We start from the raw sequence: 62,741 nt of genomic DNA, 5'->3' as shown, positions 1-62,741 counted from the left end.
TTTCATTGCATACGTATGCTGATCAATACTCAAAGGGCACACTCTAAAAATTTTCAGAGTAGTGTCTCTGTGAAGTTCTCTCCTCCCTGATACTCTGTCCTACAAATTTAAACTCTTTGGTCTTCAATGCTTTGAGCTCTATCTCCTCAGTGCAAGGAAATCACTGGCTTCTGCCTGGGCTCCTCCTCCCCCATCACAACTTTGAAGTTCTCTCTACCAAGCAAACTGAGACAAAAAATAGTTCATATACATACAAATGTATTACTAAATGTTTAAGCATGTATCAGTGGTCCAGAGGGCTGGGAGAAGGGGATTGTCAGCATGGATTGAGGCAGCTGCATGTGGCTTAGTGGACGACACCGGGCTTGAGCCAGCCTCAGGAGAGGAAAAATAGTGTATTTCAGGGCAGAGAGCAGCTTCCAAAGAGATTTTCTCCTAGTGATTGAAACCATTAGTCGACATGCCAGAGACAGGGATATAAGGTAGCTTCCTGGAGAGAGAAACAGCCACAGATTTAAGAATGGTTCTGAACTAGATGGACAGAGAACAGAGGAAAGGTGTTCCAGGGAAATGGTTTGAAGAAATTCTGAAGTGTAAGGGGAAGTAAAGGCGAATGGAAAGAGGAGGTCGGCTATGGAAGAGATCCTAGGGAAGACAGTCTGTGGAAAATGGAGATTTCATCTGGAGTGGCCTATGAAAGGGAGTGAAAAGTCAGTGCAAGTTCTTTCTTAATGGTCCAGTGGTTAAGAATCCACCTTGCAATGAATGCAGGGGACTTGGGTTCAATCCTTAGTTGGGGAACTAAGATCCCACATGCCATTGACCGACCAAGCCCGTGAGCCACAACTAGAGAGTCTGTCCTCCGAAAGAAAAGATCCCATGTGCTGCAGTAAGACCCCAAGAGCCAAATAAATAAATGAAACAGTGGTCTTAAAATTAAAAAAAGAAGAGCTAAGGCTGACTCTGACATTCATAATTTTGTTCCCTCATGGGGAAGTCGGGACAGTTCTCCATGGTTCCATAGTTCAGAACACTGCTGACCACCTGTGGCAGCTAATCAAAGAGCAGGCATAGTAGGAAGTGGACACATTCATTCATACAGGGCTGACTTGCAAACCTATACCTTAAAACAACTGTAAATACTGGTGGCTCAAGTGGTAATGAACCCACCTGCCAATGCAGGAGATGGAGGTTCGATCCCTGGGTCAGGAAGATCCCTTGGAGTAGGAAATGGCAACCCACTTCAGTATTCTTGCCTGGGAAATGCTATGGACAGAGGAGCCTGGTGGGCTACAGTCCATGGGGTTGCAAGGAATCGGATACAGCTGAGCAATTAAGTGTCGCAGGCGCACACACGCACACAAATACTAACCATATATCCCACTTGAGAATTTCCCTCCCACAGAAGACATCTCAGAGTCACACGCACATGTGACTTTAAATAAATTCTGTTGGATATTGATAATCCCCAGATTATTAACTTTTGAGGGAAAATTCCCCAACATTTTTGTCTTTGACTTCATCAGTGCCAGTTTTCTACACAGAGCACCTCTAGATCCTTCTCTCTTTTGTTTCCTTTTAGTAGACTAACATATAAGCATCTAGTTGAAAGTTTATGGAAGAAAGTAAAGACGTGATCAATTCTTCTCAAAGCTAGGGACAAGTTGGGTTCTCCTTATATACAGAGACACTCCCTTTTATTCAACAACAGTGATAGCTGGAACACAGTACACTTGTGTAAAAAGCAGTCCCTTACCTGCTTCTCATGGATTAATTTACGTTTATACAAACCTTGTGAACTTGACACAAATATTCCCTATTTGCTGGGAAACATTGAAGGGAGGAGAAGGGGGCAACAGAGAATGAGATGGTTGGATGGCATCATCGACTCAATGGACATGAGTTTGAGTAAACTCCCAGAGACAGTGAAGGACAGGGAAGCCTGGTGTGCTGTAGTCCATAGGGTTGCAAAGAGTCAGACAAGACTGATCGACTGAACAACAACAAATTACCTGTTTTACAGATGATGACCTGAGGAACAGAGAGATTAAATAATCTATGCTTTCCCTAAAGCAAAGCCTAAAACAAAAGCTTTTGGGTGAGTAGCTTAATAGAGAAAATGACCCCAGGGACAGGAATGAGGGAGGAAGGGAGTGAAAAGGGAAGGAAATGAAACCAACACAAGAATGTGTATTATGGACGAGCATAATGAAAGATTGGTTGTTAGATCCCATAGGATTGTCTGAGAATTTTCCATCTGAGAAGACAGAAGGCAAATTTGTACATTAGCCACCTCCAACCCCCATTCCACTGGTCAGTGTTTGCCCCATAGCACATGAAGTTTTGTACTTCCAAGTATAAAAGCTGAGAGCTGAGATGAGTCCTGTAGCCATACTGCAAGGCATGTCAGAAAAACCTCAGGACAGAAATCAAGAGACATATGGCTTAGATCCTATCGGGCTACACCGTATAGACTGGCATGGAACTGATCATCTCATCAATGACCAAAATAAGAGGTGAGGTTGAGAGTTTTTGAAATGCACAAGGACTCTTTTGCTCAAAGTCCCACCACTAGCGTTCGGTGGAACATGGCAGAACTGCAATATGAATGCAAAGCCCTTCTGAGCGCTCTTGCCAAGAACATGGCATCCTTGATATGTTTCACTCTTGCTGTTGCTGGGGAGACTGAGGGCAGGAGGGGGAAGGAGAGGAGGGAGGCAGTGGTGTGGCTTTGAAGTAAAGTTAAGGGAAAGTTGCTCAGTCATGTTCGACTCTTTGCAATCCCTTGGACTATACAGTCCATGGGATTCTCCAGGCCAGAATACTGGAGTGGGTAGCTGTTCCCTTCTCCAAGGGATCTTCCCAACCAATGGATCAAACCCAGGTCTCACGCATTGCAGGCAGATTCTTTACCAACTGAGCCACTAGGGAAGCCCAATGTGGCTTTAATCATCTTATAATGTACTACAACTTTTCTCCAGGGGATCTTCCTGACCCAGGGATTGAACTCAGGCTCCTGCATTGCAGGAGGATTATTTACCATCTGAGCCACCAGGGATTCTTTACGTGTTAGCCACGTACGTGCGTGCGTGCTAAGTCACTTCAGTCGTGTTCAACTCTCTGAGACCCCATGGACTATAGCCCACTAGGCTCCTCTGTCCATGGTATTCTCCAGACAAGAATACTGGAGAGGGTTACCATGCTCTCCTCCAGGGCATCTTCCTGACTCAGGGATCAAACCCAAGTCTCTTTTGTCTCGTGCACTGGCAGGCAGTTTCTTAACCACTAGCACCACCTGGGAGGCCATATATATATAGTGTACCACAACTTCTAGTCCCTGCAAGGCATCACACCTTGAGTTGTCAGAGCAGCAAAATTTGTCAGGCTCACACAAATCTCCTGCAGGACTCAAAGTCCTCTAGGAAAGGACCAGACACCCACCTGGGGTAGGAGAGTGGACAGCAAGCACTGAGGTAATCATTTTACTGTGACAAATGACTTTTCCCCGTACATTTTTCATGGTTACGCTGCTCCTCATTTTGTCCTTTTCATATTCAGCAGTTTTCTAAATAAGCCCAGGGCCCCATGTTGTCTTTCACGTCAACTCTTCCTGAACTGTCACATGTTTTCCTGTAAAATATTCTACTTGCTTCCCCTTGACTATTGCCTCTTGTCATCTATTTTATTCAGCAACTATCAGTCAGTTCAGTCACACAGTCATGTCCAACTCTTTGTGACCCCATGGACTGCAGCTTGCCAGGCCTCCCTGTAGTACCAACTCAAACTCATGTCCACTGAGTCAGTGACGCCATCCAACCATCTCATCCTCTGTCATCCCCTTCTCCTGCCTTCAGGAGAAAGGCTGATGGAGGACCCAGCATCAGGGTCTTTTCCAGTGAGTCAGTTCTTCAAATCAGGTGGCCAAAGTATTAGAGTTTCAGCTTCAGCATCAGTCCTTCCAATGAATATTCAGGACTGATTTCCTTTAGGATGGACTGGTTGGATCTCCTTGCAGTCCAAGGGACTCTCAAGAGTCTTCTCCAACACCACAGTTCAAAAGCATCAATTCTTCAGCACTCAGCTTTCTTTATAGTTCAGCTTTCATATCCATATATGACCACTGGAAAAACCACAGCTTTGACTAGATGGACCTTTGTTGGCAAAGTAATGTCTTGCTTTTTAATATGCTGTCTAGGTTGGTCATAACTTTTCTTCCAAGGAGCAAGAATCTTTTAATTTCATGGCTGCAGTCACTATCTACAGTGATTATGGAGCCCCCCTGCCCAAGAAATGTCTGTCACTCTTTCCACTGTTTCCCCGTCTATTTGCCATGAAGTGATGGGACTGGATGCCATGATCTTAGTTTTCTGAATGTTGAGTTTTAAGCCAATTTTTCACTCTCCTCTTTCACATTCATCAAGAGGTTCTTTAGGTCTTCTTCACTTTCTGCCATAACGGTCATGTCATTTGCATATCGGAGGTTATTGATGTCTCTCCCAGTGATCTTTATTCCAGCTTGTGCTTCATCCAGCCCAGCATTTTGCATGATGTACCCTACACATAAATTAAATAAACAGGGGGACAATATACAGCCTTGACGTACTCCTTTCCTGATTTGGAATCTGTCTGTTGTTCCATGTCCAGTTCTAATTGTTTCTTGACCTGCATACCTCCTAACGCCCACTTGACTTCGAATTCCAGGTTGTCTGGCTCTAGGTGAGTGATCACACCATCATGGTTATCTGGGTTATGAAGATTTTTTTGTACAGTTCTCCTGTGTATTCTTGCCGCCTCTTCTTAGTATCTACTGCTTCTGTTAGGTCCATACCATTTCTGTCCTTTATTGTACTCATCTTTGCATGAAATGTTCCCTTGGTCTCTCTAATTTTCTTGAAGTGATCTCTAGTCTTTCCCATTCTGTTGTTTTCCTCTATTTCTTTGCACTGATCACTGAGGAAGGCTTTCTTATCTCTCCTTGCTATTCTTTGGAACTCTGCATTCAGATGGGTATACCTTTCCTTTTCTCCTTTGCCTTTCGCTTCTCTTCTTTTCACAGCTATCTGTAAGGCCTCCTCAGACAATCATTTTGCCTTTTTGCATTTCTTTTTCTTGAGGATGGTCTTGATCACTGCCTCCTATACAATGTCCATAGTTCTTCAGGCACTCTGTCTATCAGATTTAATCCCTTGAAACTATTTGTCACTTCCACTGTATAGTCATAAGGGATTTGATTTAGGTCATATCTGAATGGTCTAGTGATTTTCCCTACTTTCTTCAATTTAAGTCTGAATTTGGCAATAAAGAGTTCATGACCTGAGCCACAGTCAGCTCTTGGTCTTGTTTTTGCTGACTGTACAGAGCTTCTCCATCTTTGGCTGCAAAAAATATAATGAATCTGATTTTGGTGTTGACCATCTGGTGATGTCCAGGTATAGAGCCTTCTCTTGTGTTGTTGGATGAGAGTATTTGCTATGACCAGAGTGTTCTCTTGGCAAAACTCTGTTAGCCCTTGCCTTGCTTCATTTTGTACTCCAAGGTCAATTGTGCCTGTTACTCCAGGTATTTCTTGACTTTCTACTTTTGCATTCCAGTCCCCTATAATGAAGAGGATATCTTTTTTGGGTGTTAGTTCTAGAAGGTTTTTTTGTTTGTTTGTTTTGGTTTTTTTTGTTTTATATGTGTGTTATTTTGCAATGGATCCAATGGGGTTGCATTTTATCTATAGGTATTACAGCATGCGTCTGTAAAATGAGAAATTTCAACAACTTCCATGCCACTACAATACCCCCAAATTTAATAATTCGTTAATATCAAATATATAGTATTCTCCCTTGGTTGCCGCTGCTGCTAAGTCACTTGAGTCGTGTCCGACTCTGTGCGACCCCATGGACTGCAGCCTACAAGGCTCCTCGGTCTATGGGATTTTACAGGCAAGAGTACTGGAGTGAGTTGCCATTGACTTCTCCTTCTAGAAGGTTTTGTAGGTCTTCACAGAACCATTCAATTTCAGCTTCTTCAGCATTACTGGTCAGGGCATAGACTTGGATTACTGTGATATTGAATGGTTTGCCTTGGAAACGAACAGAGATCATTCTGTCATTTTTGAGATTGCATCCACGTACTGAATTTCAGACTCTTTTGTTGACTATGATGGCTACTCCATTTCTTCTATGGGATTCTTGCCCACATTAGTAGATATAATGGTCATCTGAGTTAAATTCATCCATTTCAGTCCATTTTAGTTCACTGATTCCTAAAATGTCAGTATTCACTCTTGCCACCTCCTGTTTGACCACTTTCAATTTGCCTTGATTCATGGACCTAGCATTCCAGGTTCCTATGTGATATTGCTCTTTACAGCACTGGACTTTACTTCCATCACCAGTCACATCCACAACTGGGCATTGTTCTTGCTTTGGCTCTGTCTCTTCATTCTTTCTGGAGTTATTTCTCCACACTTCTCCAGTAGCAAATTGGGCACCTACCAATCTTTTTGCCTTTTCATACTGTTCATGAGATTCTAAAGGCTAGAATACTGAAGTGGTTTGCCATTCCCTTCTCCAGTGGACCATGTTTTGTCAGAACTCTCTGCCATGACCTGTCATCTTGGGTGGCCCTACACAGCATGGCTCATAGTTTCATTGAGCTAGACAAGGCTGTGGTTTGTTTTAAATGGTTTTAATTCTTAAATAGTTTTAATTTTTGGCAGGAGCATTGGCTTTGAACTTGGCTAGATCTTGGTTTGAATCCCAGCTCCATGGCTTATTAGTTTTGTGGCTCTGGTAAGTTATTTTTCTGATCATAAAATAAAAGCAGATCTTGTTCTAAAAACTGAAAACATCCCTGGGCTTTGTTGGCTGTCAAAATTCTTACAAATGCACAGATTATGCTTGATTATGCTTGGTTCATAGGACTTGGCTCTGCTAAACACCAGGAAGTTTCTGGAACAAATAATGCAGAATCTTTACTCTCTTACATTTGTTCAACAAGGGTCTGATCCAGGCATCATTCTAGGTGTTGGAGATGGAGCAGTGAACAAGTCAGGCAGTAGTCCTGCCCTTAAGGGGTTTGCATTCTAGCTGTGAGATGTCAGAAAACACACAAGTAAATGCATTAACTAAAGATGATGACAAGCTCTATGACTAAGATCCCTCAAGCCATGTGACACAGCCAATAATAATAATAATAAGTAAAAATTATAAATAAGCTCTATGGGAGAAAGAAAATAGGTCACTATATTAGAAAGTGACTTTGGGAAGAGAAGAGTAGGAAGAAAGTTATTTTATCCAGGCTAGTTATAAAAGGCTTCTCTGAGGAGGTGATACGTGAGCTAAGCTGTGATCAATGAGACTGAGCCAGCCATATGTATTAGTTACCTGTGGCTGCATAACAAATTACCTCAAAACTCAGCAACTTAAAATAATAAACATTTCTTACCTCATGGTTTTCTGTGGGTCAGTGATCCAGGCATGGCTTGGCTGGGTATATGACTCAGGGTCTCCCAAAGGTTAAAATCCAGGTGTTTTCTGGGTCTGCAGTCAATTCAAGGTTTACGGGGGGAGGATCAGCTTACAATGTCACCCACATGGCTGTTGGAAGATCTCTTTGCTGGCTGTTTGCCTGAGACATCAGTTCCTCACCATGAGGGTTTTCCATGGGGTTTCCTAGGTGGTGCTCGTGGTAAAGAACCTGCCTGATAATTCAGGAGACATAAAAGGTCCAGGTTCAATCCCTAGGTTGGGAAGATCCCCTGGAGGAGAGCATGGCAACCCACTCCAGTATTCTTGTCCATGGAGAATCCCATGGATGCAGGAGCCTGGTGGGCTACAGTCTATGGGGTCACAAAGAGTCAGACACAACTGAAGTGACCTGGCACTTACCACGTAGTAGGCAGCTGACTTCCTCAGAATGAGCCAGAGAACCAGAGAGACTGCACCCTACATGAGAACCTCCTCCCTTTCATAATCCATCACCTGTATTCCATTCTGCTTGCTAAAAGCAAGTCACTAAATCTGAACCATGTTCTAGGGGAGGGGATAATACAAAGTTGTGAACACCAGGAGATAGGGACAATTGGAATACCTTAGAGGCTGCCTGCTATAGCATGCAAAGATCTGGGAAAGTGTTCAGGACTGAAGAAAGAAAATACAAAAGTCCTGAGTGGGAGAAACCCTAGTTATGGTTCAAGAAGTGAGAGGAAGCTGATGGAGGTAGAATGTACTGAACAAAGTTGAAAAACGATGGTAGGAGATGAGAGAGTCCAAAGGCAGACCCTGCAAGGTCTGAAAAACTTTTATTTTTTTTTAAAATAATTTTCTTTCTTTCCTTGTTTTTGGCTGTGCTGGTTCTTTGTTGATGCAGAGGCTTCTCTCTAGTTGTGGTGAGCGGGGGCTACTCTTCATCACAGTGGGCAGGCTTCTCATTGCAGTGGCTTCTCTTGTTGCAGGGCATGGGCTCTAGGGCACACTAGCTCCAGTAGCTGTGGCACACAGGCTCAGTTGTTGTGGCTCCTGGGCTCCAGAGCACAGGCTCAATGGTTTTGGCACACAGGCTTAGTTGCTCCACGTCGTGTGGGATCTTTCCAGACCAGGGACCAAAACTGTGTCTCCTGGATTGGCAGGCAGATTCTTTACCACTGAGCCACCAGGAAAACCCAGGAAGTTTTGATTTTACTCTAAGTGCAACAGGGATTCACTGAAGGGTCAGTGATGTAATCCAACCACTTGACATTTTCCAGAGCTCTGTGGTGAATGGAGTCCCACTAAGACTTTACAGAGCAAATGTTGTGGGTGAATAAAAGTAACTTTGGGGCTCAAAAAATCTTGATGGCACCCAAATGCCTCTTCAATAAGTATAAAGACCTCAGAATCCTATAGAATGTTCCCCTTATCTCCCACCACTCCCCTAAACTTCCATCAAGGGAAAGTTTCCCAAGCATGTACTGTGTTTTCCTGTTGCTGAGCTTATCCTATTTCTTCTACCTGAAGGGCTGTCCCACCATCTCCACCTGTCAAACATGAGCACTTTTTCCAGTCTCTTCTCAAGTCCCACCTCTAATGTGAAGCTTTTCTCAATTCTTCCCTTCCTTGAACCCCTCTTGTTTCTTGTTATCCACCTTTTGATTTTACCATGTATTTCCTGGTATCAGTCATTCATATCTAGATTGCAAGTTCCTTGAGATTAGGCACTCCACTTTCCCATGGCCACTAGATATGAAGTGCTGACCCACTGGAAAAGATCCTGATGCTGGGAAATATTAAACGCAGGAGGAGAAGGGGGCGAGAGGATGAGATGGTTGGATGGCATCACCAACTCTGTGGACGTGAGTTTGAGCAAACTCTGGAAGATAGTGAAGGACAGGGAAGCCTGGCATACTGCAGTCCATGGGGTCACAGAGTCAGACATGACTGAGCAACTGAACAACAATGTCAACAATTTTGTGGATTAATCATATATAATCAGTATTCAACAAATATTTGTAAACTTGAAATAAACTGGAAACTAAATGATTAGAGCACCTTTGGTTGACTCTAAGGGTTTCCTGAGAGATAATACTTTCCCTTCAGTTGGTACTAAACTGCAGTTATCCTACCACAATTCACAGGCTATACTTAGTATGTTCTTTGACCATAATAGAATTAAATCAGATATTAATAACAGAATACTCTTTACAAAATCTCCAAATATTTGGAAACTAAAAAACACACTTCTAAAGAAGATATGAGTAAAAGAAGAAATTAAAAGGGTAGTTAAAAATTATTTTGAACTAATAAAAATAAAACAAATTAGAATTTGTAGGATACTCCCAAAGGCAGTTTTGAGGGAGAAATTTATAGAATCAGACATCTAGATTAGTATAAAAGAAAGATTTCAAATCAATAATCTTAAGTCATTAGAAAAACAAAAGCAAATTAAGCCCAGAAGAAGCAGAAGAAAATAAATAAGATCAAAGTATAAATCGATAAAATAGAAAACAGAAAAACAATAGAGAAATCAATGAAATCAAAAGCTGCCTCTTTGAGACAATTGATAAGTTGATAAAATTCTTACCAGACTTATTGGGAAAAATAGAATGCATAAATGACAAATATTAAGAATGAGAGAGGTGCTATCTCTTCAGATTCTATGCATATTAAAGGGACAGTTAGGAATTATTAAGTGACAAATTTATGCTAATAAGTATAAAAAGTAGATGAAATAGACAATTTCCTTTAAAAGCAAAAATTGCCAAAGCTCACTCAAGAAGCAATAAATAATCTTAATAGCCCTATATCTATTTAGGAAAGCAGTATAATTCAAAACTCGCCTCAAAGAAACTCTGGGCTGAGATGACTTCATGGGTGAACTCCAGCACACATTTAAAGAAGAAATATTACCAATTCTACACAAACTCTTCCAAAAATATCAAAGAAGAGAATAGCTCTCAGCTCATTCTAGGAAGCCAGGATTACCTTTTAAATGAAGCAAGACAAAAAGGCATTACAAGAAAAGAAGACTATAGGACAAAAACTCTATACAAAGTGTTAGCAAATTGAATTCAATAATGTATTAAAAGTATAAAATGTCATATGATGAAATGAAGTTTATCTTGGAACCGTGACTTAGAAGGTCTGTTTAACATTTAAAAGTCAATCAATATACCTCAACATACAAATTAAAAATAAAAATCATATGCTTATGAAGACAAAACTCAGCATCCATTTCTTTTTTTAAACTATTTCTTATTTTTATTTATTTGTCTGATTCAGGTCTTAGTCGTGGCACGTGTGATCTTTCTTTGAGGTGCACGGACTCCTAGTCGTGGCATGCAGGCTCAGTTGTTGCAGCTTGCTGGCTTATTTGCTCTGCAGCAGGTGGGATCTCAGTTCCCTGACCAGGTATTGAACCCTTCTCACTTGCATTGCAAAGTAGACTCTTAACCACTAGACCACCAGGAAAGTCCCTCAACATCTATTTCTAAGAAATACTCTTAGTAAGCTAAAATTAGAAAGGAACTTCCTCAACCTCATAAAGGTCATCTAAAGAATACTACAGCTACCATTATTCTTAATGGTGAAAACCTAAATACTTTCCTCATTAAATCAGGAAACAGGTAAGAATGTCTGCTCTTATCACTTTAATTCAAAACTTGCAGTGGTTCTAGCCAGCACATTCAGGCAAGGAAAAATAAATAAATAGGTAAAAGACATCCAGATTGAAAAGGAAAATACAAACTGTTTTTATTTGCAGATGACATAATGATCTATGAAGAAAATATGATGGAATCTTTTCTTAAAGCTATTAGAACTAATATTTGAGACCAGTAAGGTTATAGGCTACAAGATCAATGCAAAAAAATCAATTATATTTTTCTGTAGTAGCAACAAATAATTAGAAATTTGAATATAAAAATATTACCATGAACAATAACAGAAAAAATAGTGATAAACTTAACAAAAGAAGTAAAAGATGTGTACACTAAAACTGCAAAGTATTGCTGAAAGAAATTAAAGAAGACCTAATTAAATGGAAAGACAAGATGTTCATGGACTGGAAGACTCAATGTCATGGATGCCCAAGTGTCCTCAAATTAATCTATAGACTCAATGCAATTAAAATGAAACTCCCAACAAGATTTTTTGTAGAGATAGACAAGGTGATTCTAATATTTTTAAGGAAATGCAAAGAATCTAGAATAGCCCAACCATTCTGAAAAAAAGCATACAAATTTCAAGGTATAACACTGCCTGACTTCAAGGATTATTATAAAGCCACACTAATGAAGACAGTGTGGTATTAACATAAAGATAGAAAAATAAATCAGTGGAATAAAATAGGAAGTTCAGAAATAAGCTCATACATATATCTGGACAACTGGTTTTTGACAAAGGCACAACTTGGTGAAGAAAGTATAGTCTTTTTAATAAACTGTGCTGGAACAATCGTATATAGATATGAAAAGAAAGAACTTCGATTCAAAACTCAGTTTCGTTCAGTTCAGTCGCTTAGTCATGTCTGACTCTTTGTGACCTCATGAACCGCAGCACGCCAGGCTTCCCTGTCCATCACCAACTTCCGGAGTCCACCCAAATCCATGTCCATTGAGTTGGTGATGCCATCCAACCGTCTTATCCTCTGTCGTCCCCTTCTCCTCCTGCCCTCAATCTTGCCCAGCATCAGGGTCTTTTCAAATGAGTCAGTTCTTCGCATCAGGTGGCCAAAGTATTGGAGTTTCAGCTTCAACATCAGTCCTTCCAATGAACACCCAGGACTGATCTCCTTTAGGATGGACTGGATGGATCTCCTTGCAGCCCAAGGGACTCTCAAGAGTCTTCTCCAACACCACAGTTCAAAAGCATCAATCCTTTGGCAGTCAGCTTTCTTTATAGTCCAGCTCTCACATCCATACATGACTACTGGAAAAACCATAGCCTTGACTAGACGGACCTTTGTTGACAAGGTAATGTCTCTGCTTTTTAATACGCTGTCTAGGTTGGTCATAATTTTCCTTCCAAGGAGTAGGAGTCTTTTAATTTCATGGCTGTAGTCACCATCTGCAGTGATTATGGAGCCCAAAAAAATAAAGTCTGACACCATTTCCACTGTTTCCCCATCTATTTCCCATGAAGTGATGGAACTGGATGCTATAATCTTAGTTTTCTGAATGTTGAGCTTTAAGCCAACTTTTCACTCTCCACTTTCACTTTCATCAAGAGGCTCTTTAATTCTTCTTCACTTCATGCCATAAGGGTGGTGTCATCTGCATATCTGAAGTTATTGATATTTCTCCTGGCAATCTGGATTCCAGCTTATGCTTCATCCAGCTCAGCATTTCTCATGATATACTCTGCATAGAAGTTAAATAAGCAGGGTGACAATATACAGCCTTGACATACTCTTTTTCCTATTTGGAATGAGTCTGTTGTTCTCTGTGGAGAAGGAAATGGCAACCCACTCCAGTACTCTTGCCTAGAGAATTCCGTGGACAGAGGAGCCTGGTGGGCTGCTGTCTGCGGGATTGCACAGAGTCAGGCATGACTGAAGCGACTTAGTATGCACACATGCATGTTGTTCCATATCCAGTTCTAACTGTTGCTTCCTCACCTGCATACAGATTTCTCAAGAGGCAGGTCAGGTGGTCTGGTATTCCCATCTCTTTCAGAATTTTCCATAGTTTATGATGATCCACTCAGTCAAAGGCTTTGGCATAGTCAATAAAGCAGAAATAGATGTTTTTCTGGAACTCTCTTGCTTTTTCTATGATCCAGCGGATGTTGGCAATTTGATCTCTGGTTCCTCTGCCTTTTCAAAAACCAGTTTGAACATCTGGAAGTTCACAGTTCACATATTGCTGAAGGCTGGCTTGGAGAATTTTGAGCATTAGTTTACCAGTGTGTGAGATGAGTGCAATTGGGTGGTAGTTTGAGCATTCTTTGGCATTGCCTTTCTTTGGGATTGGAATGAAAACTGACCTTTTCCAGTCCTGTGGCCACTGCTGAGTTTTCCAAATTTGCTGGCATATTGAGTGCAGCACTTTCACAGCATCACCTTTTAAGATTTGAAAGAGCTCAACTGGAATTCCATCACCTCTACTAGTTTTGTTCATACTGATGCCTCCTAAGGCCCACTTGACTTCACATTCTAAGATGTCTGGCTCTAGGTGAGTGATCACACCATCATGATTTTCTGGGTCAAGAAGATCTTTTTTGTACAGTTCTTCTGTGTATTCTTGCCACCTCTTCTTAATATCTTCTGCCTCTGTTAAGTCCATACCATTTATGTCCTTTATTGGGCCCATCTTTGCATGAAATGTTCCCTTGGTATCTCTGATTTTCTTGAAGAGATCTCTAGTCTTTCCCATTCTATTATTTTCCTCTATTTCTTTGCATTGATCATTGAGGAAGGCTTTCTTGTCTCTCCTTGCTATTCTTTGGAACTCTGCATTCAAATGGGTATATCTTTCCTTTGCTCCTTTGCTTTTCACTTCTCTTCTTTTCACAGCTATTTATAAGGCTTCCTTGGACAGCCATTTTGCTTTTTTGCATTTCTTTTTCTTGGGGATGGTCTCGATCCCTGTCTCCTGAACAATGGCACAAACCTCAGTCCATAGTTGATCAGGCATTCTATCAGATCTAGTCCTTTAAATCTATTTCTCACTTCCACTGTATAATTGTAAGGGATTTGATTTAAGTCATATCATAATGGTCTTGTGGTTTTCCCTACCTTCTTCAATTTAAGTCTGAATTTGGCAATAAGGAGTTTATGACCGGAGCCACAGTCAGCTCCCGATCTTGTTTTTGCTGACCGTATAGAGCTTCTCCATCTTTGACTGCAAAGAATATAATCAATCTGATTTCGGTGTTGACCATGTGATGATGTCCATGTGTAGAGTCTTCTCTTGTGTTGTTGGAAGAGGGTGTTTGCTATGACCAATGCCTTCTCCTGGCAAAACTCTATTAGCCTTTGCCCTGCTTCATTCTGTACTCTAAGTAACTAACACTGTTACTCCCAGTGTTTCTTGACTTCCTACTTTTGCATTTCAGTCCTCTATAATGAAAAGGACAACTTTTTTGGGTGTTAGTTCTAAAAGGTCTTGTAGGTCTTCATAGAACCGTTCAACTTCAGCTTCTTCAGCATTACTGGTCGGGCACAAACTTGGATTACCATGATATTGAATGGTTTGCTTTGGAAACAAACAGAGATCATGCTGTCGTTTTTGAGATTGCATCCAAATACTGAATTTCAGACTCAGGGATCAGTAGAGTTAGCAGCTCTTATTCAGAAATCCTGCAAAGATACAGTTATTCTGCTTATAGTGGTGAAGAACACACATATTAAGTCAAATTAGCCATATGACCCAGAACTTTTCCTACTAATTTTGAAATTAGTTCTTCCTAGAATCTAGAAAAATATGAACAACCATTTGGTCTAGCTTCTGTTTCCTAGCCAGTTAAGTTTAATGTAAATCATAGAGGAGAGATGAAGGGTCAAAGATTCCATAATGATAATTTCCTTCTCCTGCATTTATTTTTTTATCCTCAAGAAACTGTTTCTCATATCCAACTAAAATTTTTGTTTATTTTCCTTTTGTGCTGTTCTTTTCAGTTACTTTGATGAATTGGCCAAAAAGAATCGGTCAAATATTAAAACAAAAACTCTATATCATAGGAAAAGGTTAGCACCTTAATGTTACAAAAAACATTTTCGAGACTTCCTGGTGGTCCAGTGATTAACCGGGTTGAGGGTTTCCCAGATGGTGCTAGTGATAAAAAATCTTCCTGCCAATGCAGGAGACGTAAGAGACACCAGTTTGATCTCTGAGTTGGAAAGATCCCCTGGAGTGGGGCATGGCAAACCACTCCAGCATTCTTGCCTGGAGAATCCCAAGGAGGGAGGAGCCTGGTGGGCTATAGTCCATGGGGTCACAGAGTGGACACGACTGAAGCAACTTAGCACACAGGCACCAGTGGCTGAGACTCTGAATTTCCAGTGCAGGGAGCACAAGTTCCATCCCTGGTTGGGGAACTAAGATCCCACATGCCATGCAGCAAAGCCAAAAAACATTTGCATATCAGTACCTAAAAAAGGTAAACATTTTACCTTTTTTTTTTTTTTTTTTTTAGCAACATGGCAGATTGTATTAATACAGACCCGACCTCAAGCCCAGCAGGATGTCTTTCTGAAAAACACAGAGACGTGCTGTGTCTGCTGTATTATTTTCTGTATTTTAAAAATGCATTTTTAAATATTTCTAATTGTTTAAAACAAAAACATCTTAGTTAAAATGGTCTAAGGACACAGGCAATTCAAAGTAAAAATATACATGAACAATAAACTCACAAGGTGAGGAAAGAAGTAATTTGTTATTCAAATACATAATTTAAATCAAAACAGCAATGAGATGTCATTTCAGATATAAAATTGGCAAATACTTTTAAAAATGAAAATGTTAATCAAGGAAATCAAACACGTGCTTCAGTTCAGTTCAGTTCAGTCGCTCAGTCGTGTCCGACTCTTTGCGACCACTCAGACTCAAGTCCATCAGGTCAGTGATGCTATCCAGCCATCTCATCCTCTGTCGTCCCCTTCTCCTCCTGCCCACAATCCCTCCCAGCATCAGAATCTTTTCCAATGAGTCAACTCTTCACATGAGGTGGCCAAAGTACTGGAGTTTCACCTTTAGCATCATTCCTTCCAAAGAACACCCAGGGCTGATCTCCTTCAGAATGGACTGGTTGGATCTCCTTGCAGTCCAAGGGACTCTCAAGAGTCTTCTCCAACACCACGGTTCAAAAGCATCAATTGTTCAGCGCTCAGCTTTCTTCACAGTCCAACTCTCGCATCTATACATGACCACTGGAAAAACCATAGCCTTGACTAGACGGACCTTTGTTGGCAAAGTAATGTCTCTGCTTTTCAATATGCTTTCTAGGTTGGTCATAACTTTACTTCCAAGGAGTAAGCGTCTTTTAATTTCATGGCTGCAGTCACCATCTACAGTGATTCTGGAGCCCAAAAAAATAAAGTCTGACACTGTTTCCCCATCTATTTCCCATGAAGTGATGGGACCAGATGCCATGATCTTAGTTTTCTGAATGTTGAGCTTTAAGCCAACTTTTTCACTCTCCACTTTCACTTTCATCAAGAGGCTTTTTAGTTCCTCTTCACTTTCTGCCATAAGGGTGGTATCATCTGCATATCTGAGGTTATTGATATTTCTCCTGGCAATCTTGATTCCAGCTTGTGCTTCTTCCAGTCCAGTGTTTCTCATGATGTACTCTGCATAGAAGTTAAATAAGCAGGGTGACAATATACAGCCTTGATGTACTCCTTTTCCTATTTGGAAGCAGTCTGTTGTTCCATGTCCAGTTCTAACTGTTGCTTCCTCACCTGCATATAGGTTTCTCAAGAGGCAGGTCAGGTGGTCTGGTATTCCCATCTCTTTCAGAATTTTCCACAGTTTATTGTGATCCACACAGTCAAAGGCTTTGGCATAGTCAATAAAGCAGAAATAGATGTTTTTCTGGAACTCTCTTGCTTTTTCTATGATCCAGTGGATGTTAGCAATTTGATCTCTGGTTCCTCTGCCTTTTCAAAAACCAGCTTGAACATCTGGAAGTTCACGGTTCACGTATTGCTGAAGCGTGGCTTGGAGAATTTTGAGCATTACTTTACTAGCATGTGAGATGAGTGCAATTGTGCAGTAGTTTGAGCATTCTTTGGCATTGCCTTTCTTTGGGATTGGAATGAAAACTGACCTTTTCCAGTCCTATGGCCAAAGCTGAGTTTTCCAAATTTGCTGGCATATTGAGTGCAGCACTTTCACAGCGTCATCTTTCAAGATTTGAAATAGCTCAACTGGAATTCCATCACCTCCACTAGCTTTGTTCGTAGTGATGCTTTCTAAGGCCCACTTGACTTCACATTCCAGGATGTCTAGCTCTAGGTGAGTGATCACACCATTGTAATTATCTTGTGCTTACAGTAGGATTATCAGTACATTCAATATCACAGTAATCCAAGTCTATGCCCCAACCAGTAACACTGAAGAAGCTGAAGTTGAACGGTTCTATGAAGACCTACAAGACCTTTCAGAACTAACACCCGAAAAAGATGTCCTTTTCATTATAAGGGAATGAAAAAGTAGGAAGTCAAGAAACACCTGGAGTAACAGGCAAATTTGGCCTTGGAATGCAGAATGAAGCAGGGCAAAGACTAATAGAGTTTTGCCAAGAAAATGCACTGGTTATAGCAAACACCCTTTTCCAACAACACAAGAGAAGACTCTACACATGGATATTAACAGATGGTCAACACTGAAATCAGATTGATTATATTCTATGCAGCCAAAGATGGAGAATCTCTATACAATCAACAAAAACAAGACCAGGAGCTGACTGTGGCTCAGATCATGAACTCCTTATTACCAAATTCAGACTTAAATTGAAGAAAGTAGGGAAAACCACTAGAACATTCAGGTATGACCTAAATCAAATCCCTTATGATTATACAGTGGAAGTGAGAAATAGATTTAAGGGACTAGATCTGATAGATAGAATGCCTGATGAACTATGGACTGAGGTTCATGACACATGTGCTTACAGTAGGATTATCAGTTGATACAAATTTGTTCATTGTGTGAGAATAATGGGATTGTGCATATTTCAGATTTTCTTTTTGATCATACTTATTTCCTATGTTTTCTATAATAAAAATGCATACTTTTATAACAAAATACTCACTTTTAACTGAAAACAATACTGCTATACTAAGGTTCTCTCTTATCTTCCTCTTCATGCTCACCAGCACCAAGTTTTTAAATTTTTCGTATTTTCATTCTGAAATCAAATTTATCAAGGTTTTCAGGACTTCATTCATTTTCTTTAGGTCCTTAATTCAGCTATCATTAGTTTTTAAATTATCCCATCAAAGCAGGTTTGAATTTTTTATAAGCACTTTTATACTTTCTTTTTTAAATAATCAAGTCATATTTGCCTTGCACTGCACTTAATAGCATTCATTCGCCACACTGACATTTTAAAAATTTCCTAGTATCTATGTTCTTTGTCCAAAAAAACAGATTTATTAAGTACCTTCTATGTATCCCTCATGGCTCAGATGGTCAAGAATCAGTTTGCAATACAGGAGACCGGGTTCAATCCTTGGATCAGGAAGATCCCCTGGAAAAGGGAAAGGATACTTTCTCCAGTATTCTTACCTGGAGAATTCCATGGACAGTGGAGCCTGGTGAGCTACAGTCCTTGAGGTCACGAAGAGTCAAACACAACTGAGTGACTAACACCTTTTCACACTTGCCATGTACTCTGGTACCATCCCTGTGTGTCATGCAATGCTGTATGTGTATCACGTATGTGGGCAAATACACATATGTATGTTAATGCCCACTTGTTAAGAACATGAGCCAGTAACTAAGCTTAGTGCCTTATCAGCTTCATTAAGTCCTCACAACAATCTTACAAGATCATTGTTTTATTTCTGTTTTACAGATAAAGCTTTGAGAGGGGCTGTAATATGCCAGAGAATGGCTGAAAAAGGGTAGGAGCTAAGCCTTGCAGATGGCATCCAGGAAGGGTTATGTAAAAAAAATAAAACCATCTACAGCAGTTTATGACATACCACAAATGTGATAAAAAATAAAGGATTTTCTGGACCTTCACTGATTTCAATAAGTCCATCCCACACACTGGCTTCATGGGTATGTGACCAAGCAGAGGCTCGAGACCCCAGGTTCAGAGGGACTCTGTGGGTGCTTGGAGTTTAATTGTTGCCGTCTTGAAATTCTAAATAATTTTTTCTTTGGATTTGTGTTTTATAAGTGAGATCTGATTAACACTGGAGCATGTGCCAAGGCCTTGGAGCCTTTTGTTCACATGAGGTTTGCCTGCTGTCAGCTCCCCATTTCCTGGCATCTGGCCCACCATCACCTGGTATCCAGGGCCCCTGCCCAACCTCATGCTCTCTACGACTGCCCTTCCCCACTGGGGCACTTCCATATTCTGCTTCCCAGGTGGTTCAGTGGTAATGAATGGGCCTGCAGTGCAGGAGATATGCGGGGTTCAATCCCTGAGTCAGGAAGATCTCCTAGAGGAGGGCATGGCAACCCACTCCAGTATTCTTGCCTGGGAAATCCCATGGACAGAGGAGCCTGGCGGGCTAGAGTCTATGGGGTCCGACAAAGAGTCAGACACAACTGAAGCAAGTTAGCATACACTCACGTCCTCTGCCCAAGACAGAGTTACATACATTCAATCACAAATTTAAAAACATCTTAACAGGTCCAGAGAACAGAAAGGAAGGAAAAGCTTTATATAGTAGCACTCCAATGGCACTTTTTTCCTGCTTTTTTGAACAAGGGGCTTGCATTTACATTTTGTCCTGGGTGGGAAAACTCTGTAGCAATGCCAGCTGTCTCATGGTCAGACTATGTGTCATTGTAGCTTCAGGTGATCAGGGGAGGGAATAGTTTACTCCAGGAGGAAAGGTCACTTATTGTTTGCTTACTTCCGTTATTTACCTTTGTCTTCAAAGTGTTTGTACAGGGTCCTCCCGCTTGCTTTTCCTGTTATTGGAAGATGTGAGGACCGGTGACTTCTGGCCGGCTGACTGGCCAGGGGAGAAGGGCTGTGTATTAAATGGACAGCAGTGTGCACAGAGCTGCCTTACAGGATGCCTACCTCTCAGCTCTGTTGAAAGTCACATTTTGCAGCTATGTCTCTCCCGAAAAAGAGGTTCCTCCTTTTGAAGATTCCAGCTTATGTGCCAAATAGGTCTCCCAATGCCACATTGGCTGTTCTTGCAGATAATGGACTGTGTGTGTTCTGTCACTAAGTCCTGTCTAACTCTTTGCGACCCCAGGCTCCACTTTGCAGCCTGCCAGGCTCCTCTGTCCATGGGATTTCCCAGGCAAGAATAATGAAGTGGGTTGCCATTTCCTTCTCCAGAGAATCTTCCCGACTTAGGATCAAACCCGTGTCTCCTTCATTGGCAGGTGGATTCTTTATTACTGAGCCACCAGATAAACCCAGATAATGGCCTAGGGCACTGGAAAGCACAGCACGATACCAATGCTGTGATCAACAAAGTCATTTTTATAGCCAAAGGACTGGATGGGCAGTTCTCACAATCACAGCAGGACATGTTTCTGGAGAAGGCACCCAGAAAAGCCTGATTTTCTTACAGAGCAAAACAGTAATTAGGTAGTCTAAGAACTCACAGGGAAAACAGTCAAATCATAACAGGAGCCAGAAGATAATGAATCAATGCCTCCAAAATTCTGAGGGGAAATGATTTCCAATTTAGAAGTCTATATATACTTGGCTATACATTCAAATAGGAAGAGTAACTGAAGCTATTAAGTGGTTTAAGAAAAAAAATAGTATGTGTACATGCTCAGTTGTGTCTGACTCTTTGTGACCCTCTGGACTGTAGCCCACTAGGCTCCTCTGTCCACGGTATTTCCCAGGCAAGAATACTGGAGTGGGTTGCAATTTCCTCTTGTAGGGAATCTCCCCAACTCAGGGATTGAACCCACTTCTCCTGCATCTCCAGCACTGGCAGGTGGATTCTTTACCATTGAGCCACCTGGAAAGCCCTAAAAAAACAATATGCTTTTACTCAAGATAGAGAAAAGACATGATAAAACAACTATAGCAAAAATGTTAGCAATCGGTGAATTGGTGAAGGGTATTAAGGAGATTTTTGTCTTCCAAGTCTTTGTTTTGGAAAAAAAGAATAAGAATAGAATAAAGGAATTTTTAGGTGTGTAAGGGCTCCAAGGTGACACCACCCTTATGGCAGAAAGTGAAGAGGAACTAAAAAGCCTCTTGAAAGTGAAAGAGGAGAGTGAAAAAGTTGGCTTAAAGCTCAACATTCAGAAAACTAAGATCATGGCATCTAGTCCCATCACTTCATGGGAGATAGATGGGGAAACAGTGGAAACAGTGTCAGACTTTATTTTTTGGGCTCCAAAATCACTGCAGATGGTGACTTGCAGCCATGAAATTAAAAGACACTTACTCCTTGGAAGAAAAGTTATGACCAACCTAGATAGTATATTGAAAAGCAGAGACATTACTTTGCTGACTAAGGTCCGTCTAGTCAAGGCTATGGTTTTTCCAGTGGTCATGTATGGATGTGAGAGTTGGACTGTGAAGAAGGCTGAGCGCCGAAGAATTGATGCTTTTGAACTATGGTGTTGGAGAAGACTCTTGAGAGTCCCTTGGACTGCAAGGAGATCCAACCAGTCCATTCTGAAGGAGATCAGCCCTGGGTGTCCTTCGGAAGGAATGATGCTAAAGCTGAAACTCCAGTACTTTGGCCACCTCATGTGAAGAGTTGACTCATTAGAAAAGACTCTGATGTTGGGAGGGATTGTGGGCAGGAGGAGAAGGGGATGACAGAGGATGAGATGGCTGGATGGCATCACCGACTTGATGGACGTGAGTCTGAGTGAACTCCGGGAGATGGTGATGGACAGGGAGGCCTGGCATGCTGCGATTCATGGGGTGGCAAAGAGTCGGACATGACTGAGCGACTGAACTGAATTGAACTGAAGGGATCCAAAGTTCACTTTCTTACTAAATCACTGTAGCTGTTGTGTTCCATGCAAACAAGGAAGTGAAAAAACAAAGTGTAATCATGGGATCAAAAAATAAACAGAGTCTAACATAGAAGAGAAGTGAAGGATAGTCCTGGGATGACAGCTATACAGTTGGTCAGGAGGGTAACCAGTCTACCAAGAGCAGGAAGACCAAGGACAAAAGGTTTATTTCAAATAAAACATGGTATTGATAAATTAGACATTTGAGTGGTTTGATAGTTCATACAGAGCGTTTGGGAATGAATAAGTGGACAGGGCCCTAGAAAATAGAACAAACCAAAATTTGAGTTAATTATTAACTGCAGGGAAAATGAGCAATTGCACCAGAAGGGAAATATAAATGATGTGGTTCAGTCATGAACAGATTTATATGGATGCATTAATATAAAAATGAATATATAATATAATCACATTGGGAATGAGGGGCAGAAAATGGTGTGTGAATGGAGGGTATAAAAGAGATCATTCTTCACCTTCCATGGTAAAAAATCAATAGATAATGTATAAAAATGGAAAAATCAAGAAAAGCAACAGAAGCTTATTATTTGGAAATAGAAAAGTAAACATGAGAAAAATGCTTAATAGAATTGAAAGCTGTTACTTCTGAGGAATGGGAATCAGAGTGAGAAGGGACAAGCCGAGTGTCTGGATTTGCCTGGGGACGTCCCGGTTTGTCCTTGATTGTTTGGCATAATTTTGTTACCATTGCCCCTTTCACTCTCAAAACTGTCCCAATTTTGAAGTCTTGAAGTGTTCTTTGATACGGATAATGCTTTGACTTCTCGTTTTTTTTTTTTTTTTTTAAGAGATTCCTTGGTAGCTCAGATGGTAAAGAATCTGCCTGCAATTCAGGAGACCCGGGTTCAGTCCCTGGGTGGGGAAGATCCCCTGGAGAAGGAAATGGCAACCCACTCCAGTATTCTAACCTGGAGAATTCTATGGACAGAGGAACCTGGTGGGCTACAGTCCGTGAGTTTGCAAAGAGTTGGACACAAAGAACAACTAACACTTTGATAAAAATAAAATTTAAAGAGGCTCTTTGAACCCTAAATTAAATAATCTCATTTCATCCAGCTCAACCAGAGACACTGACTTTCCTTTTCTCTAAAAGTAATTCTTCATTTTAAATTAAATACAAGCAGTGTGTCTGTTTCAAAGCAATTTTACATTCACTACCTTATTTAATCCTTACAGTAAATGGCTCCACGGGGTAAGCAGCCTATCCCATTTTATAGGTGAGAAAAAGGAGGTTTAGAGCCATCTTGTGACTTCTTAACAAGGTGACACAGTAGTAGATATTAGTCTATCCTGGACCAAGCCCTCTAATTCTGGTTCCCATGCTTTTGCCACAATACCAAATGACAAGGCATTTCAGCTATCCCATGAGTGAACAGAATCTGATATGTAAAATCAAGAACCCAAACTAGCAGGCTAGCTGTTAGAAAAACCAGATTAGGAAAAACAATAAATAATCCAAACATCCTTTTGTCATCTTGGTCTTTGAACAGAAATTCTACTTAATCTGCCCAGCTGGGCAGAGTGGACACTGAAATCATCCTCCTGGGATCCCACATGCCACAACTAAGTGTTTGCGTGTTGCAACTAAAGATTCCACCTGCCGCTGTGAAGACCCCACATGCTGCAACTATGACCCTGTGCGACCACATAAAGAAATACATTTTTTGAAAGCGAAGAACTAAAAAGCCTTTTGATGAAAGTGAAAGAGGAGAGTGAAAAAGTTGGCTTAAAACTCAACATTCAGAAAACTAAGATCATGGCATCTGGTCCCATCACTTCATGGCAAATAGATGGGGAAACAGTGACAGACTTTATTTTGGGGGGCTCCAAAATCACTGCAGATGGTGACTGCAGCCATGAAATTAAAAGACACTTGCTCCTTGGAAGGAAAGTTATAACCAACCTAGATAGCATATTAAAAAGCAGAGACATACTTTGCCAACAAAGGTCCATCTAGCCAAAGCTATGGTTTTTCCAGTAGTCATGTATGGATGTGAAAGTTGGACTGTAAAGAAATTTGAGTGCCGAAGAATTGATGCTTTTGAACTATGGTGTTGGAGAAGACTCTTGAGAGTCCCTTGGACTGCAAGGAGATCCAACCAGTCCATCCTAAAGGAAATCAGTCCTGAATGCTCATTGGAAGGACTGATGCTGAAACTCCAATATTTTGGGCACCTGATTTGAAGAACTGACTGTTTGGAAAAGATCCTGATGCTGGGAAAGATTGAAGGTGGGAGGAGAAGGGGAAGACAGAGGATGAGATGGTTGGATGGCATCAGTGGCTGGATGGACGTGAGTTTGGGTAAGCTCTGGGGGTGGGTGAGGGACAAGGATGACTGGAGTGCTGCAGTCCACGGCGTTGCAGAGTTGGACACGACTGAGCTACTGAACTGAACTGAACTAAACCTTGAGGGAACAAGGCCACAACTGTTGAGATGGGACGCAGTTAAACACAAAATGTCAAAAATGTTCTTTAATAACTCCTTTCCAGTCCTCAGCTCAATTTTCCCCACCTGCCCCTCTAAGAACCCACCTGCCAATACAGGAGACAGAAGAGATGCGGGTTCGATCCCTGGTGGAAAAGATTCCATGGAGGAGGAAATGGCAACCCACTCCACTATTTTTGCCTGGAGAAGCCCATGGACAGAGGAACCTGGCGGGTTACAGTCCATAGGGTTGCAAAGAGTCAGGACTGAAGCTACTTAGCACACACACAGCCCTCTTTTATAATTGTATTTGAGTTTTTGGTCAGTCTTTCCCCACCAGTGAGTACAATTTGAGGTGAAGATATATGTCAGGGTTTGGACAGCAATATTATCCAGTTAACAACATCATTGTAACATGCCCAAGGATTCTGAAATTTCAGAACCAAGCATTTTAGAACGTCTAATATAGTCTCCCACATTGATCTGCCAGCCCCAGAAACAAAGCCACACTGAAGCTAGTTAAGACACAGAAGCAGAGGCCAAGAGCTGATTGTACATTTCTACACTTCTCTGATTCTTTCTCCCTGCCCTGTGTCGGTCCTTACTAAATCCTCTTCCAGCAGCTGGACATTGATATCCCCTTGCTTCCTTTATTTTAAAAGGGTACCACTCTGAGGCTACATTCTCATGGACTACTCTTTGCCTTCCATTCCTAATTGGCTCCAAGACTGAGGATCAAACCCCCATTCTTCCTACAACCTTCACCCCTAGTTCAAGACATTCAATAGCTTTGCGCAATAGCTAACATTTCTCTTGTAATTTCTGGGTCTTTTTTTTCCTCATAAGGGGGCTGGTAGAAGTCAGCCTTACTGATTATATGTATGCAACCCCCTTCTCCCTCAAGACTGGCACAGAGACTGACATGAAGAGTAGGTTCTATTTGGGGTTAAACACAGAACCGCCTACTGTGTGCTCAACCACATTACTCATTTCATACAAGTTCCTCTTGCTAGCGGTGCCTTACTCAGGGAGGGTAAGGAAAGAAAACAGCGAGGAAACTGCACTGGTACATATCCACAGGCAACACCCCTTTGTCCTGGGAACTCAGTGCTTCAATACCTGGCTTTTTATCACTCCTGAGTCTGAAAAGGCAAGGAGTGAGGAGGGCCTTGAAATGGACAGGGACTGGTGGGCCTAATTCTGGTTCTCCTTTTGGCCAAACTTCTTCCAACACATAAACGTACAAGCTACTACATCCTCACCTAAAGATGGCAAATCATTGTTTTCCAGGTTTCACCTTCTACCACCTCAAACCAACTGTGCCAAGATTTCCCCAGTGAACCAGGACTCGGCAAAAACGTACCTTTTGATTTTTACCTATTTTAAGAGGTCCCTCTTTGCGTGTATGACTCTTTGCGACCCCCTGGACTGCAGCACACCAGGCTTCCCTGTCCTTCACTATCTCAGGGAGCTTGCTCAAAGTCAAGTCCATTGAATCAGTGATGACATCCAACCATCTCGTTCTGCGTAGTCCCCTTCTCCTGCCCTCAAATTTCCCGGCACCAGGGTCTTTTCTATTGAGTAGGTTCTTCGCATCAAATAGCCAAAGTATTTGGAGCTTCAGCATCAGGACTTCCAACGAATATTCGGGGTTGATTTCCTTTAGAACTGACTAGTTTGAATTAACTGCCCCATTTTCACCGAAAAATACACAAAGCGACACAGTCCTAAGTCCAACCCTCAGACAAGATCAATCACTAAAACATGTGCAAGGCAAAAGAAAGGAGAGAGGAAAAAGATACTGGAGAGGCAACTTCGGGAGAGCTCTAGAGCACGCACCGTGTCTGCAGATAGGCTCTGCTTGCTTGCCCCTAGGCTGGGGCGCCCTGTTCCTTCCCCACACCCGCCCCTCGTCAACGCCGCCCGCGGGCGCTCCCCTCTTGGCCCCGCCCTCTCCCCGCCCTCCCTCTTAGCCCCGCCCTTCCCCCGCCCCACAGCCGACGTCAGTTGTTATGTCTCGGCTCCGGCTGCGGCCGCAGCTAATCCTCTACTCCGGAGGCGACGGTCGCGGCCTCGTGAGGTGGCAGGGACGTCGGGGACGGCGGCCGGGACCCGCGCCGCTCATCCGAGCCGGGCGGGAGCTTCGTGACCGGGAGACCGCCCGATAGCCGTCCCGGGGAGCTGTCTGGGGCCTATTTCTGCTTTTTTTCCCCTCCCGGACCGTGGTCTCGCGCGTCCCCATTTCCTTCTGCAGAGACTGCGACGCCCCCTCCCGGGCCGGGCCGCGTCGCGGTGCCCGCCCGCCTGAAAGGCGCAGCCTGCCTGCCTGAGCGAACCTGGAGCCGCCGCCGTCGCGGTGTCCGCCGCGCTTCTCGCGGAGCCTGGGCGGCCGGCGGGGCCTGGAGCCTGGGCGCCGGGCGCGGCGCTGCAGCGGCCGCTCCTCCCCGCGCTGGGCCCCGGGCCTGGCCCGGCCGAGCGCCGCGCCCTCCTGACCGCGGTCGCTGGAGCCCGGCCTTGGCCCGGCGGGCCCCAACCGCCTCCTGGGCCTGCCGTCGTCCGGCCCCGGCCTGCAGCCCGACCCCCGCTTCCTTTGTGGACCTGAATGATTTTTTTTTTTTCTTTTGGCCTCCCCCTTCCCTAAGATCACGGTGCTGGAAGGCCGACCCCGCCACCTCGATCAGTGCCTCCCCGCCCGGGGAAGCGGCCCTCCTCTTGTTTTTCCCCTCGGGCTCTTCCCGCGCCGCCCTCCTATCTGGGTTTAATTGATGGAGTTTTTTTAGTACACCCCCGCCCCGTTTTTTTTCTCGCCTCTTGACGGAAAGGCCACGCGCGACTCCCTGCGTCTCTGCCCCTGGTCATCTGTTCCTCACCCCGACACATACCACCCCTCACCCACCCCGGTCCACCTGCCTCCCGCCGGGGATGGCCCCGCGGTGACGGCAGCCAGGACCCCACGGCGAGCTGCTGCCCTCGCCCACGCACCCCGCGAGTCTACCCTCCTCCTCTCCGTATTCTGAGCTCTCTGAGAAGAGAGGAGACGCAGGGGAAGATGTGGCTGAAGCTTTTTTTCTTGCTCCTCTATTTTCTGGTCCTTTTCGTCCTGGCCAGGTTTTTTGAGGCCATTGTGTGGTATGAAACTGGCATCTTTGCCACCCAGCTGGTGGATCCGGTGGCGCTGAGCTTCAAGAAGCTGAAGACCATCCTGGAGTGTCGGGGGCTGGGGTATTCGGGGTTGCCCGAGAAGAAGGATGTCCGGGAACTGGTGGAAAAGTCAGGCAAGTATCTGCTCCCCGAGGGTCCCCTCTACCCGTGGGCGAGAGGGGTGGTCTCCCAGGATGAGTCGATACCTCGAAGGGTTAAGTAGATTACTTCCAGAGCCGCCTAGATTTCCTTTGTCCAGTTTTTCTACCGCCCCCCCCCCGCCCAAAAAAAGAAAAAGGAGTAAGCCCCAGTTTTCAGAAGGGGCCTGGAATTATTTGTAGGGGTGTTGGCTTGTCTTCCTAAGATTATTTTAAAATAACAGTTTCAAGTGCCGCTTCTTAGCGTTGTTTACGGAGTGGTTTTCCCCAAATTCGGAAATGTCAACCAGTCACAAACTGGAAAGCATGATTTCTCAGCTGAAATTCATAAGGCTATAAGAAAAGAAGAACCCCCATAACGTTGTCTATGGATCGAAGCATTTGTCACCGTAGTAATAGCAACTTACCCGGAGGGAAAAACATTCCTGAAGTATTTAATATCAAAGAAGCATTTAGGCCTAGGATTTCAATTTTATTTTATTTTTTCTTACAATTTTATTGAGATATAATTGACGTGCAGCACTGTACAAGTTTAAGGTGTGTAGCATGGTGATTTACATACATCATGAAATGGTAATCACAGTAAGTTTAGTGAACATCTGATGCCAAATTAAATGGGAAAACTTTTTTTTTAAGATTTAAATTTGAAATAATGAGTCTAAATTTAGAGAAAGTGTACATGATGCAATATTAGCTTTTCATACTTTAAATTTGGTGAAAATAAGGTGATTTTTTTTGTGTGTGGAATGCCTACCTTGTTTGTTTTTGAAAGAGTTTATTTCTATTTCTGTAATGATTTTTTTTTATTGTATCTTAGATGAAAACTGTTTTTTCCCTTCTGTACCACAAGCACTGCTGGTATCAACTTAAATGGGTTGAGAAATAGAACTGAGCCAAGAGACATTTAACATGTTAACGCATGCAGTTGCAATAACTTAGTTTTGGGGTAGGATTTAAGTGAGAAATATGCGTAATTTTTTTTCACTCCTGGACAAACTATATCTTTGTTTAGACACACTTCCTGGAAGTGGGGGGGGGGGTACTGTAATTTGAGAAAGGCATTTTGGGTTGCTGTAGGAAGCAGTTGAAACTGATAGTTAACTTTTTTGTTGTTTCAGGTATATCTGTCAGCTGTGTGTCTTTTATAAGACAGTTTTTTCCCTTATTTAGTATCATACAGCCATGCAGTGTGGTAGACAAGAATACTAATTTCAGAGGACTTTAGCACCCGCATGTTTGTTGGTTACAGTTAGGATCATTACTGGGACAGAAGAGTAAACATTCTTTGTAAAAGTGATACATTTTTTCTTTAAAGAAACATAAAATTGTGTGTTATTTGCAGAAAACTGTACCTCTCGTTTACTGACTGGTTTTTGATTACTTTTATTTCTCCCATGGCTGGGGTGTAGTGTAGAGGAAATAGAGTAAGGTAAAAGGTCTCTAATAAATAAACTCTCTAGGTTTAGAAATAAAAAGTGCCTTAACTGCCCAAGCCAAGTCATTTTTCATGATTGATTTGATAACACATCTTTTTTCTTTTGATTTCGATTTTATTTAGCATTGCCTTCCTTTGGGCCTAAAAATGCTTGTAACTTTGAGCATACAAAGAGTGCACATAATATTTAAAGAATACACACAGCCCACAAAAATATCGCTCAGATCCCACGTTTTATAGCACATCCAACAATTTATAAAGCAGTTTAACTTTATAGTTTAACTATTTGCTGTGAATGGTTTTGCTGCTATCATCATGATATGGCGCTTGTTTTGCCTTGTGAACAATTGACAAAAGTTAATTTGATGGTAATATTTTTCTTTATTTATTATTTCATGATACAAACTGTAAATTTGCACTGTAAGTGTGTATGAATATGAAATTTGTTCTTATAGATAATCTTCTGTATCTGACCTTCAAGTCACATAAGCCTTGTTGCTATTTCATGCAGGTGATGACGGTCAATTTTGTAAACCCTTTTCTAATTTTTGTAAGTCAGAAGTATATAAATCATACTATTTAAAAATTTAAATAGTGTATTTAAATCCAGTATTTAAATAAAATACCTGGATACAAGTTAAATAATACTGTGATGGCTTTAGGGGCTGATATAAATTCAATAATTTCCTAATGAATTATGTGATAACCCCAAGACTGCTTTGTTCATTTTTCCTGACACATAGAAGGTTCTTACATACTTAATGAATGTGTGAATATTAAACAGATGTATTCATGTTCTACTCTTCTGTAGAATGCAACGCAGGAACAATGACATCATATAAAATAGAATTAATTATTGAAACATGAGATTTTTGAAATCTTATTAATGTTTTTTCTTTTCTTCAGGTGACCTGATGGAAGGTGAGCTTTATTCTGCACTCAAAGAAGAAGAAGCATCTGAATCTGTTTCTAGTACCAATTTCAGTGGTGAAATGCACTTCTATGAGCTTGTAGAAGACACAAAAGATGGCATCTGGCTGGTTCAGGTATTAGAAACAGTGATAGAAGTGAAATAATTGTTACCAAAATAGTAGTCACCAGCTGGTGACCCTTCTGTGTACTTGTGTCATCTTTCTTAGACATAATCAGTTCTCATGGGGAGGCTTCAGTGTCCGCTTAAAGAGGTTTTGCAGACCGAGGAAAACGAACATTAATTAAAGAGTGGGAAAAGGGAAGTGGTGGGGAAAGAAAATTGGACTGTTTAGAATCAGGAGAAGCAAATCCATTTTTGTTGTCAGAGCTTCATTAAGAAACACATGTATTCCTTTTATTTAGTGATTTGTGCTTTTTCTCCCAGTTTTTATTCAGTGATCCAAAATCATTTTTGTTTTTAAAGAAAAAACCCTAAAGTAAAAGTAAAGGAGTCCTTTTGTTAGGGTAATAGCCAACTGTGTGCCTATAGAAGAAGCAGTGTTGTGGGAAATGGTAGGGGGCTTACTACTTTGCTCATGAAATTGATGAGATTATAATTTTAGACCCTGGCTCTTAGGCTGTCAAAACCGTGAGTTTTAGTTAGCAATTAGAATTTTAGAGCTATGAAGGGCCTTAAAAAAATCATCTTTAATGCTTCTGAAAGTGTGGTTTATGTATCACTCATGGTAAATGAGTGGACACGCATTATCATTTGGGTATTTTTATGTAAAGTAGAAAAATCAGTATTATATTGAACATGTAATTTCATAACATTGCTGAGAGAAAGTCTAAAGTTATTTAAATTTTTAAAAAGTAACTTCACTTTAACATCTTAAATAAATTACCAACATTAATTCAGCTAAAATTATAATTATTGAACCAGGATCAAGTCCTAGGTTCCCTGATTTCTTGTCCAGTGTTCTTGCCATTTCACATTAGGGTTGGCAAAGTTTTTGAGAACAATGACTGCAAAATAAGGTAGAAAAAGCTGGGAGTTAACAGCGAATCTAATCCTGTCACTGATTTGCAATATGATTGTGGACAGATTTTCTGTTGCACATGGCCTCAAATAAATACGTTTACACCTGAAGAAGATAGAATAGTAGTCCCTTAGCCTAACTGTTGACGTTTGGAAATTCTTTCAGTGATTGCATTGGATATCACATGACCTTTCCTTTACTTGCAATCTTCCTATAGTATTTGACCATTTATCCTCCAATTAATCTATTAATAATTTGACATTTTTAAAATTCATCAAGCAGAAAAACTGGGAGGAGCATATGGGTACTATCTATACATTATCCATCAAATTCTAGTCTATTTCTGTGTTATATTATTGGTATTGAAAAAATAAACTGTAGCGTCTTTAAAGCCTTAATTTATAAATAGTTATTCTGTTTCTTTTCCCACATATTTAGTTCTGATAGTCTGATTGAGAAAGATTTGTGGGTTTGGTTTTGGTAATTTCAATTGTGTTGCTGAGATTGAACTGAACAGCCAGTCCCACTGCCCTATGTGCCATGTTTGTCATTGAACAGTCCCATAGAGATGAGTGATGAAGAGGCTGAACACCTTCCAAAACTGGAAAACCCATGGCAAAAGTCTGGAAATTCTTTTGGTGTACAGAGTGTTGCCTATAAACAACAAACACGTTCTGCTTCACTAATTCACAATACAGTCTTAGCTTCTAAATGATCTGTTATTTTTTGATACTGTATTAAAGATAAGCATGGATTAAACTCCCTTAATACATTACGAAATTCATCCAATTTATTCATCAGTTAATTGTACACAAGGCCAGAGATACCCGAGAACATACACCAGCCTAACTCTTTGCTCTCTGAGGCAACTCACATTCCAGTTGGGAGAGGGAGGCACTAAATAAATATTTACTGTAATACCAGTTAATGGTAAGTGCTAAGACAAATAAGCAGAGTAAGGAGACAAGAGAGTGGCAAAGAATTCTTTAATAAGGTGACATTTGCAAAAAGTAATGAATGGTAGTGAATGTTAATGTTATAAGTTCTTATCACTGAGTTATTTTTCCCTGCGAATGTTTTTTTAAACTTCATAAGTGTTAACAGTTAATGGTACAGTAGCACACTGTTTTTCCAGTGACCTTCAAGATTTGCACTGATCACCACTGTCTGGCTTGTGTTCCCCTGGGCCAGTGGCTTGCATCTGTCAAATGGCTGCTTGGGTTGAAAGAACAGTCTCTGGCAGGACAACTGAGAAGACTGAGATAGAAACCTCAGTTACAGTGTCCTCAGCACTGGATGCACCAGCTAAGCGAATCGGCACAGACACTTTGACTCTTAAAAGAAAGCTGTGTTGTTGTTGTTTTTAATTGAAAATACCTTCTCAAAACAGAAGAGAAATATTCTCTCAATTGTTTGTCATTCTTTCAGTTCAGGTTATATTTCTTGGATCTTTTGTGAAGGACAGCATTCAGGGTTTCAGTTTTTAACTATTTGAATTATCAATCTTTTCTGTTTGTTTTGAAAGAAATCTACTCATTTCAGTTTGCTCTGTCATTGCTTCTGTTACTGTTTTAATCTGTGAGTGGGTATAGAACCCAACCAATTCAGTGTTCTTCATAGTGCATTTATTTTAGGTAGCTTGTGTAAGAAATATTTAAGCATATCAAAATTATTTTTATTTTTCCTCCCAGGTTTCTAATATCATTTTCTTACTCAGATGAATTATACTCTCCTTCTGTGTTTATTGAAGAAAAATGTAATTAGGTAGCAAATAATTGATAATTAGCACTTTATATTTCATATGTTATTGAAGGGATGTCTCGGTATACTGATTAAGGGGGGAAAGTCACTTTAATAAATGGGTATTGTTGCTGTTTAGTTGCCACATTACGTCTAGCTCTGCGACCCCGTGGACTGTATGTAGTCCTCCAGGCTCCTTTGTCTGTGGGATTTCCCAGGCAAGAATACTGGTGGTTGTTGTTCGGACAACAGAATACTGTTGCTAAGTCATGTCCAACTCTTTGTGATCCCATGAATCCCTGTCCTTCACTATCTCCACTGTGATATAATAGTGGATAGAATACTGGAGTGGGTTGCCATTTGCTTCTCCAGGGGATCTTCCTGACCTAGGCATCAAACCCACATCTCCTGCATTACAGGCAGATTCTTTATTGCTGAGCCACTGGGGAAGCCCAACATAAATGGGTGTATGACTTAGCTATTCCATTACTTAGTTCATTCTTTTTCTGGAATGGATTGATAATCTAGATTGACTGATTAGCTTTTTAGGTGACACTGCATGTGAAATGACACTACAAAAGAAAAAATTAGTTTCTGTAATTTGATTAACTCATTCTATATCCATTATGAGGAAGGAAATAGCAGCCCACTCCAGTATTCTTGCCTGGAAAATCCCGTGGACAGAGGAGCCTGGTGGGCTATAGTCCATGGAGTCACAAAGAGTCGAACACAGCTGAGCGACTAAGTATGCACTACGATTTCTGTCTTCTCAGTAACTCATGAGTTTATTTTCTGAATCATACATGTTGACAATCTTCATATCTTTCTGTTAATTGTTTTAAGATGTATTAGCGCTCATGACAGAGAAGGCAGTGGCACCCCACTCCAGTACTCTTGCCTGGAAAATTCCATGGACGGAGGAGCCTGGTGGGCTACAGTCCGTGGGATCGCTGAGAGTCGGACATGACTGAGCGACTTCACTTTCACTTTTCCCGTTCATGCACTGGAGAAGGAAATGGCAACCCACTCCAATGTTCTTGCCTGGAGAATCCCAGGGACTGGGGAGCCTGGTGGGCTGCCGTCTATGGGGTTGCACGTAGTCGGACACGACTAAAACGACATAGCAGCAGCAGCAGCAGTGCTCATGAATTAGCCTTACGTTAGAATGTTAGCATGCTTCTTTTTAAAAAAATATTTATTTTACAGCATGCAGGATCTTTAGTTGTGGCATGCAAACTCTTAGTTGCTGGATATGGGATCAAACCTTTGCCACCTGCACTGGGAACGCAGTCTTAGCCACTGGACCATCAGGGAAGTCCCTGTATTTCTTTTCATGTGAAATTTTCCGTAGTTCTTCTATATTCTCTGTAATATGAGGTAGAAAGAACTAATTTTAGTTTCTAAGGCAGAGTACATATGGGGCATATTTACCAATAATAGACTATGTAATCTATGAAAGAACCAAGTCATCTTTTTTCAGTCAGCTCTTTCTAAGTTTTCCTGCTCTGTTCCTAACCTAACCTTATATCTTTAATTAGTTATTTATTTCCAGTTGTGTAGATTCTTTGATGCTACTGCCAACCAATCTTTTTAGCATCACAAGTAGAAGTTTCTTTTCTTTCAAAAGATTCTTGCTCAGCGAGGCAGATGGAATAGTACAGAGGCTTCTGAAATTAAGACGTTAGCATACATTATGGGTTTTATGGATTTATCCTGTTCTTAACATTTCTATTCCTGTATTTTGACTTTTGTTCAAAGAAGTTCAAAGATGGACTGTGCTATCTGCTCTCCACTGGCTCTGCCACATCATAAGGAATTTAACATCACCAGAGTTGAGGCAGCAATGAGAAGCATATGCTTTAAAGTAAAGCTTGAGGTCAATATTTATTGAAGTTACTATGTTAATACAGTTCCTGATTGGCTGAAGAGTTACTAGCTGTTTTAAAACTTTATTTTTTTACTCCTAGATAGTAGTTTTGTTCAAGGAAATTCTAACTTACTTATTGCTCTTGTTACACAATGTAAAGGTGAAATACTTGGTAAGTCTTCCTTTATTTTGTATTAGTGAAAAGACTTTATTTGTGTTTACTCATAATGAAAGCTAGTGAGGCTACCAAAGAATTAAATGCTATTGAGTTTTGGTTTTATCAGTTAATCATCTTCACTTAATGATCTTATACAATTTGCATATATATATTTAGATTGTCTATGATTTGTTTAAAGTAGAAAACTCTTTGTTATAATGCAATATTGAGAGGTGCAGAAAATACCATAGTTCCACACTCCTTTTATAGAGAGTTATTTAATTTAGCCTCTATGTTGTATAAGAATTGACAGTAATAAAAGGTATATAACAAATGTTCTGATTAGTAATAAAACCCACCTCTGAAAAATAGGCAAAAATGTGTAGGTTTTTTCTTATACAAATGTAATACATGTGAAAGGTACCCAGCAATAACCCGAGACCCAGTTTCTCTTGGGAAGCTTAACTGAACTGTACAAGGTTGACATCAGAAAATACTGGAATTTAGTGTTTCACACTGTCCAACTGAGTTCCTTTCAGTGTGTGCTGAACCCAGTGTCATGAAAGGCAATTGTTAACATCTCTTCCCAACTCCACAGTTAGAAATATCACTTTAGTAACTTGAAATCAGCTGTGTGGGAGGAAGTCTGTAAATGATAGAAATCAGGACTTCCATTTTCTTCTAGAGAGCTCATCAGTTACCAGCCAACCACTGGTTTCATCCATTCATCCCACCATCTAACAAATATTTATTGAAATATAATGTGTGCCAGCTGAACCTTGTGAGGAGGGCAAAGAAGATGAGTAACCTACAGTCTGTGCCATAAAACAGCTTACTGTTTGATTTACTAAAATGTGTGGGCCAATCAAAAATGTTAGCGTAGATCATCTTTCCCAGCTAATAAATTAGGTGGTCTGTAATGGTGCTTCCATCTGAGAGATCCTAAAGAACTATTAGACAATGAAGTGGAATCTAGGAAAATTAGTACTAGGAAAAATTTAGTAGTTTTTCTCCTGGAAAAAAATGTATTTTTAAATACACTAAATTGGAAGTTTTCATGTGTAACTGGACTCAAGAACATTGATGTGCAATAGCATAACCAGGTACTAGTTATGCTAATGTTTGTCAGAAAACATCCCAGGTGTCATGTTGCTGGGGAAGGGATTTTCATTCTAACAGAAGTCAGCTTGGAGCCTTTAGATAACCTATATAATCTGAAGTAAAATGATGAGTTCAGTCGCTCAGACATGTCCAACTCTTTGAGACCCCATGAACTGCTACATGCCAGGCCACCCTGTACATCACCAACTCCCAGAGTCTACCCAAACTCATGTCCATTGAGTCAGTGATGCCATCCGACTATCTCATCACGTGTTGCCCTCTTCTCTTCCTGCCCTCAATCTTTTCCAGATCAGGGTCTTTTCTAATGAGTCGGCTCTTCACATCAGGTGACCAGAGTATTGGAGCTTCAGCGCTAGCATCAGTCCCTCCATTGAATATTCAGGACTGATTCCCTTTAGGATGGAGTGGTTTGATCTCCTTGCAGTCCAAGGGACTCTCAAGAGTCTTCTCTGGCACCACAATTCAAAAGCATCAATTCTGTGACACTCAGTTTTCTTTATGGTCCAGCTGTCACATCCATACATGACTACTGGAAAAACCGTAATTTTGACTATACCTATAGAGTCAAATAAAATTTTTTTTTTTTTTGGCAACACCTAAGGGATTTTTCATTTTTATGTGGTTCTGTTAGTCAGGAATTATTAAACTCTTAAAAGCAGATATTAGAATAGCTTGCATAAATAAGGCTCTGGGGTTAAACACTGCCCCGTACCTGCTTCAGGGATGTTCCCATTTCTCTTCACACTCTTTTGTTGCCTGTGCTATAACCAGGGCTGCTTATATCAGTTATAGTGACCTAAATTGATTAACCCCGTGATATAGTGTCATTGTAAATACAGACCTGAAGTGTTTGGGTTATTTGCAGCTTTGCTCAGGAAATAAGAGTGAAAGGGGAGTTACTAAAAACAACACAGGGACTGTGGCAATATGATTTTACAGAGTTTTTTTTTTAAACCTGAGTAATCTGAAAAAGAAGTCAAGATTTCTTTGATTACTTAATAGATAAAAGAGCTACCATTTTAACTCTTCAGTGGTAGGAAAAGAAGTGAAGAGAAGAGAAAAAACCTGTCTTCTTGGATCTCCCTTATTCTTCAGATAAAATTTATAAAGTACTTTTAGACAATAGAAAACTGTGGAGGCTAGGAACTTACTGGGTAGTGTACCTGTGTGAACCTCCTTAGAAAGCACTTTTACCTGCTAAGACCATGGTCCTCAAATTGCCCTCCTGGCTACCTCTACCGTCTGAGCATTTTGATAATACATGTCTCCCTCCATGAGACCTTTTATTTTCACTGAAGAGTACTATCAGAGCCATTAGTTCCTTGCCTTAAGTTGTGTATTTGTGTATGTATTTATTAAGCATCAAAGTTACATTACAAAATGTTACATACCTATGTATGTCTCTGTAGGTATGAGAATGATAGTATCAGTGATATATGGCAAGGGTTATTGGACAGTAATGTGTTGGCACATAATGTGACCTTTTTTATTATTTATTTATTTTTGGCTGCACTGGGTCTTGGTTTCTGTGAGTGGGCTTTCTCTAGTTGCAGGGAGCAGGGGCTAGGCCAGTTTTGTGGTGTGCAAACTTCTCTCGTGAAGCATGGGCTCTAGGGCTTCAGTTGTAGTACACTGGGTTTAGTTGTTCCTCAGCATGTGGAATCTTCCCAGACCAGGGATCAAACCCCTGTCCCTTGCATTGGCAGGCAGATTCTTAACCACTTAGCCACCAGAGAAGTCCTAAAGTGAACTTTAAGTCACTCTTCACCATCATGCAGGTTCTCTTCTCCTGGTGCCCTTGAAATTTGTTAGACTCCCAGCGGAGAGCCCAGAGATGAGGCATTTGCTCAGTCTCTTGCCTCACCCAGGCACTCATTGCATACACTCACTCCCCTGGGATTTCACTTCCTGGAGGCTTTGTGAACGTGGAAATGGCCCTCCCTTCTAGACAGCTTAGTGGCCCCCAGAGTATTGTCCTATAATGTTGAATTAAATAGTATCAGTACTGTAACATTCATGAAAAGTAACTTGGCCTATATTCCCAGGGCTTAAAATACATCAAACATATGGATTCATGACGACATAGGACATTTTTGGCTTTCCTTTAAGTTCTCATTTAGTTATTTCTGGTTTTAATTTTTGTTTTTAATATATAATTTTTGTTTTTCTGATATCTCTATTGAAATTCTCTTAAAGTAGGAAGATACAGAATAAAGGGAAAAGGTATTAAGAGTTAGAAAGGCTGAGAAAGAAGTCATTACATATTTTGAAGGTTAACCTATAGTTTTCTTTTTTAAAAAAATCTTTTTCTTCTTCCAATCCTAATTGTGTTTGAAAGCTATTTGCAAATTTGAAGTTAGAAGTTCAAGACTGTAGAATTTATTAATGGTAATTTTTTTTATATGTTAGAATCTTTGTGATTGTTAAGAAAAATAGAAGTAGTAGTATTGATTCAGTCAGTTCAGTTCAGTCACTCAGTCGTGTCCAACTCCTTGTGACCTCATGAACAGCAGCATGCCAGGCCTCCCTGTCCATCAACAACTCCTGGAGTCCACCCAAACCCATGTCCATTGAGTTGGTGATGCCATCCAACCATTTCATCCTCTGTTGTCGCCTTCTCCTCCTGCCGTCAATCTTTCCCAGCATCAGGGTCTTTTCTCTTTTTTTTTTTCACTTAAAAAAATTATTTATTTTAATTGGAGGCTAATTATTTTACAAAATTGTATGGTTTTGCCATACATCAACATGAATCCACCACAGGTGTACACGTGTTCCCCATCCTGAACCCCCCTCCCACCTCCCTCCCCGTACCATCCCTCTGGGTCATCCCAGTGCACCAGCCCCAAGCATCCTTTTCAAATGAGTCAGCTCTTTGCATCAGGTGGCCAAAGTATTGGAGTGTCAGCTTCAACATCAGTCCTTCGAGTGAACACCTAGGAATGATCTCCTTTAGGATGGACTGGTTTGGATCTCCTTGCAGTCCAAGGGACTCTTCAAGAGTCTTCTCCAACACCACAGTTCAAAAGCATCAATTCTTCAGTGCTCAGCCTTCTTTATAGTCCAACTCGCATCCATACATGACCACAGGAAAAACCATAGCTTTGACTAGACAGACCTTTGTTGACAAAGTAACATCTCTGCTTTTTAATATGCTGTCCAAGTTGATCATAGTTTTCCTTCCAAGGAGTAAGTGTCTTTTAATTTCATGGCTGCTGTCACCATCTTGGAGCCCAGAAAAATAAAGTTGGCCACTGTTTCCACTGTTTCCCCATCTATTTGCCATGAAGTGATGGGACCAGATGCCATGATCTTAGTTTTCTGAATGTTGAGCTTTAAGCCAACTTTTTCATTCTCCTCTTTCACTTTCATCAAGAGGCTCTTTAGTTCTTCTTCACTTTCTGCCATAAGGGTAGTGTTATCTGCATTTAGTCAAGCATAGTTTAATAGAAAACATGTGTTTGACTCTTGGCTCCATAATTATACTTTAGAAAAAAAGTGAAATTTGAACTTGTTGAACCCACACATGGTCATTTTTAGTAAGCTCATTTGGGTTATTTAAATTTTTCAGAGCAGAGAAATGACTCCAAGGTCCATTTTCTTCACAAGTTAATTCTAGAGAATAGGCTACATGGAGGAGAATATGGCTCACTTTTTAATTTGGTTTTGACCCCTTTATGTATAACTGCCACAGAGTATGAGAATTCCCACAATGTTTGAGATCTTTTCCAGTAGAACAGTTGCTTTTTCTTACAAGAAGTGCAGTGATAATATGATTATCCACTTAACAAGACCTAGGGATAGAATATGTTTTTTAGAAAAAGTAAATAGATGTAAATGGTTGGTTTGATGCCATTTTAGGTGATTAAAGTTTCTGTTTTCCTTCTTGGGAATAGGTCATTGCAAATGACAGAAGTCCTTTGGTGGGTAAAATCCACTGGGAGAAAATGGTGAAAAAGGTGTCGAGATTTGGAATACGTACAGGCACGTTTAACTGCTCCAGTGACCCCAGGTAAGTTGATGGCAGTTCTTAGAATTTGAGTTCTGACCAGAAGTTTTTAATGTAATAAAGACAGTGGTATTAGAAGCCTGTTTAAACTGAAAATTAATTAGCATGCTTAGCACAGTGTTAGTTACACGGGTGCTTGATTAATAGTTTTTGATAACTGGTGGTTATTTGCTTTCTTTCAGATCTCTTTTTATCTGGTTCTTCTGTGCTGTTTCTAACAGGGTGACTCTTTAGAGTATGTCTTTGGTCTTTTTTGTTTCAATTTTATTTCCCAAAGAGACTTCAGTACATTTATGGCTTTAGGTGACACCTTTGTGCTGATCTAAATCTTCCTTAATTCGAACTTCTAGTTTGCATTTTGAACTCTAGTTGCCCTACGAGTAACCCAGATGGAATATGTTCCCTAAGCCTAGTGTTCAAATTCATGTTCATCTTTTTCTTTAGTAAATTGTGTCCTTTCTGCCTTTTTCTGTCCTTTACTGTTTCTTTTTTTCATTTTCTCAGACAGGAATCTTTGCAGGCATTTTCGTTTCTCTTTTTGTCATCATTTCCAGTATTTAGTCTGTCACATTATTTTGTTTTACTATCCCATTGTTCTTCAAAATGCGTTTTATTTGAATTTCTAGTGCCTCCAAGGTATAACTTGAATTAGTTTATTTAATTATCCATTCAATAAATATTTAATGAAGGATTAGCATGTACAGCATGTTCTGTTTAGTGCTGAGGACGGGGCATAGCATATGTACATAGAAACCCCCATGTTAGATAGTTTCTAATGTAGGTAGACACGCCTGACTTACCTATGTCCCTTTTATGTGGTCACAGTGGGAGACCCATTGGCTGAAGAAAACCTGCCTCCACTACTGCTTAATCTCAGATTCTCCCACCCTTCTCCTTCAGGCTCATGTTTGCTTTGATTTTCCTCACTGTCCTTGTTTTGCTCACTTGTAACATAGGCTGAGACCTGTGGGAGGAGGACCCCTTAAAAGGTGAGGTTAAAAAGGGATGTTGTTGCGTCTCCTCACTCACATGTAATCTCATTTACCCACAAAGCTCCCCTTCTCACCTTTACCACAGAATCTTGATTGTGTTGTGATGCCTTTGGTTTAAATGTCCATGATAGCCTGAGTGTTCATGTTCTTATAAAAAGGAAATCATTCTTATTTCTAGCTTTTGTTTACCAAAGACAATTGCACTTGGTCTTATTCCATCATTCCCAAATAGAGTATAGGTGAAAGATCTCCCCCCAACCCCACTGGTGATTGCAATACCAGAATGAATGATAGTTCTAATATATTGATTTTTTTTGAGATAACGCCAAAAGTCAGTACTTAACATAGCTAATTTATTGAAAAGTATTCAGAATTTTTTTTAATCAATAAACTAAATAGTACATTTAAATACTATAACTTTTAAATACATTAGAAAATATCAAGTAAAAACAAATATACAAAAATATAAAGTTTAAACACATTTCAGTCTAATATAAATTCTTAGATAACATTAATAGAGAACTCAAAATGAAACTAAGCAGAGTATAAAGTGAAAATAATCTGTTAAGCATGAAAACCTGAAGGAAATAGTATATTGATTTTTAATGTAATCTTGTAAAGGAAAATGCGTCAGAAGTGTCATGCTGCTAAGTCGATTCAGTCATGTCTCGCTGCGACCCCATAGATGGCAGCCCACCAGGCTCCCCCGTCCCTGGGATTCTCCAGGCAGGAACGCTAGAGTGGGTTGCCATTTCCTTCTCCAATGCCTGAAAGTGAATTCGCTCAGTCATGTCCGACTCTTAGCGACCCCATGGACTGTAGCCTACCAGGCTCCTCTGTCCATGGGATTCTCCAGGCAAGAATACTGAAGTGGGTTGCCATTTCCTTCTCCACAGAAGCGTCATAATTGAGTCCAAATTTAGTACAAATTTTTCTAGCTTTTCTTTTGAAAATCCCTATTTGATTTTATACCAGCTAAGGAATGGTAAAGAGAAACATATAAGCTACCTTTAAATTTCTGTTGAATCCTTTATCTTGATCTTCAGATAATCCCACCTCTTATTTATCATGGAGGGCTACAGTCCATAGGGTTGCAAAGAGTCAGACATGACTGACTATCTGTCCATGGGATTCTCCAGGCAAGAGTGCTGGAGTGGGTAGCCATGCCCTCCTCTAGGGGATCTTCCTGACCGAGCCCTCAGTCTTGTGGCTCCTGCATTACAGGCAGATTCTTTACTGCTGAGCCACCAAGGAAGCCCATTTATGATGGAAGAGACCCTTTTTGAGCAACTTTTTCTTTTTTGCTAACTGCAGCTATCATTTTTTGTTATTAAAGAGACATTTTTACATCATCTTCTCTAGTCTTATCACAAAGATAAAGATCTTGATGCAGAGTTATTTATATCTGTTTCAATATTGTCATGTTCATGTCCATTTATTTGGAAAGTCTGTTCTTGCCATAGATGGTGTGCTTAGTCAGGGTCATTTTCTTTCTTTTTTTTTTTTTGAGGACTATAGAGATACAGAAGAACAAAATAGGGAGATAATAGAAAGTGTTCAGAATGTCAGTGCAAGGTGTAACTGGGCAGGGAATAGTGTTATTCAGCAAGCATTTTAATATGTTGAATAGTTTCATCATCCTGATCTCAGATTTTTAAAATCAGCAAAACTCTATCCCCTACTGCCTGTGTTGCTTTCTTTGACTGTAGTTCTTTATCTGGGGCGGCCTCAGGCACAGCCTCCTCTGACATGTTGGGCCCACTGTAGAGTAGTACTTTCCTGACCTGATTGGCTCCCCTTAAGAACATTCAGAACCGCCACTCTGTGCAGCATCTGACTCTATCCATGGCCAGCAGTTTTCATTTCTTTCCCATACAGCCATCTTGCCTGGCCTCAGTTCCTTTCATTCCCCAACCTAGTGATCTGTCTCAGGGAGCTTTTCCCTGCCAGGTCTATTCTCTACTCTTTTATTCCCCCATCTTTGGAGAAAGTAGAAAGTGAGGTGGGATATTTATCTTTAAGAGGTCGGAGAGGCAGGGCAGGGATAGTAGAGAGTGGATGGAGGACCCTGGAATTACAGGAGTTGAGTGATACACCGGCCAGGAGGGCTTATGGTGGAACAGTTATGGGTGGGGACCCATGGAATAAGCAGGGAAGGGAAAGGAAGGAGGAGACTGGTGAATGGGACAGGAAGGCCAGGGAAGACAGTGACCTTGTCTGAAGAAACAACAGCTTATAAACAATACCAAAGGTTCTTTTTATTTTTTTTCAGTGTTCCTTTTTTAAATATAATGTGCCATACCAGAATGGCACACTAAATACCAAAACTCAGTAGCCATTTTTTTTTATCCTTTTTAGTCTTCAAATTGTCTAAGAGATCTCAAAAAGTTTAAGAACGGGAGGATATTTTTGTGATGTTGTCACTTTAAAAAGTTTTTTTGAATCAGTAAGAAGTTTTTATATGGATATATGGCAATATAATATTATTAAAAAATAATGAGTATTAGTCTTATTTTCTGTTTAACAGTTGGGTTTTAAGATTGATATGATATACTTCGTGTGTTGGATTTCAAGTCTAGAAAACATGATTTAATCTGAAAGATACATGATGACAAACAAAATCTTATTGTCCTAGGTACTCTTAAGTTCTTCTGCAGTGATAAACCGTAAAACTATCAATGTCACTTATTTCTGAACTGAAAAGAAAGTACATAGTGCATTTGTTTTCTTCCATGAAGAAGTATATGAACTAAGACTTTGCCTGTTTTATGGGATAAAATTTTCTGTCAGAAAGACTATAATTTAACTTATGACACAAATCAGAAAAGCCAAATATTCTCTAAGGTGGTCATAGAAAGATGAAAAGAATGACTAAGAGTAGAAATGTGTCATCTCAAGTATCCCATACAATTAAAAACATCAAGCAAGTCAGATAATTAAGATGTAACTAAGACAACTATCTATGTGGAGTTCACTTGTGGTTTTGGTGGGGGTGGGGGTGGAAGAAAAACTGGCATTCGTGTCAGTGAATTATTATTTTTCATTGAACAAAGACACAAAGTAGAAGCTATTTTATTCTGTAGGAGTATATAATTTTCAAACCATTTCAATTAAAGTTGTATTGATATTAATGGTATCTGTGTTATTAAGGAAGTAAATCTACTAAATGACAAGCTGAGTTGTGGTTGCTAATCCTGAGTCACCCGGATAGTTTCCCAGAGTCATTACTAATCTTGTCTTTGTGACATAACATGTTGTCTTCACTTATCTTAAGTTGTGTCATGAAATCCTGAGGTAAAATTGATACTGTCATCATAAAACCATGTGCCATGTATATCAAGACTTCTTTCTCTCTTAATCTGATCATATAAATGTATAATATGCTTATGTAATTTAATTAAATGTAGGCAATGGCAACCCACTCCAGTACTCTTGCCTGGAAAATCCCATGGACAGAGAAGCCTGGTAGGCTGCAGTCCATGGGGTCGCTAAGAGTCAGGCACGACTGAGCGACTTCACTTTGACTTTTCACTTTCATGCATTGGAGAAGGAAATGGTAACCCACTCCAGTGTTCTTGCCTGGAGAATCCCAGGGACGGGGGAGCCTGGTGGGCTGCCGTCTATGGGGTCACACAGAGTCAGACACAACTGAAGTGACTTAGCGGTAGCAGCAGCAACAATCTGTGCTTACTAAGTAAAGCATAATATTTATGATTTTCACTTTAGTATTCTGAATAGCACAATAAAAAAGTAAATACTTTTTACCATTCATTTACAAATTTGTAGTGAACAAAATGTATCCACCTAGTAGACTTTGTTTTTTCCAACTTTACTGAGGTAAATTCATATGTCGTAAAACTCCACATGGTAGGTTTTTAGGAAAGACTTTTTTTAAAAAAGAAGGAAACTGTTTCACTGATTATCTCTCCACTGCAATACAGCAGCTGTTTTCATTTTCTGGTATCTCCTTTCATTCATCTTTTAGTTTTTTTTTTAGAAGGAGAGGTTTGTCACAAATTTTATAGCAAGACCATGTTCATTTCCAAGAGGATTAGAGTCATGACCCCATTGGATAAAGCTAAACAAATGATTTAATTTCAGTTCATCCTTGAACTGAATCTCTTTTTTTTTAAGCAATTTTATATTTACAGAAGAGTGATAAAGATAGTATAGAGTTGCCATATATAATCTTTCACCAAGTTTAGTTAGTATTTACATAACCATGGTATAATGGTCTAAAGAAATTAACACTGGTACAATACCATTTTACCAAAATTAAAAGATGCTTACTCTTTGGAAGAAAAGTTATGACCAACCTAGATAGTATATTCAAAAACAGAGATATTACTTTGCTGACTAAGGTCCGTCTAGTCAAGGCTATGGTTTTTCCTGTGGTCATGTATGGATGTGAGAGTTGGACTGTGAAGAAGGCTGAGTGCCGAAGAATTGATGCTTTTGAACTGTGGTGTTGGAGAAGACTCTTGAGAGTCCCTTGGACTGCAAGGAGATTCAACCAGTCCATTCTGAAGGAGATCAACCCTGGGATCTCTTTGGAAGGAATGATGCTAAAGCTCCAGTACTTTGGCCACCTCATGCGAAGTGTTGACTCATTGGAAAAGACTCTGATGTTGGGAGGGGTTGGGGGCAGGAGGAGAAGGGGATGACAGAGGATGAGATGGCTGGATGGCATCACGGACTCGATGGATGTGAGTCTGAGTGAACTCTGGGAGATGGTGATGGATAGGGAGGCCTGGCATGCTGCGATTCATGGGGTCGCAAAGAGTTGGACACGACTGAGCGACTGAACTGAACTGAACTGACATTACAGATCTTATTCCAGTTTCACCAGTTTTCCAATAATATCCTTTTTTCCAGAATCTCTTCTTAATCTGAAAACTTACTATCTTTGTTTCCTCTATGTTAAATACTCCTCTTCATGGTCCCCATTAAAGAGATGAGTGAGTATAAAAAACATAGGACTTGCTCTTTACTTGTTGAGCTTTTGTGCAGATTTCTCTGTGATAGTGTTTGTGTGCATCAGGCATGTGGTGGGTGCTTGGGTTAATAAGTCTGTGAAGCATGGCTCCTACCCTCAGAAACTTGCATTCAAGTCAGGGACTCAGCATACAAGATAATCCATTTCCTTCTCTCTTCTTTGCCCACCTGAATCTAACCATTCTTCAAGACCTAGTTCAGTTCTCAAACCTTTCATGAAATCTTCACCAACTCAAACTCCCAATGAAAGTCCTTTTGTTTGAACTTCATTTACATTATTTAGTGGTAGGGTATATAGTTTTATTCTTTTGTCTCCTTAATAGGATTTTAAATTCTTTGTGAACAGGAATCATTTTCCTATTATATTTTGGATCTTACCAACACATAATGCATTGTTGTTGGTTAGTCTCTTAAGTCATATCTGACTCTTTGCGACTCCATGGACTGCAGTGCTCCAGGCTTCCCTGTCCTTCACTCTCTCCTGAAGTTTGCTCAAACTCATGTCCATTGATTCGGTGATGCTGTCCAGCCATCTCATCCTCTGTTGCACCCATCTCCTTCTCCCCTCAATCTTTCCCAACATTAGGGTCTTTTCCAGTGAGTTGGCTCCTCACATCAGGTGGCCAAAGTACTGGGGCTTCAGCTTCAGCATCAGTCCTTCCAATGAAAATTCAGGGTTAATTTCCTTTAGGATTGACTGATTTTATTTCCTTGTCCAAGGGACTCTCAAGAGTCTTCTCCAACATTGCATTAGTAGGTTCATAATAGATGCTGGAAGTATGTGTCAGTTCCCTTGACTCTAAGGCTTTTTAAGCTCTAAAGTTTTTGTTTGAAAAAAAAAAGAGAGAAAGGAAGAAACAGAGATAAAAACAAAACGATGATAAAAAGCTTTGCTTTTCCTCTTATACAGCTGCCAGGTATTGGTACTACTTTTGATTGTTTACAGGTTATTTGTTTTGGGGGAGAGGGTATCTTTCAAGGGCTATGCAAATTATCAGGGAAAGACAAACTGTACAACAGGGAAGATAAGCAATCTAGCTCATCTAGCAGCCTTGCTGTTTACTTACAGTTCCCTCTCTTACAGATACTGCAGGAGAAGAGGCTGGGTTCGATCCACACTCATTATGTCTGTTCCACAAACGAGTACTTCCAAAGGGAAAGTCATGCTTAAGGAGTACAGTGGGCGCAAGATAGAAGTAGAGCACATTTTTAAGTGGATAACTGCTCATGCAGCTTCTCGGATCAAAACCATTTATAATGCTGAACGCTTGAAAGAAGAATGGAATAAAAGTGATCAATATTGGGTAAAAATATACCTATTTGCAAACCTGGACCAACCGCCAGCTTTTTTCTCTGCACTAAGCATAAAGTTTACTGGAAGAGTTGAGTTTATTTTTGTAAATGTGGAAAAGTGGGACAACAAGAGTTATATGACAGATATCGGTGTCTATAACATGCCATCATACATACTTAGAACTCCCGAAGGAATTTACAGATACGGAAACCACACAGGCGAGTATATATCTCTTCAGGCCATGGATTCATTTTTGCGCTCCTTACAACCTGAAGTAAATGATTTGTTCGTTTTGAGCTTGGTTCTTGTTAACCTTATGGCTTGGATGGACTTATTTATCACACAAGGAGCTACCATCAAGCGATTTGTGGTTCTCATAAGCACTTTAGGGACCTATAATTCTCTATTAATTATCTCCTGGCTACCTGTGTTGGGCTTTTTACAGCTCCCTTACTTAGATAGCTTTTATGAATATAGCTTAAAATTGTTGAGATATTCCAATACCACCACATTGGCTTCATGGGTAAGGGCAGACTGGATGTTTTATTCCTCACACCCAGCCTTGTTTCTTAGTACGTACCTTGGACATGGTTTACTAATCGATTACTTTGAGAAGAAGAGACGGCGCAACATCAACAATGACGAAGTCAATGCCAATAACTTAGAATGGTTATCAAGTCTATGGGACTGGTACACCAGCTACCTCTTCCACCCGATTGCTTCTTTCCAGAACTTTCCTGTAGAATCTGATTGGGACGAAGACCCTGACTTGTTCTTGGAGCGATTAGCTTTCCCTGATCTTTGGCTTCACCCCCTGATACCGACTGATTATATAAAAAACTTGCCGATGTGGCGATTTAAATGTCTTGGAGTCCAGTCTGAAGAAGAAATGTCGGAGGGTTCTCAAGATATTGAGAATGACTCAGACAGTGAGAGCACAGACACTTTGAGCAGTGAGAAGGAAGTATTTGAAGATAAACTGAGCGTCATTCACAGTTCTCCAGGAAGAGCAAGTCACTGTGATGCTGAGGCTTGTTCCTGTGCCCATAAATATTGTCAGACCAGCCCTTATGAAAGGAAGGGGCGGTCCTATGGATCATATAGCGCTAATGAAGATATGGAACCTGATTGGTTAACTTGGCCTGCTGATATGTTGCACTGTACTGAATGTGTTGTATGCCTAGAGAATTTTGAAAATGGATGTTTGCTAATGGGGTTGCCTTGTGGTCATGTGTTCCATCAGAATTGCATTGTGATGTGGTTAGCTGGGGGCCGACACTGTTGCCCTGTCTGCCGGTGGCCTTCTTATAAAAAAAAGCAGCCATATGCACAACACCAGCCCTTGTCAAATGACTTCCCATCTTAACCATGTGCAATTTGTCCTTATAAGCTTTGCGTATCTTACAGCCTGCCTTTTTAATGTTAGTCACAATGTTTTTGTGGTTTGACGTTTAGTTTAATGTTAGTGCAGTGACAGGAAATACACATTATGCTAATGTTGATGACAATTATTTGGTTGCCTTGTGTGTCAATTTGAATGCATACTTAATTGTAAAAATTTTTATTTACAACATTGAAAATTCAGAAGTTAATGTTCTTTTGTAAGCACAAAGGAAGTATGATAGAAATTTATCCTCGCAAGACTTTACAAGGTAGGATCAAATTCTAACGGAATTGAGGCAGTTTCTTATCCTAAATGTTTCCTTCCTTTTTACAATTTCTGTCCAGCACCTCTTGGTTAAATAATGTATGCTCTGAGACATGAAATTAAAAGAGACCTATGAAATAAATTATTTTAAAACCAGAAGATTACAGCTTTTCTAATGTTAAATTATTTTTGATAAGGTGGCTGAGTGCTCTAAGTGTTTTGCTTGTTTGCTAATTTCACAGTTGAGTCAGATATGGTTCTTGATTCATGTGGTGGAGGTGGGTGGTGGAGGAGACAGATTATGTTGCTGACACTGGCCAGAGGTGGTATTAGTCCTCCTTGGTTAGCTTTGATGGGAAGAAATTTCATGGTGGGTGTTTTTAAAATTATTAAATCATTTACGAGTATATTCGGAGAAGGCAATGGCAGCCCACTCCAGTACTCTTGCCTGGAGAATCCCATGGATGGAGGAGCCTGGTGGGCTGCAGCCCATGGGGTCGCGAAGAGTCGGACACGACTGAGTGAATTCACTTTGACTTTTCACTCTCATGCATTGGAGAAGGAAATGGCAACCCACTCCAGTGTTCTTGCCTGGAGAATCCCAGGGATGGGGGAGCCTGGTGGGCTGCCCGTCTATGGGGTCGCACAGAGTCGGACATGACTGAAGTGACTTAGCAGCTTAGCACAAGTATATTCAAGTAAACAAAATCAGCTATAGCATACTAGCCACACATAGATTACTTGATATATTTTCCCTGACTTTTTATTTTGAAAATTTTTTTTAACTATAGAGAAATTGGAAACATAGTACAGTGAACATTCATTTGTCTCATTCACCAGGTGTTTACATCTTGTTACATTTTCTTTATCTCCTCTATGTCTATAATCTTTTTTCTTTTCTCTTTTTTTTTCCTGATTCCTTTGAGAATAAATTTCAGTCATCATGATGCTTCCATACCGTTAAATGTATCATCATGTGTCTCCTAAGTACAGGGACATTTTTTACACATCCACCACACCATCATCACACCCAGGAAATGTAATGTTGATTTAATAATGTCTGGTACACAATTCATACTCCCCAGTTGCTCCCAAAATATTCTGTATCTTTATATGTTTCTGTTTTGTTTTCATTGGGAACTCAGACAGGGTTTATGCATTGGGTTTAGTCTCTTTTCTTTCATTCATTTCTCTAGAGCAGTCACGCTGCCCTCCTCCCTCCCCCCTCCCCACCCCCCACACACACTGTTTAAGTCTTTTCTGACATTTTTGCAGAGTACAGGCTAGTTGTCTTGAGTGTTCCACATTTCTGGATTTGTCTTGAGTGTTTCTTCATAATTAGATGAAAGAACTTTCCCTAGGTGGTTTCTGTTTCTCATTTGTATAACATCAGCAGTGCATGATGTCAGTTCATTCCATTGTTGGTGATGCTGAATTTGCTCAGGTAATATCTGCTTTATCTTTGCAATGTAAGGTATTTTCCCCTTGATAATTAAGAAGGAATCTGTGAGGCCGTGTGAGTATCCTGTTCTTCATCAACCTTTAACCTAATGGTTTTAACATCTGTTGATGATTATTGGCCTGAATCTGTTACTAAATAGGAGTTGTGACATGGAGATTTTTAAATTCTGTCCTTCATTCTGCATTTAATAGTGGCATTTTGTGTGTGTGTATAGAGGAGCTTTCTATTTTTTCATCTCATACTTTGAAATGTCACTGTAGATCAAGATTCCTTTTATATTCAGTGTGTTAAAATTCATTATTCTTTTTGATGCACAAATCATTCCAAATTTGGTAAGCGGGAGCCCCTCTAAGCTCGTTCTTATGTCCTGTTGACATCCCTTTCAAACACTTCGTTGCTTTTGGACGCAAGATATTCCAGACTCACTTTGTAGTTTCCCTGGCCCAACCCTGTAATACGTCATTTCTTCAAAACATCCAAATTTCATGGGGGACTTTTTAATATCCTTTACCTTCTGTCCCTCAAAATGGTAAGAAAATTAAATTTTCTCTTTCTGAATTGCTGCTGGTCATTAGCAGAAACATTCTTTTTCCTTCATGGTGCACTGAGCCTCATTTTCATACAGGAATGGGAATAGTAAGGAATAGCAGTTACTAATTCTGTATTAATATTCGGAAGCCTTTTAAAATTTTTAAATAAGAGTATAAGCACTGCTCCTTGTGCTCTTATTTTCCTTTTGGAAAAGAAAATAACGTTACTGTAAATGTTTCCTAGAGTTCTGCCATTGGTCCAGTGTTCTTTTCTCTCTGGTGTTTTCAGCAGATGTCCCAAATCACCATGTTCAGGCAAAGACCCCTCACCAGATCTTCAGTTTCATGTATAGCTCTCTGCCGAACAGCTCCTTCTGAGTGCTCTTAAGTAATTCAATTCAGTTCAGTCGCTCAGTCATGTCTAACTCTTTGTGACCCCATGAATCTCAGCACGCCAGGCCTCCCTGTCCATTACCAACTACCAGAGTTGTCCATAGAGTCGGTGATGCCATCCAGCCATCTCATCCTCTGTCGTCCCCTTCTCCTCCTGCCCCCAATCCCTCCCAGGATCAGAGTCTTTTCCAATGAGTCAACTCTTTGCATGAGGTGGCCAAAGTATTGGAGTTTCAGCTTTAGCATCAGTCCTTCCAATGAACACCCAGGACCAATGTCCTTTAGGATGGACTGGTTGGGTCTCCTTGCAGTCCAAGGGACTCTCAAGAGTCTTCTCCAACACCACAGTTCAAAAGCATCAGTTCTTCAGTGCTCAGTTTTCTTCACAGTCCAGCTCTCACATCCATACATGACCACTGGAAAAACCATAGCCTTGACTAGATGGACCTTTGTTGGCAAAGTAATTTCTCTGCTTTTTAATATGCTGTCTAGGTTGGTCATAATTTTCCTTCCAAGGAGTAAGTGTCTTTTAATTTCATGGCTGCAGTCACCATCTGCAGTGATTTTGGAGCCCAAAAAGATAAAGTCTGACACTGTTTCCACTGTTTTCCCATCTATTCACCATGAAGTGATGGGACCAGATGCCATGATCTTCGTTTTCTGAATGTTGAGCTTTAAGCCAACCTTTTCACTCTCTTCTTTCATTTTCATCAAGAGGCATTTTAGTTCCTCCTCACTTTCTGCCATAAGGGTGGTGTCATCTGCATATCTGAGGTTATTGATATTTCTCCCAGCAATCTTGATTCCAGCTTTTGCTTTTTCCAGCGCAGCCTTTCTCATGATGTACTCTGCGTAGAAGTTAAATAAGCAGGGTGACAATATACAGCCTTGATGTACTCCTTTTCCTATTTGGAACCAGTCTGTAATTAGTGAGTCTCAAAGCAGCTCTTCCTTCTCTCTCTCTATCCCTTAGTCTTCCTCTTATGGTCCTGATTTCAATTCATACATATAATATTGTCCATTATGAAATGTATTTTATGAAAAAGGAAGTGGCAACCCATTCCAGTATTCTTGCCTGGAAAACCTCATGGATAGGGGAACCTGGTGGGCTACAGTCCATGGGGTCACAAGTCGGATACAACTTGCCAACTAAATCACCACCACTACCATAGATATTTTAAAAGATAATTGAAATTTCTCCTCCAGCATCCCAGGACACACCACACTTTTGGAGACCACAGGCACACCTTGGAAATATTGCAAGTTTGGTACCAGTTCACTGCAATAAAGCAAGTATGGCAGTAAAGCCAGTCATAGGAATTACTTGGTTTCCCAGTGCATATAAAAGTTATGTTTTAAAAAAAGTTATGTTTACGCTACTGAAGTCTATTAAATATGCAATAGCAAGTCTAAGAAACAATGTACATACCTTGTTTTAAAAAGTACTTTATTGCTTAAAAAATACTATTACCTAAACCTCCAGCAAGTTGTAATCTTTGCAATATATTTAGTAGTATTAGCCTAGAAGATAAACCAGTCTCCTTACCACTGGCTTACAAGGCCCTGGCCTAACTTACACACATCGTGATTGTACTGCCTGCCTCTTCAGGGTCATGCTCTACTTGTTCTCAGCTTGGTGCTCATCTGTCCCCTCTGCCTAATGTTCTCACCCCTCTTCTAGGCTTTATCTGGCTAGATCCCACTTTCTCCAGAAATGCTACATCTCCTATTCATCTTTTCTTTCCCCTCCAGGCTTATGAAGAGACACAGATATCTTTACAGTGAAAGCTCTGGTGGCAGTCACGCTACTCAAGTGATCAGACTTACCATTGCAAATAATGGAGCAATGCCATTTCTCCTCGCCCTTTCCTCATATGCCCTTTTTTTTTTTTTAAGGCCTCACCATTTGGCATATGGGATGTTTGTTCTCCGACCAGGGATTGAACTCACACCTCCTGCATTGGGAATGTGGAGTCTTAACCACTGGACCACCAGGGAAATCCTGCCCTTCTTATGTCCCAGAGATAGCTGGTATATGCCTGTCCTAGTTAGTTGCATTGTATTAAAACTACGCACATGTCTTTTTCAGGTGAACTCCTTTAAGGTAGGAACTTGCTCTATTCATTAAATATATCAACATGCTTGGCATAAAATGGAGGTAATACCTTTGAATGCTAGACATGCTATTAAAGTATTACAGTAAGGTCAAGGAGTAAATAGTTGATAGAAGTTCAGGTCTTTAGGGAAGGTTGCATATGTACATGCTAAGTCGCTTCAGTCATGTCCTGCTCTGCAACCCTATCGACTGTAGCCCACCAGGCTCCTCTGTCTTTGGGATTTCCCAGGCAAGAATACTGGGGTGGGTTGCCATTTCCTTCTCCAGGGGATCTTCCCGACCCAGGGATCAAACCCAGGTCTCCTATGTCTCCTGCATTAGCAGGCGGATTCTTTACCTCTGAGCCACCAAGGGAGCGTAGTCCACGGAAGCTCGACTCATCCTTTAATTGTGAAGCATAGCAAACAATGCTTTTGTTTTCCTGGAGGAAGAGAATTGAAGGAGATATTCAAGATTGACAGACTCTGAACTGTAACTGTTTTATGTTTTTAAGTTTGAATTCTTAGAGCGACCTAGTGAATTTAATTAAAAATTCCAAGTATGTAGTCTTTCTAACTACTGAACTCTGGTTAACTGTAATAGTGGGATGCACAATTGTGTTCTGCTCAAGAGTTTTTTCTTCTGTCTTCTCTATTTCTTGTGTAAGTATTTTCTTTCTTTAAAAATGATAAGCTCCCTGAAGGCAGAAGTAATGCTATAATCTATTGCTATATCCCTAACATGTTAGACCCAGAGTAGAAATTCAGTAAAGAATATTTGCTTGAATTTTATAAATCTTCTCTAATTTTGCCCTTTACCAAACTTTTCACCACCTGTCTAGTATGTTTAGTCAGTGTTGCTACTCTTAGTAAAATTCTACAAACTTTTTTTCATTTGGGAATGGACTTTTGAGAACATCATCTATTTGTTAATAAAGGGTGTGGTGACATGTTTCCACCTGGGTAACAATCTGGAGTTTGAGGAGGTCTTTTCACAAAGACAGAGTAGTAGAGTTTCAGACATGGCAAAAGGGAAGTTAGAACTCTGATATTTTCAGGGCCACTTTTGTTATATTGTTTAAATGCTCTCCATTTAGTTTTACTAATTTCCTGAGCCAAGTGGCTAAAAACAATAGGTTTCTGGAACAAAATGCCTCAAGCTGACTCCCAGCTTTGTTGCCAGAGGCTTGGATAGGAAGCATCCCTTAAAATGCCAAACACAGGAATATCTTTCTTTTAAAACAGTATTATTCAAATTATTTGTTAGTATTGAGCATGGTGGACTGTAACCAATCTTAATATAGAATGTTTTGCTTTAATAGCACTTAGTGGGGTTTTTAATGAGAAAAAAGAGCATTCTTACAGTTTTATTGTTGAAAATAATAGAATCTGAGTGGCAGAAACAAATGTGAAGGCCCCTTTGTCCAATCTTATGCCTTGATTTATATTGTTGATGTCTCTCTTATGAATGAACTGACACACTCATCATTTAACAAAAGATTTGCTACATTTACAAGAATCTTCAAACAGTTCTCCTGCCAGGATCCACAGAAGAACATGCAGTTAACTGGCAGCAGAGCGACAGCAGGTGCTGGAGACCCAGATCTGGACAGGTGGCAGGACGCTTCCCATGCCACCATCTTTGGGAAGGAAGATGAGTCAGCAGTTCATCTGTTGACAAGAACTAGTTCTGATATAACCAGCTTGCTCTGAAATATGTTATGCTTCTTACATTTATTCATCAAAATGGCATTTATTTAACCAGAATTTTTATTCAGAGAGAAACCTGTGAACTATTAAAGACCATCCTCAAGAGTTTAACACCAAACTCATTCCATCATCCCCTAGTATCTCCAAAATAGCAATCAGGAGACATGAGAGCATCTTTCTCCTGCTTCAGCCAAACATACTTTCTGCTGTATGGAGTGACAGAGGACAGACTTACAGACCCTGCTGTATTTCCAGGGCTGTGGAAAGGATGAGAGGTAATATCACCACCGCAGAAGATAGTTAATGGTATAATATGCACCAGACTGGGCTATACAGAAATCAGAGAAAGGATCTTTTACAATTTCAAATTTTCTAAGGGCTAAAATAAGACTAAAATAATTCATTTATTTGGATTCCTTTAAGGAGGAATGTATCTAACCCATTTTGGAACAACAGATGTGTTTTGTTTAGAATCTGGTAATCAGAGACCTTGAGTTTGTTCAAACAGTTTAGAGTTTTTAGGAGAATGTGGTGTTAATTTGAAGTTGCTTATTTATCTGAAAATTATGCCATAGCCTGAGTGCAGTGTTTCCTAAAATAATATTCTTATAGGGTGAACCACAGGTGAGAAATCCAAAAGGCTTTTGATGCCTTGTAACACGTATTAATCAGCTTAAAAAAAAAGTAGAGGAGTAGGACAGGAGAGGTAGGGCTTCCCAGTTGGCTCAGTGGTAAGGAATTTGCCTGCAAATGCAAGAGATGCAAGAGACGCAGGTTCAATATCTGGGTCAGGAAGAACCCCTGGAGTAGGAACTGGCAACGCACTCCAGTATTCTTGCTTGGAAAATTTCATAGACAGAGGAGCCTGGTGGGCTACAGTCCATAGGGTCGCAAAGAGTTGGACATTACTAAGCAACTGATCACATCCATACAGGACAAGAAAAGGATGGAACAAATGAACAGTACCTTCTTTAACCATTTTCAGAAGGGAAAGGCTACCCACTCCAGTATTGCCTGGAGAATTACATGGACTGTGTAGTCCATGGGGTCGCAGAGTTAGACACGACTGAGCGAATTTCACAGGGAAAATATGTTCTTTTGTTCCCCTTTTGTTAAAGTTTTTACTGAAGGGCAATGTATCTCCACGCGTGCATGCATGATCAGTTGTGTATGACTCTTTGGAACCCCATGAACTGTAGCCCCCCAGGCTCCTCTATCCATGGATTGCCAAGGCAAGAATACTAGAGTGTGTTGCCATTTCCTTCTTCAGGAGATCTTCCCTACCCAGGTATTGAACCCGTGTCTCTTGCATTGGCAGACATTCTTTTAACACTGAGACACCTGGGAAGCCCAAATATAACTCCATCAGTTCAGTTCAGTCGCTCAGTCGTGTCCAACTCTTTGCAACCCCATGAATTGCAGCATGCCAGGCCTCCCTGTCCATCACCAACTCCTGGAGTTCACTCAAACTCACGTCCATTGAGTCGGTGATGCCATCCAGCCATCTCATCCTCTGTCATCCTCTTTTCCTCCTGCCCCTAATCCCTCCCAGCATCAGAGTCTTTTCCAATGAGTCAACTCTTCACATGAGGTGGCCAAAGTACTGGAGTTTTAGCTTTAGCATCATTCCTTCCAAAGAACACCCAGGACTGATCTCCTTTAGAAGGGACTGGTTGAATCTCCTTGCAGTCCAAGGGACTCTTAAGAATCTTCTCCAACACCACAGTTCAAAAGCATCAATTCTTCGGCGCTCAGCTTTCTTCACAGTCCAACTCTCACATCCATACATGACTACTGGAAAAACCATAGCCTTGACTAGATGGATAAATATTAAATGTGAAGATTATTAATTTATTACAAACTCAACACACTCATGTAACCCATCACCCAGATTAAGAAACTGAGCAATTGCCACATCCCAGAAACCTCCCCTGCTTCCTTCTTAGTCATTACTTCCACCATCCTCCCCAAAATTAATCTCTGTGATAACTTCCAAAACCATAGATTAGTTTTGCTTCTATACCACACACCATATAGTGTGTGGTATTTTGTGTGGTTAGGGTTAGATCTCTCATTTATATGTTCATGAGGTTCATCTCTATTGTATGGAGCAGTCGTTTGTTCATCATTATTACTGCATAGTATTAATGAACACGCAACAACTTATCCATTCTATTATGGTGGGCATTTAGCTTATTTCCAGTCTTTTACAAGTACAAATAGTGCTGCTAAGAACATCCTTTTATGTGACTTGGATCACATTGCTGTTGAGGGTGAAATTTCTGGGTTATTGAGTATGCCTCAGTTCAGTTTTGATAAACACTGACAGTTTTCTAAAGTGGTTCTACCAATTTACACCCTCCCCAGCAGTGTATGAGACTTACAGTTGTTCCACACTCTTGTTAAAATTTGATGTTACAATTTTTTTCATTCTTATAATTAGTGGGTTTTGTTTGCATTTCTCCAATGACAGCTGACGCTTGAGATCTTGTCACATGTTTATTGGTCATTTGAGTTACCTCTTTTGTGAAGTCCTTCTTCAAATCTTTTCCCAATTTTTCTACTGAGTTACTGTCTTATTGAATTATAGAAGTTCTTTATATATTCTGTATGTAAGTCCTTTGTCAAATATACATATTACGTATTTTCTCCCTGTCTGTAGCTGTCTCTTTAGGGGGCAGGATGGATTTTTTTAAAAAACATTTTTTCCCTTGGAAATTTTTAGCTATACACAAAAGTAAAGAGATTAATATAATAAAATCCCATGTACCCAATTTCAATAATCATCAACTTATAGCCAATCATTTTTCAGCTATATGCCTACTAAAAATCATACTTTCTACTGCCTTAACCTGTCCTTTTATTTCCATTATTAATGCTTTAGGCCTTTATTACCTCCTTCAGTCTTCATTTGTTTATCCTTCATATATTTATTGAAGTTGAACTAATAATAAAACCCAGTGAATGCATTTCTGTACTTGCATTACCTGAGTTCTGTGCATACGGTGGCTCTGTTGATCACTCCATTTTTTTTGCTTAGCCTTCTCTGGTCCTCCTCTACCTGGTTTTCCTTCCAATTCTCTGATCTTTTGTAATTTCCTTCCTGGGACCTCCTTCCATCTTACCTCCTTCAGAGTTATTCTCCCAGGGTTCTGTTCCAGTTCTCAATTCATTTGGGTGATTGCATCGATACTCACGTCCTTGACTCCCACTCATATACTGCTGACTTCTGTGTCTCTAGTCCAGAACACTATTCAATACCAGATCTCCATACAGAGCTATTTATGAGCAGTTCACTTGGGGAACCCACAAGAATCCATGGCACACTTGTTGACTGTTGACCTCTTCACACCCTGTCACCAATCTGTTTTCCCATTCTCCATTACACTAGAATTCTAGCTGAACCGATATCCAGCTATCAGTATCTCTCAGCTCCCATTGTAGGTAGGTGTGACCAATGTGAGCAATTTGTATCAATGCAGTGTAAGCAAAAGCGATGCATGCCACTTCTGGATCTTGACTTGAAATATTGGGTATGTGTAGTATAACTAACTTTCTCCCCTACATCAGCTTGCCAGATATGGTGATGACTTGAAAATCAGGTGTGACCAGTGCACAGAGCTACCTCACCAGCCTGGGTCCTTGCATGACCTCACGTGCAGAGCTCCCTGACTATGGAGATTACTAGACCATTCCACAAACAAGTACACTTAATATTTAGATCATTGCATTTTCAGGTCTCTCTGTTATAGTAGACTGCTGCTGCTGCTGCTAAGTTGCTTCAGTTGTGTCCAACTGTGTGACCCCATAGACGGCAGCCCACCAGGCTCCCCCATCCCTGGGATTCTCCAGGCAAGAACACTGGAGTGGGTTGCCATTTCCTTCTCATAGCAGACTAGCCTTTAACTATGACAGTATCTCAGTCATCTCATGTCATATCAATTACAGCATCTCAATCATATCATATCAAAAATTTACTAATTTTCCTTCCACCTAAATATTCTGTGTCTTCAGTTCCAATATGAGTAAAGGCTCTTGCAATTACATATCATTTTCCTCTCTCTATCCCTTCATTGAGTTTTCCTAAGTGCAATTCATATTATTTCTTAATAATGACACAGGACTTCTAGCCATGATGGAGGAATTGGTAATAGACTGGTCTTGCTGTAACTGTAAAACCAGACCAAACTATATGAGCAATTGCTTTCAGGCAGTGGACAATAGGCAGCACAAGACTGAAGATCCCTAAGAAAAGGGCAACTAACAGTAAGTTCCACAATTACCTAGCTCACTGCACAGAACAATTTCCTGATTGTAATACAGAGAGCTTGATCTCAGCAGAACACAGTTGTCACACCAAGGTTCAACCATGATGTTGCATGTGTCTGTAGTTCATTTTTTGTATTGCTGATTAGTATGCTATTGTATAAATATACCACAATTTACATATTTATTTGCTGATGGATATCTGTTCCCAGTTTTTGCTATTATGAATAAATAAGCTTTGAATATTGCTATTCAGTCATTTGATAGACATAAACATGTATGTTGAGTATATAACAAGGGATGGAGTTGCTCTAACATAAAGTTTTTACATCTTTAGCTTTAGCTGATACTGCTAAAGAATTTTCCAAACTAGTTGTACCAATGTACACTCTAGTCAGCAGTAGATATGCATTCTCGTTTCGGGACTTCCCTGGCAATCCAGTGGTTAAGACGCCACACTTCCACTGTGGGGGCATGGGTTTGATCCCTGGTTAGAGGACTAAGATCCTGCATGCTGTGCTGCACAGCCAAAAATTAGAAAAATTCTTGATTGCTCCATATAGTTTTCCCTCACTTGATACTGTCAGTGTTTTTAATATTAATCATTCTTTTTTCCCACTTTAATTGAGATATAAGTGATGTACAACACTGTGTAAGTTTAAGGAGTACAGCATAATGATTTAACATTTATACATCATTAAATGATTAACACAATGAATTTAGTGAACATCCCTCACTGCATAGATACAAAAATAAAAATGTCTTGTGATAAGAATTCTTAACATGTACTCTCAACTTTCATATATAACACATAGCAGTCTCAGTTATATTTATCATGTTGTATATTACATCCCTAGTTTTATTTTGACTGGAAGTTGGTACCTTTTGAGTACTTGCATACAGTTCCTCCTTCCTCCATATCCTGCCTCTGGAAACCACAAATATGATGTTTTTCTATGAGTTTGTTTGTTTGTTTTTGAAGTATAATTGATCTACAACACTATGATAATTCAGGGTGTACAACATGGTGATTTGAATTTTTTTTTGCCAATTTAAAAAAGTCGAGATATAGTTGATACACAATATCATACAAGTTACCAGTGTACAATACAGTGATTCACAATTTTATACTACATTAATATTACTATAAGGAGAAGGCACTGGCAACCCACTCTGGTACTCTTGCCTGGAAAATCCCATGGATGGAGAAGCCTGGTGGGCTGCAGTCCATGGCTGGTGGGCTGCAGTCCATGGGGTCGCTAAGAGTCAGACACGACTGAGTGACTTCACTTTCCCTTTTCACTTTCATGCATTGGAGAAGGAAATGGCAACCCACTCCAGTGTTCTTGCCTGGAGAATCCCAGGGATGGGGGAGCCTGGTGGGCTGCCGTCTATGGGGTTGCACTGTCAGACACGACTGACGTGACTTACCAGCAATATTACTATAAAACATTGACTATATTCCCTGTGTTGTGCAATATACCATTATACCTTATTATATATATAACAGTTTGTATTTCTTAATCCCTGATCTTTTTTTTTTCAAGTATTTCCTTTTTACTATACCTGCTTCCAAACATTACAAAGTATCTTTAACACAATTTTCTATGTCATCCCTTAAGTGAATTAGCCAAACATAACTGTAATATTACACATAACTCAAAACATAACTGTAATATTACATATAAGAATAATTTTCCTTCAATAACTTAGTCTGTTCCAAAGTATTTCTGTCCAAAATGTGTAGGTGCAACAGGATGAACTTCCGTAGTTAAAATTGTGATCTCTGGAAACTCTTGAATGATTGATTTGGCACCATGAGGAGTGGAGAACAGACTGAGTAGGATAATAACACTAGGTTGAACTCTTTTACAGCTTCAATTACAGTATTTCCAGCACTGAGAATTGGATACATCAGAAGGACTTTTTCTTCTGTAAATGTCTGGGGGGAACTTGGCATAATATACTTTGGCTCTTCGTGTCTCCTCATCACTCTGAATCAGGATCTTTCCAATTCGTATGGATCGACAGCAGTCTTGTAAACCTTGTTCCATCGCCTCACCGCTTCTCATTATGCTGACCCCACAATTTCCCTTTTCAAATTTCACTCCTTCATACTTGTACCCTGTTGGAGTGGTCACCATGCATTCTTTATATGGCAGCTGAATCAATCCCTCTTCCACAACAAGTCTGATCAAACGATCCGCAGAAAACATGAAGTCCTTTCTACTGGCTATCTTGTCCCTGATGACAGTCTGCAGCTCCCGGATCTGATCATTCATTGGCAGGAGCTTAAGCTGCGCCCCGATCTGCCGGGAGACTTCGCAGTCCCCAAGGAGGGAATCGCTGGGTGGAGCGTCATAGTTGCCAGCGCCACCGATGTTTTCTGAGTTGAAGGTGGCGCCACCGGAGGCCTGAGGGTCCCGCTCAGCCGGTACGCTAGAATGGGCGTGCCCGCTGAGAAGAGTCAGCTTGGCCGCGGAATCGCTGTTTTCCCCAGCGTGGGCAGGGATCAGGTCTCCAGCTTGCTGCGGCTCAGGGTTTTGGGTCGAGGCAGAGTTTACTTGCTGATTGTGACAGGGCATGGAGTCCGGACACCGTAACTCCGTGGCCATACACCAGGCCCCGGGCTGTCCCCGCCGCTGCCGATCCCTTGGGCGTGGGGTGTCTCTTCACGGCTGCTCCAGCAAAGCACAGCTGCTGCTCCTTACCTTGGACGAGGGGTATCTCCTTACCACCGCCGTTCCTGACCTTCAACTTGGGATAGCTCCTCTAGGCCCTCCTGTGCCTGCTCAGCCATTGCTCCTCGGGTTACAATCCCTGATCTTTTAATGCCCCCTTCCCCTCCCTCTCCACCCTAATAACCACTAGTTTGTTCTCTATATCTGTGAGTCTGGCTTCTTTTTTATTATATTCACTAATTCCTTTGTGTTTTAGATTCCACATATAAGTGAGATCATACAATATTTATCTTTCTCTGTCTGGCTTATTTCACTTAGCATAATACCTTTCAAGTCCATCCATGTTTTTACAAATGGCAAAATTTTATTCTTTTTATGGTTGAGTGGTAGCCCATGTGTAATCAGCTGTTTAATTCATTCACTGAGGTTTATTCAGTGACTAAGGTGTTTATTTCTGTTGTTATATTTTCTTACGTCTAGAAATTCTTTCATTCTTTTTCATTTTTATGGTCTCTTGTTTCTTTAAGTCCCTCTTTCATTTCTTTGAACATTTTA

The 62,741-nt window shown here is 40.5% G+C and overlaps 1 protein-coding gene and 1 pseudogene across 1 annotated transcript; one reads left to right on the top strand and one right to left on the bottom strand.

Annotated features, from left to right (window-relative positions):
* The first annotated feature begins 27,169 nt into the window (after positions 1-27,169).
* RNF103 (ring finger protein 103) lies at positions 27,170-49,192 on the top strand. Its single transcript, XM_068966162.1, has 4 exons — positions 27,170-27,818; positions 30,184-30,323; positions 40,009-40,124; positions 47,193-49,192. The coding sequence occupies exons 1-4, from the start codon at positions 27,593-27,595 to the stop codon at positions 48,766-48,768; spliced, it is 2,058 nt and encodes a 685-aa protein (XP_068822263.1). The 5' UTR covers positions 27,170-27,592; the 3' UTR covers positions 48,769-49,192.
* Positions 49,193-61,214: 12,022 nt separating this feature from the next.
* LOC138092385 (uracil phosphoribosyltransferase homolog pseudogene) lies at positions 61,215-62,120 on the bottom strand (annotated as a pseudogene).
* Between the last annotated feature and the right edge of the window lie 621 nt (positions 62,121-62,741).

This window comes from Capricornis sumatraensis, chromosome 1, assembly GCF_032405125.1.
Source record: "Capricornis sumatraensis isolate serow.1 chromosome 1, serow.2, whole genome shotgun sequence".
Lineage (NCBI taxonomy): Eukaryota > Metazoa > Chordata > Mammalia > Artiodactyla > Bovidae > Capricornis > Capricornis sumatraensis.
The sequence above is the reverse complement of the archived record's forward strand: the minus strand, read 5'-3'. Positions and strand labels throughout refer to the sequence as shown.

Excerpts from the sequence above, each read along its gene's own strand:
- RNF103 (XM_068966162.1), top strand. The coding sequence starts at position 27,593 with ATGTGGCTGAAGCTTTTTTTCTTGCTCCTCTATTTTCTGGTCCTTTTC. Across the intron at positions 27,819-30,183 it reads GGAACTGGTGGAAAAGTCAG|GTGACCTGATGGAAGGTGAG; the intron begins GCAAGTATCTGC and ends TCTTTTCTTCAG. Across the intron at positions 40,125-47,192 it reads AACTGCTCCAGTGACCCCAG|ATACTGCAGGAGAAGAGGCT; the intron begins GTAAGTTGATGG and ends CCTCTCTTACAG.